This window comes from Neltuma alba, unplaced genomic scaffold, assembly GCF_004799145.2.
Source record: "Neltuma alba isolate B1F8T4 unplaced genomic scaffold, ASM479914v2 tig00012478_pilon, whole genome shotgun sequence".
In the NCBI taxonomy this organism is placed as follows: domain Eukaryota; kingdom Viridiplantae; phylum Streptophyta; class Magnoliopsida; order Fabales; family Fabaceae; genus Neltuma; species Neltuma alba.
In genome coordinates, this window is record NW_021636953.1 from 10,288 (window position 1) to 82,376 (window position 72,089).

At 30.2% G+C, this 72,089-nt stretch overlaps 6 protein-coding genes and 1 pseudogene across 6 annotated transcripts in view; 1 reads left to right on the forward strand and 6 right to left on the reverse strand.

Moving 5' to 3' along the window:
* Positions 1–1,068, reverse strand: part of LOC114727489 (protein NRT1/ PTR FAMILY 5.4-like) — a 4,773-nt gene extending 3,705 nt beyond the window's left edge. The window contains exons 1-2 of the mRNA XM_028914189.1: positions 966–1,068; positions 1–176 (exon numbers count right to left, since the gene is read on the reverse strand). The exon at positions 1–176 is cut by the window's left edge and continues 42 nt beyond it. Coding sequence (XP_028770022.1) covers positions 1–176; positions 966–1,068 — 279 coding nt within the window. The remainder of the gene's footprint in view (positions 177–965) is intronic.
* A 3,848-nt stretch (positions 1,069–4,916) lies between these two features.
* Positions 4,917–8,775, reverse strand: LOC114727490 (protein NRT1/ PTR FAMILY 5.4-like). The gene is made up of 5 exons (XM_028914190.1): positions 8,679–8,775; positions 7,999–8,216; positions 7,431–7,682; positions 6,521–6,795; positions 4,917–5,960 (listed from the first exon to the last, which is right to left on the reverse strand). Exons 1-5 carry the CDS (start codon positions 8,773–8,775, stop codon positions 5,066–5,068), a joined length of 1,737 nt encoding a protein of 578 aa, XP_028770023.1. The 3' UTR covers positions 4,917–5,065.
* Positions 8,776–12,696: 3,921 nt separating this feature from the next.
* On the reverse strand, positions 12,697–29,390 carry LOC114727491 (la-related protein 1C-like). The gene is made up of 13 exons (XM_028914191.1): positions 29,052–29,390; positions 28,513–28,926; positions 27,948–28,407; positions 27,592–27,751; positions 27,193–27,283; positions 21,248–21,412; positions 19,835–19,906; positions 15,070–15,435; positions 14,502–14,988; positions 13,881–14,025; positions 13,422–13,512; positions 12,894–12,965; positions 12,697–12,735 (listed from the first exon to the last, which is right to left on the reverse strand). Exons 1-13 carry the CDS (start codon positions 29,388–29,390, stop codon positions 12,697–12,699), a joined length of 2,901 nt encoding a protein of 966 aa, XP_028770024.1.
* A 1,541-nt stretch (positions 29,391–30,931) lies between these two features.
* Positions 30,932–33,985, reverse strand: LOC114727492 (protein NRT1/ PTR FAMILY 5.4-like). The gene is made up of 5 exons (XM_028914192.1): positions 33,892–33,985; positions 33,541–33,758; positions 33,167–33,421; positions 32,413–32,684; positions 30,932–31,760 (listed from the first exon to the last, which is right to left on the reverse strand). Exons 1-5 carry the CDS (start codon positions 33,983–33,985, stop codon positions 30,932–30,934), a joined length of 1,668 nt encoding a protein of 555 aa, XP_028770025.1.
* A 1,997-nt stretch (positions 33,986–35,982) lies between these two features.
* LOC114727494 (protein NRT1/ PTR FAMILY 5.4-like) lies at positions 35,983–40,411 on the reverse strand (annotated as a pseudogene).
* Positions 40,412–50,253: 9,842 nt separating this feature from the next.
* On the reverse strand, positions 50,254–54,390 carry LOC114727495 (protein NRT1/ PTR FAMILY 5.4-like). Its single transcript, XM_028914193.1, has 5 exons — positions 54,297–54,390; positions 53,698–53,915; positions 52,893–53,147; positions 51,876–52,147; positions 50,254–51,082 (listed from the first exon to the last, which is right to left on the reverse strand). Exons 1-5 carry the CDS (start codon positions 54,388–54,390, stop codon positions 50,254–50,256), a joined length of 1,668 nt encoding a protein of 555 aa, XP_028770026.1.
* A 14,659-nt stretch (positions 54,391–69,049) lies between these two features.
* Positions 69,050–72,089, forward strand: part of LOC114727496 (beta-galactosidase-like) — a gene marked incomplete at its 3' end in the record, with an annotated part of 3,825 nt that continues 785 nt past the window's right edge. Inside the window, exons 1-4 of the mRNA XM_028914194.1 lie at positions 69,050–69,185; positions 69,941–70,180; positions 70,690–70,836; positions 71,798–71,919. Coding sequence (XP_028770027.1) covers positions 69,050–69,185; positions 69,941–70,180; positions 70,690–70,836; positions 71,798–71,919 — 645 coding nt within the window. The remainder of the gene's footprint in view (positions 69,186–69,940; positions 70,181–70,689; positions 70,837–71,797; positions 71,920–72,089) is intronic.

Here is a 72,089-nt window from a genome sequence, read left to right on the forward strand (position 1 = left end):
GCCAAGGTAGGAATCAGCTATGAAGGCTCCAAGTAAAGGGAAGACGAAGGAGACCCCAACCCAATTGTTGACGATCTTAGCAGCTGCCGATGTTGTCTCTTCCAAATCATTGGTCAAGAAAGTTATCAAGTTCCCTGTTAAACCATAGAATGCAAATCTTTCTGCCATCTCCACAACTGCGTTTCAAGGTTTTTATGCGTCAAAAGGGTTTGAAAAATTCTGGATTTGTGCAAGAGTGAGTATATATCAGTTACATCTAAGAGCCACATACTGTTTATGGCTCTTCAATTAATTTGACCAGGCTTCCAACAATATTATAAGCATCAGTTTTAATTTGTTCAGGTTAATATTCAAATATCACACGCATGCCGAATACATATGTGTGCAGAGACTTTTTTTTTTTCACAGAAAAACCCAAGCATTATATTATTGATTCACTCAAAATTATTTTTTCTTGAATTTTCTAATTTCATTGTAAACACAGATTATATTTTTAGTAATTAAAAAAAATACGGATGTATAATATAAGTTTAGCAAAATTTACAAAAAAATGTATAATTCAGGCAAAAAGAATAATTTATTTTTATTTTTTTAATTATTGATGACTTTTCAGCTTCAGAAAATTAAGAAGAAATATAGCATATACTTCCTCTTGTCCTTAAGATAAGAGCTGTAAATTAAGTTGGATAAATTAAGAAATTTAGATGAATTAGTTAATTATAACAAATATTACCCGCTAGTCCTAAAATACCCATGTTTGACATTGGATAATATATACACACACATCAATTTATGAATTGGGTAAATTAGTTTTCGAGAAAATAATAAATATAAAAGATAAAATGGATAGTAATTTTATATTAAGGATTAAATTAAACTCTTCAACTAACTTCTATATTAGGGAGTGGAAGAAATACTAAGTTTGATGATATGAGAGAGAGAAAAAAAGTAGAAATGGAGCTTACATGTGAGAAAGAAGACAGCATTCCAGCCACCTGTTGAAGGTTTATTATCATCATCACTTGAAGAATAATTGGCTTTCTTTGAAGCTGCATTTGTTGTATCCATAGTTGGGTATGAAGTGGGCTTAGCTAGCTGAGAATTGGAAGAAACACGATGTGTATCATTTATATATATAAACATGAGTCCCATCATATATATATATATTTGATTAGTTAATGTTATAGATATCTAAAAATTAAAGAAATCGGCAGAAATTAATATAAGCTGGCTTTAATTCAACGTTATGTACTGTCTAGTTGTTAATTACTTGTATTCATGGCTATCTGCTTGGATATATGAAAAAAATTAGAAGAACTTGCTGCTATGTCTGCTCAAGTGGCCTGATATATGCCTAGAGCTATCTATCCCTTTTCCTCCTTCAAACGAAAATATCCATGATCTGGAACAAACTATTTCTTTGGGTCTTTACTATAAGGACATTTCTTATGGTTTATATATATAAGGCCCTATGTTTAAGAAGTACGTATAAAACTGCTTGTTTCCCCTCCAGATGTCCTATATATGATATGATATTTCTTAAATAATTTTTTGGATAATTTTAAAATTTTTAAAGCATTGGCTAATTTTAAATAACTTTTTAAAAGTATATAAAATTATGAATAGGTTGGTTCTTATAATAATAAATACCTGAGAAATTAATTAGTTTTGAATTGGATGTGTGGGCCGGGCTCCAAAATATATAAAGGAAATCATTTCTAATAAAACTTTTTTTCGCAGGCTTAAAATGTGCGTGTGTGTGTCTGTCTGTCTGTCTGTCTTTGAGGATCCTAATCCCATAAGATAACAATAAGAAAGAAAAAAGAGGCAGAGTATATTACAACTTGTCTTTCAGCATTAATATATAGAAGGATGTTTAACGCTTGCAAGAGTCATGTATGTTAGAAAGTTACTCCTCCTATTCTCCAAGTCGGATCTAACTAACTAATTTAAGTTAATTAAGAATGCTAGTTAAATTATAGTTTATATTATATGTTTTTTCTAAAACATCATAAGCATATTTATTAATTCCCTTTCTCATTTTGGTGAGGAGAATACCAATAGAGTTAATTTTGAAAAAAAATGGATAAACAAAGACTTATAGATAAGACTAAAATCAATTTTCTAATTAGGTCCTACATTAAGAACCAGAAAATTACTATTTTTTTAAATAATTATCACAACCTTGATTTGATTGACATTTAGATAAGTCTTTTTAAAACACCAACAGCATATATTCCTTTCCCCTCTTTCTTTTTTCTCTATTTTTTTTTCTTTTTTATTTGAGCTGTTAATTAAATATATTAATCCTATAATCGTGCCACCAAATATGATTGACCGATTAGAAAAAGAGTTGATATCCTTTCAGTACTTATCTAGTACTATTTATAAGTTAATTTTAACTTGTTTATTGAAATTATGAAAAAAATTTAAATTAATTTTGATTTAAAATTTAATGACTTTTTAATTTTATCTCTTTTTTATCCAAATAATTAACAGTCAGACAAACAGAAAAATAGAAATAAATTTAATCAGTGGCTGCAGAAATCAAATAGAGAATAAAAAAAACTTAAAAAGGAACAATTTCTTTGCGGGCCAACCCAATTGGAGGAAGATTATGACTTTACGGCCAAGTTGTTTAAACAAGACTCAATAGTCAATCTGCACGTAGCCTACTCAAGCCGGCATGTATTAATTGAATCAAACCTCATTAAGCCGACAATTTTAATTAACGTTTTAAATTGTGCATAAGTCAAATTAAACTTTATGGTTATTTAATTTGTACTTACAATAATGAAAATACACACTAACTCCAATATAAAAACTAATTGAAAATTCAATTTGGTCTTAAATATAATATCATAATCTACTTTGTCTCTAATATTTATTTATTTTGCCCACAAGTAATTATATAATTATTACAAATGTTAAGGAGTTTTCATGAAAAGGTAATTTCAATACACATGATTGATTGAGGTATTTTAGGAGAGACAATATTTATTTGTTATAAATTTTTTCAATATCTACAAATTAGTTATTTAATTCTTATATCAGCTCTTATATTAAGGATGAAAGGTACGTATTATTTTTTTTAAAAATGTATTATAAAGATTACAGCAAATCTCATTATTTGTATAGAGATAGCTAGAGATGATGAGCTGAGTAGTGACAGTTTTTGAAGATTTTGTGAAGTACATTAGGATTTCGTTGAAAGTGTCTTGCTTGCAATTAAATGCGTCAAAGGAAGGATCAGTTCCTTTCAACAATTTCTGCAACGCAACGTGACTTTGATTTTACTCTGTCGTTTATTACCGTATGAATCATGCGCCTTTGGATCTTCTGCTAATTATACGTGCGCATTTGTTAGAGCGGATCAACTCAACTGATACTTAGCGTCTCCTTAAATATTATTTGAAATGTGTTTACTCCTAATTGTGATGAGTGTGTGAATTCCTATCGTCGGGTAAAGAATAACAAGAAAAAAATTACATGCATGTTTGATTTTTACATTTTGTGGTTTTACCTTGTATACCTAGCATAATTGTTGAAACTATGGGAATTCGTGAAAGTCTCTCGCCCAGTATGAGGAAAATGGAGCTCTCCTCCCCTCTTTTTTTTTTTTTTTTTCCTCTCAACGGCAGAGAGTACAGCTGGGCCTTTTAGTATTGTTATAAAAAAATTTAGAGAAAACTATTCCGTATTTAGACCCATATATTTTTTAATTTTAATTTGGTACCTTTATGTTTTGGGAAAATTGCAATTAGATTCCATCCAAGAGAATTAAATACAAAAAAGTCTCTTGAAATCATGAAATTATTATGAAGTCCCAAGGGACCTTTTTGCAATAAATTTTATTTGTTTAATTACCAAATTATCCTTCTTTTTTTTTTTTTAAGTTTGCATTGACAACTGAAAGAGCAATGGTTGACAACTTAGAGTGCAAGAATTGATAAGTATCGCAGCTGGTTTGATAACACATTTTCTCAACATATTACAAAATGTAACGCATGAGTTGTCAAACCAGCCCGATACTTGTCAATCATTGTCCCGTAAGTTGTCAACCACTGCCCTTTCAATTGTCAATGCAAATTTAAAAAAAAAAAAGAAGAAGGATAATTTGGTAATGAAACAAATAAAATTTATTGCAAAAAAGTCTCTTGAGATTTCAGAATAATTTCATGATTTCAAAGGACCTTGTTGTATTTAATTCCCTTGTGTGGAACCTAATTGTAATTCTCCCTTGTGTTTTTCTCTCATAATCAAATACTTTGATTTTGCTTTGCTAGTATTGTTAGTTCTTGTAAACTTTTCCTATTAACATCGTTAGCCATTGTACGACAACTAATTCTACTAAAATAACAAATTAAATTAAAGTATAGAATTAAGAGAGAAAAACATACAGGTACCAAAATAAAAAATTAGAAAAAAGTATAGTCACTTGTAAAATGGTTTTCTCAAAAAAAAAATTTTAACATTCGTAACCCATTCTATTCAATACAATGCCTAATTATTTTGACAAAAACAAACTTATCAATGCAAATTAAATGCTAATTTATGGAAAGGAAAAATCTTCATCCATGTTGGCTGTGACGTCCCGTGATCTCTTCCTCTTTCCGTTTCATCATTTCCTTGAACTTTTTTTATAGGCATTGTGACAGATTTATGGCAAAATTTTGTGATACCAAAATTTATTTCATAATAGATCCATAAAGCGTTTGTGATGGAAACTTTGAAATTCTATCGCAACAATTAAAATTTGCCACCAAGAAATTTGTGAGGAAATCCTTCCCAAGTTTCTTGTCTTTTAATAGTATCTGTATAAACAGAATACACCAATATTATCAATATTTATATATAAAACATATGGGAATTAGAGCATTATTATGAATAGTGTGGCAGTTAGTTTGAGCTCTCCACTGTAACGAGTGGAGCCGGAGGCGTTAACCAATCTAAAATGTAAAATTGATAGCAAATCTTATAGGTTGTTCATTACTCGTTATTCTTACATTTCTTAGCAAAAAAAAAAAGGACAAAAACAACAATAAATCAATATACAAGTGCTGCCTTAACCACGGGCATTTTCTTCATCATGCTGATTGGCAAGTCCATTAAAACCCTTCATCTCTTCCTCTTTTCTTTCATCATAACCTTCAACTTTTTTGTAAACATACCTCTTAGCAACAAGCACATAAACAGCCAAATTCAAAAACCCTAATCCAGCAAGCAGAAAATAGTAATAATCCAGATGTGACCTATTCAGATTATTCCCAAGCCATTTCTTTTTGCTTGCTGATTCCACAATAGATATAAGAGCACTGCTGATAAAATTTGCAACTCCAGCATTACTGATATAAAATGCAGCTCCCAAGCTTCTCATAGCCTCTGGCATTTGATCATAACACAGATGTTGAAGCCCTACTATAGATAAGGCATCCACAAACCCCAACAGAATATACTGAGGAAGCAACCACCAAACCCTAATTGGCAATATTGCTTTTGGATTGTCCAAGAGATTATAATCACTTGCTATTTTAACCCTTTTGGACTCTATTAGGGCAGCCACAAGCATGGTTAGAGAAGATAGGAATAAGCCAATGCCTATTCTTTGAAGCATTGTGATGCCTGTAGGTTTGCCTGTGAATTGTCTTAGCAGAGGAACAAGAAGTCTGTCATAGACCGGGATGAAGATCATGATAACGAAGCCGGAGATGCATTGAAGTGAAGCCGGCGGGATGATGAAGTGAGGTCCTAGTGATCTAACCATTGTGCTACCTTGTTTGGTGAAGAAGGTTGATGATTGAGCCTGAGCTAAATTGAAGTACAAGCTTGTTAGCCATATGGGTATGAGGCCTAACACTAGCTTTATTTCTTCCACTTGGTTTAATGAGCATAGCCTCCAAGGATTTCTTGTGTTGCTTGATGCATCAATTTCATCAATTATCATTGCCTTGTCCAAAAATCTGAAACACGTCAAAAGTGTTAAAACTACATTTAATAAGTTTTAAGAATTATATTGCTTCCAATAATCCATTTTATAAGTGTATAAATAAAAGAATAAAGGTTAGTTCAAATTAGTCAAAGCTCATAAATATATAGAAAATACTTCTTATTTTCCAAAACTACGCTATGAGTGCGTGGATACTTAATGTAGCAAAACTAACCAATGTGTCTTTTTTATAAGTGCAAAACTAAACAATAACTGATGGGAAAAAATAATTACTAAAAATTTTAGATAAGCTAGTAGTGTGGCTCTTATAAATGGGAACACATAAAAAAGTTCTCTTATAGTAGCACATAAGGCTAGAAGGAATATTTAGAAGTAGCAATCTCAAGTGTTGTTGGCATCCTAGTGAAAAATGGCTTGAATTGCTTAAACTCAAAATCTCTAAGTTTGAGTTGTGTGAAGATAGAAAAAACTATTTGAAGAATTCTCCCGAGTTGAGCCTGAACTCGTTCAAATCTAACTCAATGAAATAATCATATAAAAATATTTATAAATAGCAGAGATAATTCATATTACCTGAAATGTTTTGTGCGAGCCAAAACTCTAGTTTGTGTCTCCAAAATGATATCACCATGCATTGACTTGTTTCCATAGAAAACACCTTTTCCATTGCGCATCTCATCTACTTGCCGCTTACGAATAGCTGCTACTAACACTTGGGCCACCGCAGTGAAGGGGCTTCCAAGTGGCCCTTGTTTTTTATACTTTTTAATACCAAGCAAGAAAATACCAAAAGCCACAGCTATTGCTGCTGCCAATATGCCAAACCCTACTGTCCACCCAACGTTGTCCTAAATCCAAAAGCAAATGTCAACCAATAAAAAGTCAGATTTTACAATAATCCTAAATATATTTTTAAATATTAAAAATTATTATAAGGTTTTACAAAAAAAAAAATGCTACAATTCTATACAATTTATTATGGTAGTCAGATTGAACCACAACCTCCCACTTATAAGAAAGCTTTCATATTATTAAATTACAATTTTTGTCGATATTTTAAAATTAACTCAAAGTAACCTGAGTTGACGGTCAAATAAAGAGGATAATTTGAAGTTAATCTGGACTTTTTTTGGGCTCAACCGAAAAGTCAAAACCAGTTTATAGCCTGTTGGGCTGGGTGAGGCTTGCACTGGATCCACCTGTCTGATGAAAAGACTTAGGAATAAGCCCAGCTCAAATTGACCAGCCGGCCCAATTGACTGGGCCTTTACTTTTGCTGCTTCCTATGGTAATCCCAAGGATACGAGCACTTGATGCCTTAAAACTATAGTCCATTTAGCCCAATATTTATTAATAAAAAACATTATATGGTTTCAAAAGAAAATCAAGAGAACGCCAATGTAATTTACAGTTGGGGAGAAGTTTGGAGATAGTTAATAAAGTGAAAAGTAATAATAGGGACAAAATGTTGAATATGAAGTACCTGAAGATAAATGACAACTAAAATGGCAGATACAGCACCAGTTATAAGTCCTAAGTACCACCAGTTGAAGAAAGAGTTCTTGGCCATTCTTTCTTGTGGTGAGTCTTCATCAAACTGATCAGCTGCAAATGTTTGAACGCTTGGCTTGTGTCCTCCTTCTCCTATCGCCAATATGTAGAGTGCCATAAAGAACACCCACTTTCTGCTATGCACAGGAACCACTGATACTGAAAGTGTCAACAAAACCATCCCCTGCAATCATCTCAGGGTTTGGGTTAAGATGAGGTATCGTTGATCAGAACCCAAATGCCAACTTGTTGGCATATCATTTGTTTTTTTAATTATTACTTATTAGTGTGAATAGTCATTTTGGCCTGAAAGTATTTACGAAGGAGACGTGGGTATCCAGAAGTCTTTTTAAACTCAATATTGTCTGAAGTGTTAAAAAAGACACCACCTCATCATTTTAACCAGTAAAGGAACTTTCAGATACCTATAACTCCTTTGCGAATATTTTCAAGAGAAAAATGACAATAAGTGTTTGGGAAAGTAGGATGTATATGCATACCAAGAAATAGATGATGGAAGAGAAGATGACGGTTTTGAAGCGACCGAGGTAGGAGTCAGCAATGTAAGCTCCGAGCAAAGGGAAGACGAAGGAGACACCAACCCAGTTGTTGACATTCTTAGCAGCTGCCGGTGTTGTCTCTCCCAAAACATTGGTTAAGTAACTCACCAAGTTCCCACTTAATCCATAAAACGCAAATCTCTCTGCCATCTCCACAACTGCAACATGCATTTCATCAACTCATCAAAGATTATTGTCTCAATCAAACCAAAGTAGTGGTCATAGTAATTCAAGAGTTCTAGTTTATGCCCAAAAAAAAGCTGTTTGTAAAGAAGATCTCATCAAGATTAGTTCCATCATATTCACAGGGTATCAATATTCTCAGTCAGATTCTCTCTCTCACACACACACAGATGGAACTACCTAAACTCGGATTTGAGTCTGTGAAATAATTTTGGAAGAGGAACGCCGGTTCAGGCTACATGGATCTTCATGTCCAAATTCGATATCGCTGTAGACTTAAAATTTTCTCTGAAAACGTGAGCTGCTGATGAAAAACTAGTTTGGGAATGAAATTAATTGATTCTGGTTGAAAAACCCAAACAAGAAGATGACATGCAGAGAGAAGGAGATCGAAAGAGAAGAAGGAGAAGAAGGTTGAAAGTTGAAAGAGAGCTTACAAATGATGAAGATGGCGGCATTCCAGCCACCTCTAGAGGGTCTTCCATGATCAATTGAAGAGCTGTTGTTATTGCTTGGAGCTGTAGTCTCAACCATGGCTGCTCTAAATTATTAGCAATGGAAGAACAATATATTTGAGATTGAGGAAGAAGAAAACTACATTAATATTTTTAATTTTTAGTCAACTGGATTGATCGATGGGGTAGCTTTGGTTCATAAATAGTTGTCAGGTGGATATTAAATAGGATTCTCTTCCTTAATACATTTCTCAATTCCCTGTTGGCAGTGACATGACATAATCCTTCCTCCCAAAACTCATTTATTTAGTTATACATATTGGGAAAATGATACATACGGATCACTAAAATAAGTAAAAGACACTAAAGGATCGTAAATTTGCAAATCTCCCAGAAAAAGTACTTCTTTGCAAAATTTTAGAAACTTAATGACAAGTTGTAAATTATAGGCGGATTGAACAGCTTTTGGGATTTGTAACTAAAATTTCTCGAATTTAAAAATCGAGTTTTCACTTTTCACTTTTCACTTTTCACAATTTATAATTCACTTATAACTAAATATATTTTGTAATTTATAACCATGCTTTCGAGATTTACAATTAAGTTTTCAAAATTCGCAAGTATTTTCGATCATTCATTGACTTTTATACCTTTTTACCTTAAATTCTTACAAATATGTGATCTATTAATGTCATTTATTTTGTTTGGCTGTCTGGATGTGTCATTTCCTTTTTTTCTTTTCAAATAATATATATCAATTACCAAAATATATATCAAAATTATATTCATACACACTTTTTTGGGTATATATTAAGTATTAGAACCACTAAACGAAATTTTCCAAAAAAAAAAACAAGAAGACCATATGCTAGACGCACTTTCATTCCACTTTCCCCCTAATTCTCTTAATATGCTTGAATATTGAGGATTCAGACAGTACATATAAAGATCAATATATATGAAACTAGATCTCTGTAAACGTTAAGGGCTTTACAATTTATTAAGTATGATTTATCAGTAATGAGGGTGAATCTGAAGCAAAACAAAATTAAGCATCATGATGAGATATTATAATCAACGTACATGTGAGAAATCAAAAAGTGATGGAAAGTCAATATATGCTTGCTGTTTTTCAAAAAGGAAAAAAAAAAAAAAGTTCATATATGCTTTCTGTGAATGGGAAAAAAAAAAGCAAGATCAATTTGCAAAAGTATCTATCTTGAATACGTAAGATATATTATTGTAAGGTATATGATCCACCCACATGATTATTAACAATAATTGAAGATTTAAAATTAAAATTTCTATAAAAGACTATACTTTTTAAGTTTTTATAGTTACTTTGCTCCTGGTCGTTTTCAAAATGATAACGTGTTGATCCCTCTCTCTCTGTATATACATATGACATATGTGGATGAAAATGATCTCTATCCTATAACATTTATAAATGAGTATAAATTTAATTTAAAAGGCACAAGTAGCTAGTAGTAATTTCAATCTATTTAAAAAAAATTTAATTTTTGCGATTGGTTTCAAATATTCTGTTTTATTTTTAGCTATTGAAATTGAAAGACTATGACATAACACTTTTCTAATCAATAAAAAATGGAAGGCTTTGTCATGAATAAGAATATCTAAGTTACTTCAACAAAACTCCAAGAGTTAAAATAAATTTGCAAAGATTAATATTACTACATCTGATTTTTAATATAAAAGCTAGTTTAATATTCAATTTACTTTTAAGATATTGTTTCGTATGAGAAAAATGAAGGGGAAGGGAAGAAAAAAATGAGCTCTATTTAAAAAACTTGGAGAAGTGGGTTCTGAAATCTTAATAAAGAAAAGAAGTAACATAAAAGAGTAATAAAAATTAATTAAAAACTTTGAATCCCTTTTTTTAAAATTTTTTTAAATTGAGCCTATTAAAATTTTCCCTCCTCTCCCCTCCTTTCATTTTCTCTCGTACTAAACGAACCCTAAATATAATATCTCAATCTACTTTATTTCTCATATTTGTCTATTTTTTTTCAAAATAATCATTATAATAATTACAAATGTTAATGATTCTATCAAATAGTAATTCTAACTAATATACATAAATTGAAAAGGTATTTTAGGCAATATAACACATATTTATTACAAATAACTAATTTAACATACTCCCTTAATGTATTTAAATGACTTAACTAACTTTCATATTAAGAACTGGAAGTTGTATTATCTATCGGTCCTTGTATAGTTTGCTCGCATTGTTATTTTAGTCCATATACATATATGTGTGTGTAGTTTTTTATACATACATTTTAGTCCATATCATGCTTATTTAGTCCTTCTAACATGTTGGTTCTTCTCCTTTTATAAAAAATTGGATCTGAAGCTAACGATGTTAAATTGATGATGTGGCAGCAAAAATGTTAAAAATGTTGATGTGGGTTGCTGACTGGGTAAGATGACCATGTAAAATTGCCAAGTAAGCTTATGCCTGGCTGACCTGGAGATATGGGGGGGAAAACATGTAAGATAACTCCCTCTGCTTCATCTTCATCTCTCTGCTCTTCGACCCAGAAACAGAGCAATGAAGGGGCAAAGCTTCCTCTGACAAATCATCTCATCGTCTCAATCAGCTTCTAAATTGAATCCTAATAATAAAACGAATCTCATCAAGCTGAACTGATTCTAAAACTTGACTTTATTCCGTACTTTTTACTTGATTCCTTCCCGACACTTTCATTCTCCCAATCAAATCCTTTGTATATTCTTTATTTTTACGGTGGTAACAGAACAAAATTAAGAAAGAAAAACATACAGATATCAAACTAAAAATTAAGAAAAAATAAGTACTTTCTGCAGAATGATTTTCAAAGATTTGCCTTCTAATACCTGCCTTGGATTTTGTTTTATGCGTTTTTCTGTTGGCTTTGCATAGATTGTACGAAATGTTTCAATTTTTACGTGCGGCTCTGTTTTGGCTTTGTATTTTGTCGTACGTGGTCATAAGTTGGACTTTGATGGCAATTTTCAGCTCATGGTATTGAAGCCCAGTAATATTGAAACAAATAATAATAAATTTTTTTTATTAATATTAAAGTGCATCCAACACCTTAAAGTATTTTATGGTACATTTGATGCTTTGAAGTATTTTTTTGTCTTAATATTGGATATACCAAAAACATATTTTTAGTGTTGGATGCCGCTAAAAAAATTTTAAGTTACTGAATGCACTAAAAAATACTTCAAGATTCTAAATACACTTTAAAAAATATTTCAGAGTATTAGATGCACCACAAAATACTTTAAGATACTAGATGTATTTAAAAAAAATATTTCACGGCACTAGATACACCTTTTTATTAAAAAAAACAAATAAAACACATGAAAAACTAAGTTCATAGAGAGATCACTTGTTAATAATATGTTATATATCTTTGTCCTAAATAATGCCATGTGCTCACCATATATGTTTATACCCAACTTTATGTCTTTATCGATTGATAAGAGAGAGAGATATATATATATATATATATATGTATGTATATGTATAGACACGTACAAGTCAATTTAAAATAACGACAATAAAATAATACAGAGATATGTGTAATGCTCAGAGAAGCAACTTTATTCATTGAAATCAAATTAGTTCAGAAAGTGTTCATACAAAATGGCCAAAATCCCACAACAAAGATCAAAGAAAAAAGCTTGCCAAAATACGACCACTACTTATAGGCTACTACTTTCTTCTAAAATTAATATAAGAGTTAACCGGCAAGGGTGTTTACCATCACCTCAATTAATAATAGCTTATTGATGCACTATGACCCGACTTAACTCTTGTGACTTTGTAGAACCAAGTTTAACTATTACATATGAAATTCTCTAAAACAATTTCATATCCAGACAGTTTTATATTTCCCTACAATAAAAAGACATTCCTTCTGGCATTTGAACTGTCTTTTTAAGATTTTTCCTATAAGCATTGTTCAAATACAGAAACAGATCATCTTCAAATAAATCTTCCATACATTCCTAGAATCTCAGCTTTCTGTTGTTTAGGGAAGTTGAAATGACTCATGCAAAATCCATCTCGTCCAATTAAGACGTGGTCTGATTTTGTTACGCTGAAAGGAGGAAATAATTTATTAGAATATGTAATAATAATGAGTGAAAAACATGTTGATTTAACAAGGATGGGAAAAATACCGAAATTTCAACTACAGATGAAATTTGAAGAGCATCTGTGATGATTTGGATATTGCTAGTCAGCTTTTTGATCTGATGAAAAAGATAAGAAAAAATATCATCATTTAGTAATTACTTATAATGGGGGAACAAATGAAAAGATGTATCATCAATTATGATTTTTTTTCTTTTGTTTAAATAGTTTAGTTTTATTAGGATATTCAAGTTATCTGTTAAATAAATACATAGTTAAATTAGGGTTTGTAGGATTTGTCATTTGTCATCTCTTATCTAATTTAAGATTTATTTTATTTGAAATTTAAAGCTGAATTCTTAAGATTTCTGTCATATCAAAAAAATAAATAAAATGAAGCCCACATGTTTAGTTCAAATTAAATAAATGCTAATACATATACATACATATACATATATATTCATTTAAGTTCTAAGATTTAACTCAATAAGAAAAAGATGATCAAATAACATTCTTCATAGTAAAAATTTTAAAGAGCATTATATGTACGTTATGGGCCAGCTCAAACATCTTACCCTGGGAAAACCAGCTACTATTCGTATAGGAATCCAACCCTCATGATCCATTTGCTTTCGCAGGTAGATATCCTTAACTAAATTATCAAAACTGCCAAAGACAAGAGTATATCAGAAATACTAGGTAAATCAAGAAAGATTAAAGAAAAATCTAACACTTTTAAATCACTAATCTATAAAGATTAATTAAATTAATTAAATTAGTTAATTTTTTTTTAAAAAAAGTGTCTTGGTTTCTCTAATTTACTCTTTTTAATAATTTGTATTTGAAACTAGCCCATTGATTAAAAGAAAACCTTTTAATATAAGGAATCAATCGGGATAGTTTAAGAAAAAATTATAAATTTGAGACATAAAATAAATTGAAATCTTATATTTATAACCAAAACAAAACCCCTCAATTAGCTCCTATAGAAGGAAGTGTTGTATTAACCAAATGAGAATTATTAACCGCTGCACCTGAAGTAATAATCAATCTGTTTAACAATCTTAGCAGGTAACTCAGGATCTCGAGCTGCACGATTATTCATTATTGATGGCACATGATGAGGAGCTCCAATAAATGGCTCGAGAGTGGCATGATATGGAATATGACGACCCAAATCTGTAAGCGAATAGTCAGCCATCAAAAATATAAATATATCACGCAAAACTATAATTTTGATAACTAGAAAACTATCTTCATTAATCATTCACTCTGCCACTTAAGTACTCGTCTGCTTCTATGTATAAGTTTTAAATAACTGAACTTTTAACGAATTAGCAGTTAAAATTAGTTAAAATAATAAATAGGTTATAATTTTTTTCTTCTTCAAATTTTTTCTTATTTATTAAGAGAGTAAATGAGAGATAATAAATAAACAAAATGATGAAAGAGAATATATGAAGGTAATGTTAATGAGACACAGTACTAAATATAGTCAAATAAGGGCAAAATAAAAAAAAGTAATAAATGTTCAAATAAACTCAAGAATAAAATTTATATTTTGAACAGACTTATCTCAAAAATGATGCTTATATACAGGAACTGGAGGGAGTAATTAAATACAATTACAAACTCTCCAATTGGATGTTACATACCAGCTGGGAATCCATAAGAGACTCCATACGGTGGCGGCATTGGTGGTATTACGACGGGCGGTTGGGGAAAATAATAAGGGTAAGAATAAGATGCCAGAGGCGGCGGCCGTAGAGGAGGCGGCGGAGGTGGCCTTGCAAACATTGTATGGCCTCGAGGTGGTATATGCATGTTTCCGCTACGGAAATTCCCATGAGTGTTGCAATTTTGATTGATCATCCCATGTTGCCATGGAACAACGTTAACATTATTATGGATCTTTGTTCTATATCCAGTTATTGTAGTACTCCTTCGTCTATTGTGGCTTAAAGAGGAGTTGTGGGACCCTGTCCTGGACGTGGCACCACGACTTGCTGACTGTATCTGGCCGTGGATGCCGCTGGAAAACGCGCCGTTTTGACTCGTTAGTTCTTGTTGGTTTGTTGGCGCCAGAGTCTTATCGCTGGTAATTACTTGTTTCTTCGATGGGGAAGGTGGGCTTTGAGAGTCCTACATATAATTCGTAATTAAAATATAAAATTTTTTTAGATTTATTAACCGGAAAGAAAAATAAAGGGGGAAAAAACAAACCTGCAGTTGTAGTGAAGGTGATCGATCGGTCAAATCTTTGTATGACTCCGACGTCATCAGTTTCAAGCCCTCAGCCATACGCTCAGAATCATTCGCCGGCAAAGAGGAAGAAGCAGCGGTCGAGGATGAACATTCAGGCACCGTCGCCGGCAATGGCAACGACGACTTAGCATCAACACTAGCATAAGAATCGGATTTTGGGCGTAAAATATGAGCCGACGGTAAAGTAATGATAGAGATGTTATAAGAATGACATGGTGACGGAGGGTCAGTATGATTTTCGGATATTACTTCCGGCTGGCTTGTTGACACCATAGTCTCATCCTCAGCTTGTTTCTCCGACAGGGAAGGTGGGTTTTCAGGACCCTATATTTATATGTATTGGCAATCAAAATACTAATATATATTTTGAAAATTTATCAACATATTAAACCCAGAATAAACTAACAACTGAGGTAATATTCACATCAGAAGATATGAGAAGAAAATTATAACAAAAGAATTTTCCATGAATTTATCGTAATATTTTGGGCACAAAAAATGATCATATATTCGTCTCAAAATTGACAACGAAGTTTTTGTGATGCGGCAAACACCTGTGGGGGAAAGTTATGGCGATCATTTTTTTTTTTTTCATTATAAATTGAATTTATTTTGTTGTAGTCTAAATTTTATTTATCTAGGTGTACGTAGTATGAATATGAAAAATATATCAGCTCTAACATGTCGGGATGTTTTCAAGTATGTCAAAATTGCTGAGAAAACAATCCCTCAAACTCCAAATATTTAGAACTGACAAAAATAAATAAATAAATAGAAAGAAAGAACATAAAATTCAAAACTTCTCCTCTTGTAGGATAGATGACCCATCGGTCAAACCCCTATTAAATGACTCCGATGACAGTTTGAAACCCTCACCGACAGGTTCACAGTCATTCGCCGCGGATGAACGTTCAGCCACGATCGCCGGCAATGTTAACGACGACTTAGCAAGAACAGCAACATAAGTAGGTTTGGACGAAGAATTGATTGAAGCAGAAGTAATGATGGAGATATTATAGGAATCACTATGATTTTTAGACGAAGAAGAATTAATAAACTGAAACTCCATTGGCAAACTAAAACGATCCGAGTAGCCAAGGGTATGTTTGGTTGGCGTTGGGCAAAATTGACTTATAGTCCAACTAACTTTTATAATTGAAGTTAGAGTAAAAGTCAGTTAATGTAATATGATTTATATTTGGATATGTGCTTATAAAAAGTCAGTTGAAAACGTTGAAAGTTGTTTGAATGATTAATAAAAAATTTAGTTTAGTTATAAAATGACTGAAAAGGACATGAATTTTGTTGAATAGTAGTGTTTGAAATTTTATATTTTTAATGTGATAATAGTTTAAAAAATACATAAAATTATTATGATAAAATATAAATAGTTTATTTGTGAAGTTATAAAATAAAAATATTTGTTACGAAGAAAAATTTGAAAACACATTATAGATAATTAATTAAATATATATAATAGACAAACATGAATATAAATTAAAATTCATTTAGTCTCTAATTAAAGTAAATGAAATCATATAACTAATTAGATCGTAAACTTTGTACAATTTTTTCATAAGTCAGTCAGAAAAGTTGATCCCGATTGCGTTGGATAAGTTAGTTAGAAAAGTTACTTTTTCCTATAAGTCAATTACAAAAGAAGCCTCATCTAAACAATCTTCTAAGCCACAATAAATCACAAACCGTAGTTTCACACTTCCCTATATGTTTTTACCATTCCTAACGGCAATCCAAATGAGCCCTAAGACTATGGAAGAATTTGCTGCTTAACAACGTTAGTAAAAGTACAGAAACCTCAGGCCAAAAAAAAAAGAAAAACAAAAACAAAAGTATAGAAGCTTGATTAAATTAAACTTGAGTTCTCTCCCTCCTCTATGAGGTTTATCTTAAGATGGCTAGGGGTGTGTGTATACATATATAATGAATCGAGGGGCCTTCAGAATTCTAAGATTAACTTAGATTTATCTAGTTATTTTAGATTCCCATATGATGAGATCTGATTTAATTTTATCTGAATAATTTAAATATTAACCGATAATAACTATCATGGTAAGCAATTTACTTCAATAAAACATCAACTGACATTTATCTGGATTTTTTTTTTAATGTCTGAAATTTACTTTGAAATTTTATTATTAAATTTAATTTATAATTAACTTATTTTTTATTTTATTAATTTTGTTTTTAGATTATTTAAGTATTAATTCACTCCAAAACGCAATCATTTAACTTTTGAAACATATTTGGGTAAAAAGAATTCTGAAATATATAAAGACATTCACCTTCTTTTTTTTTTTCCCACACATCAATCTTTTCTTCTTTTTTTTTGGGCCAACGTTATACATCAATTCATCTTCTATAACAGTAATTGTTTGGGTAAGATTAACACTGTTAACTACTATCCTAACCTTACAGAATGTTAATTTATAATTTTTCAATCCATTTCGGCAAATTAAAAAAGATCCAAATTACTATCTTATTATTATTTATTAATTAATTTTATCTTTATTTATATATTTTTTAAGGTGTTAACTATTGCGAGTTGTTATCTTTATAATAACTAATCGGTTTCTCATAACTAGAAGGGATTTTTAAAGTTTACAAGAACACTTTGAAAAGGTTAAATAAACTTAAGAAACATGTAAGTGCCTGTTTGGATGGGGTTCCAAAAGCGCTTTCTTTCTTTCTTTTTTTCCACAGTAAACTATGGTTTCTGAAGGAATTAGCCAAACACCGCGCATAACCCAAAATCTGTTATACACCACAAAACCATGATTTCTCCTGTCCAGTGGGGAAGCGATTTTTCTGTTGCATTGCGTGGCCGTCACTGGAGATTCCCGCCACCCGGCATTGACCCAAATTTGGGTTCATTATATATTCATATACTACCTTCAGTCTTTAATATAAGACACTGTTTTACTTTTATTTTGATCTTAAATATAAGACCTTAATTCACTTTGTCTTTCATATTTACTCAATTTTTTCCAAGATAATCCTTCTAATAATTATAGTTCTAGTTAATACACTTGATTAGTAAGGATATTTTAAGGAAGACAACACCTATTTAGGACAAATAACTAACTCAACTTACTTCCTTAATTTTCTCAAATTAGTCAACTGACTCTTATAATTAGGACCGGAGGTAGTATTATTTAATCATTCTTGTTAAATTAGATTAAATTGTGTTCATATATATCATTAGAAATTTCTATATATAAAAAATAATTATATAAATACTAGTAATAAATTGCTTCCCAAATATGTGGGTATATATTATTTATTTATTAATCAGATGAAAAAATTATAACTTAAAATGTATACCTTATATAATAATCACATTCATTTATATCCTTTTTAGTAATTTAAATATTAAAAAAATAATTCTGATAACAATCATCTAAATATTCTAGTTTTATAAATATTATATTTTGTACAAAATCTATTCATCAAAATAACACACAACTACACAAAACCATATATGATTAGACAACATGATATGATTGATATAAAATATTTGATGTAAGTATTTTTCTTTATGTTATTCACTATTAGCAGACATACTATAAAAATAAAAACCAATATTTTAGCTGATTTTTTTCCATTTCAAGTCTTCTACTTTAACCTATTTTCTATTTTGTTTTGAAATAACTATCACTATGTGTTTTACAGTCTTAACATAACTTGAATCTACAACATTCATTTGAATGTTAGACAAACGTACTAAAGCACATCTTCGTCAATTCAAAATTCGGAGCTACAACTTTTATTAGACATATAAAAAGAATGTAATAAAGCAGATCGATCTTCACCAATTCTATGAAGTTTAATTAAATTATGGTGGGAATTGAATGAGTTTTGAAGCTCTTTAATACATTAGAATAATTGAATAAATCATTTAAAATATACCTCTGCTAATTAATATTTTTTCATCTTATGAATTCAAGGGTAGTAAATAATTAATTTGCTAACATAATGAGATAGCTAATGATAATTGACACATTTATTCTAACATATGTTCAAGCAGCGTACTTTAAAGTATGTAAGGATCAGATTCAGACAAGTGTTTAATCACAAGTTCTACAAGTTTTAAAAACACATAAATAAATATAAAATTAAGCTTAAGCTCAAAAAGTGTGAGAACTCATTCATATACACATATATATACATCCTGTTAAACTAAAACAATTCGAGTGAAGCCAAAAAAGTAGGGTTCTTGATGTAGATATTAAGTCTTATGACTTCGCATAACAAAATTGAACTATGATGGCTCAACCCGCCTCTTATTACATATCAAATGCTCTAAAAAGAATAGCCAAACACCGCACAAAACCAAAAATCTGATATCTACCCCAAAACCATGATTTCTATGATAATGGGAATTGAAAGCGGGGCATTTACTGGAGATGACTTCAATCTTTTTGAATTTTCTTCTCATCTTGAACTAATTCTTCCATCGATCCATAGATCATAGAAATGACTTGACTTCATTAGACCTTTGAAAGATTATATAGGAAATTCGAAATGAATCATCTAAGATCCATTTCATCCTATCAACACGTAGCCTGATTTTGTTATCCTGAAAAGAGGAAATAATTTGTTACAATATTGGATAATAATGACTGAAACACATATTAATTTAATCACATATTGTAAAAGTTAATTATACAAACAGATGTAATTATAATTAGTGTGAGAATAATACCGAAATTTCAACTATGGATGAAGTTTGAAGAGCATCTGCAATGATTTGGACATTGCCAGTCAACTTTTTGATCTGAAAAAAATGTAAAAGAAAAAATTTGATTAGTTAATGAATGCTGCAAAAATGTATGTCATATTCATACTAAGGAAAAACAAATGAAAGGAATTTAGATATTATTTTTTTCTATTTAAATAGGTTATTTTTATTATCATATTCGAATTATCTGTTAAATAAATATATAGTTAAATTAGGATTGGTAGGATTTGTCATTTATGTTATCTAATTGAAGATTTATTTCATTCTAAATTTAAAGATGAATTTATAAGATTTCTGCCATATTATAAAATAACATTATAAAAATGAAGCCCACATATTTAGTGCAAATTATATAAATACTAATATATATCCAGTTAAGTTCTAATATTTAACTCGATAAGGAAAGATGACCATATAAGATTCTTCATATTAAAAATTAAAAAAGCATTATATATACACATTACACATAAAAGGTCGCAAACATCTTACCCTGGAAAACCTGCTATTGTTCTTATGGGAAGCCAACCCTCACGATCCATTTGCTTTCGCAGGTAGATATCCTTAACTAAATTATCAAAACTGCCAAAGACAAGAGTATATTAGAAATGCCAGGTAAATCAAGAAAGATTAAAGAAAAAACGAATACTCCCGTTAATTCCAAATATAGGAGTTAAGTCACTAATTTATAAAGATTAGTGAAATTAAGTATTTGAAAAAATTTATTTTAATTTCTCTAATTATAATTTGTGTTTGAAACTATCCCATCCATAAAAACCCACTTTAGTATGTATACGAAATTAATATGAATAGTTTAAAGAAAAAATATAAATCTGAAACAGTCTTATATTTGGAATCAAAACAAAGTCTACGAGGATTAACGGTTGTGCCTGAAATAGTAATCAATCCATTTTACAATCTTAGCATGTGAGTTGAGATCTACTTATCGATGGCACATAAGGAGAACCAATAAAGGGAGGAGGTGCTGGAGTGGCACATGCATGTTTCTGCCACGGAAACTCATATGAGTAGTGTTGCAATTTTGATTGATCCAGTGGTGCTGTGGAACAAACTTAACATTATACTACCTCCGGTCTTTAATAGAAGATCTTGTTTGACTTTTATTTTGATCCTAAATATAAGACCCAATCTACTTTGTCTCTCATATTTATATACTCCTCCGGTCTTTAATATAGGACCCAATTCTTGAGTTGGTTTTGGTCCTAAATATAAGACAAATTTCTCATATTTATCATTTTTCTCTAAATTACCCCTATGGATACTCCTCCAACCATAATCAAGTAGAAGAGGGAGATGGGGTATTAAGAAAGATGATTATGGTGTTTTAGGAAAAATGTATCACTTTTCTTATAATTAAACCTGCAATTGTAGTGAAGATGATCGATCGGTCAAATCTTTGGATGACTCCGACGTCATCAGTTTCAAACCCTTAGCCATAAGTTCTGAATCCTTCACCGGCAAAGACGAAGAAGCAGCGGTGGCGGATGAACATTCAGGCACCGTCGCCGGCAATGGCAACCACGACTTATAAGCATCAACAGCAACATGAGAATCGGATTTCGGACATAAAATATGAGCAGACGGTGAAGTAATGACGTTTTAAAGATTAACTTAGATTTATCTAGTTATTTCAGAATCCCATATGATGAGATCTTATATAATTTTATCTGAATAATTTAAATATTAACCAATAATAACTATCATGGTGAGCAATATACTTATATGCATCAATTCATCTTCTATAGCAGTAATTGTTTGGGTAAGCTTAACACCGTTAACTACTAGCCTAACCTAACAGAATATGTTGATTTATAATTTTTCAAGCGAATTAGGAAAATTAAAAGAAAATCCAAATTACTAGCCTATTATTATTTATTAATTAATTTTATCTTGATTTTGGAATTTTAAAAAATATTAAAATTATTTATCATAATCTAAAATTAACTAGATTATATTCATTATATATAGATAAAAATTTTAATTTATATATTTTTTAGGGTGTTAACTATTACGAGTTGTTATCTTTATAATAATTGGGGAATCCCATTAAATCTGATTAAAATACCTAAATTTAAATTCAAACTTACACTTTTAACAAATTTTTAATTAGGTCATGAGGTTTCATTAAAATTTTTTAATGTTGTTAAATGAACAAAATACCCATCTTTAATTAAAAAGAAAAATTATTGTTTTACTCCTCCTAAATGGTTACTTTTTTCTCTTATGATTAATTTTTGGCACTAAAAAACATATAAATAATTTTATAATATTTAAAATTTGTATATATAACTAAAACCTTTAAAAATATTTTAATCAAATATTTTAAATTACAATATAAGTACTTTTTAAATAAAAAATTTTTATTTTCAGGTTGTAAATATTTATTTTTAAGATTTTAAAATATCTTAATTATAAAAAATATTTTATATTAAGTTGTTACAAATTACGTTTTTGGGTTGAAATCCAATGTTTGCTTAAATAAATAAAACTAATATAAATTATAATAACATATTATCAAATTTTTTTTAATGAAAATATTTTAAGATCTTAAAATAAATATTTACAAATATAAAATAAAAATATTTATTTTAAGGCTATTTATATTTAAATTTAAAATGTTTCATTAAAATATTTTGAAGATTCTAGTTATATATACAAATTTTGAACGCTATAAAAAATTTTATGTGTTTTTTAATCTTAAAAATAATCGTAAGAAGTGATAGATCACTTGGGAGAGTAAAGTAATTAATTCTTTATTTTAATTAAAGAAATACATTCTAATAATTTAACAACATTCAAAATTCTTAAATTATGACTCATATCCTAATTAAAAATTTATTAAAAGTGTATGCCTTAATTTAGATATATATATTAACCAGATTTTATTAGGATTTTTTCTAATAACTAATCGGGTTCTCATAGTTTACATCTTGAAAAAGTAAAATAAATTTAGATCTGTTATGCGCCCCAAAAACATGATTTCTCCGATCCAATGGGGAAGCGATTTTGCTGTTGCACTGTTGCGTGGCAGTCACTGGATATTCCCGTCACCCAACCTTGACCCGAATTTGGTTTCATTATATATTCATACGCGTATTATTTAATCATTCTTGTTAAATTAGATTAAATTCTATTCATATATCATTAGAAATTTCTATATATAAAAAATAATTATATGACTAATAAATTGCTTCCCATATATTTGGGTATATATTATTTATTAATTAATTTGATAAAAAATTATAAATTAAAATGTATACTTTATATAATTATCATATTCATTTATCTCCTTTTTAGAAATTTAAACATATAAAAATAATTCCGATAACAATCATCCAAGTGTTTTAGTTTTATAAATATTATTTTTTTTTCATAAAATCTATTCTCCAAAATAACATATAACTACACAAGATTGGAGAACTTGATGTAATTGATATAAAAAAATTTAATGTAAATATTTTTCTTTATGCTATTCACTATTAGCGGACATAATATAAAAATAAAACCCAACATTTTAGCTGATTTTTTTTTCATTTCAAATCTTCTCCTTTAACCTATTATATATATATATTTTTTGAAATAACTATCAATATGTGTTTTTCAATCTTAAAATAATTTGAATCCACAACATTCATTTGAATGTTAGAAAACGTACTAAAGCACATCTTCATCAGTTTAAAATTTGGAGCTACAACATTCACTGGACATATAAAAAGAATGTAATAAAAAAGATCGTCACCAATTCTATGAATTTTAAATTATGGTGGGAATGAGTGTTTTGGACCTCTTTAATACATTAGAATAATTGAATAAATCATTTAAAATACATCTCTAGCCAATTAATTAATACTTTGTCATCTTATAAATTTAGGGGTAGTAAATAATTAATTTGTTAACGGAATCAGATAGTTAATGATAATTGACACACCTATTCTAACATATGTTCAAGCAGTGTACTTTAAAGTATGTAAGGATCAGATTCAGACAATTGTTTAATCACAGGTTCTACAAGTTTTAAAAACATACAAATAAATATAAAATTAGGTATAAGCTCAAAAAGTGTGGGATCAAGTTGAGAACTCATTCATATACTCATATATATACATCCTCTTAAACTAAAACAATTCGAATGAAACCGAAAAAAATAGGGTTCTTGATGTAGATACTAAGTCTTGTGACTTTGCATGACAAAATTTACTATGATAGCTCAACTCACCTCTTATTACATATCAAATGCTCTAAAACAATTTCAGATCCTACTGTTATATATTTTTCGTAAAACAGAAAACAATTTTTTTGACATCTGAACACCTTTATGTCACTTTTATACTAACAAATATATACAACAACAAAAAATGCACTAAAACTCGTCGGCTTAACTTTCTGATGCAAATGAATTTTCCTCAGACCTCTTTGAAAGGAAGATGAAATGAATTATATAAGGTCCATCTCTTCAAATCAACACGTGGCCTGATTTTGTCATCCTAAGGGGAGGAAATGATTTGTTACCATAAAAATATCAAAATGTAACAGTTCATGAAGTTTGAAGAGCATACTTTATGCTGGTCAAAAATGAAGAGCATATGTTATAATCTGGATACTGCTAGTCAATTTCTTAATCTTAAAAAGAGAGAAAAATATCCTTTGTTAATGAATGCTGCAAAAAGATATACAATATTTTTATGCATACAAGGAGGGTAAAAAATAAAAAGGAAGCGTCGTTAATATATCATTTTATTTAAGATAATTATGATTTATTATTTTATTTAAATAGGTTATTAGGATTTATTGTTTATATTATTTTAATTTATTTTTAGTTCATTTTAAATTTAAATCTGAATTTAAAATTTCTGTAATTTTAAAGAATAGCATTCTCTATATAAAAAAAATGAAGCATACATATTTAGTGCAAATTATATAAATGTTGAACAAATATATATCACGTTAACTTTTAAGATTCAACTCAATAAGAAAAGATATATAATCAAATAACATCATTCATATTAAAAATTGAAAAAACATTATATATACACATTATACATACAAGGCAATCTTAACATCTTACCTTAGGGAAACCAGCTAAGACAATCGAAGAAAGCCACTTAACAGCGCAAGTGAAAGTAGAAATTTAAAATTTAAAGATTAACTTAAGACTTGTCTAGGTTTTTTGAGATTACCATATGATAAGATCCGATTTAATTTTATCTGAATAATTTAACTATTAACCAATAACTATATCACGGAAAACAATTAAGCTCAATAAAATATCACCTCACATTTATCCGAAAATATATATTTTCAGCGTCGGAAATTTACTTTGAAAATGTTTTATTGAATTCAAATTATAATTAACTCAAGTTTTAAATTTATTTATTATTTTAAATTATTTAAATACTAATTCACTACAAAACGCAACCATTTAAATTTGGAAACATATGAAAAATTGAACTTCTATTTTTTTTTAATACATCGATTCATATTCTATAACACTGGTGTTTTTTTTTTTTGGGGTAAGATTAACATGGTTAACTCACCTAACCTAACCTAACAGAATTTGTTGATTCATAATTTTTCAAGCCATTCCTCAAATAAAAAAATCCAACTTACTTATCTTATTATTATTTAATAATTAATTAATTAATTTTATCTTGATATTAGAATGTTTTAAAATATTAAAATTATTTATCATAAAATAAACTTGATTATATTCACTTTACATAGATAAAATTTTAAAGTTGATTAATTAAGTTGTTAACTATTAATGATTTGTTATTTTTATTTAGTGTGTATCGGGTTCTCATAAATAGATTGAATTTAAAGTTTTTAAGAACATTTTTAAAAAGTAAAATAAAGTAAACCATAGTTTCTGGATTAAAAAAAAGAAAAAAGCGAAACACCGTACAAAACCCAAAATCTATTGTGATGTCCAGCCCAAAGCCATGATTGCCGTGATAATGGGAAAGGACATCCCAAAGCCATGATTGCCGTGATAATGGGAAAGCGTCGCAGTCACTGGAGACTCCCGCCACCCAGACCCAAATTTGGTTTCATTATATATTCGTATCTGATGCGTTTGTGTGCGCGTATATATTATTATTATTATTATTATTATTATTATTATTATTATTATTAATTTCTATATATATTAAATAATTATATAAATAATAAATTGCTTGCCTTATGTGTGTGTATAATTTATTTATTAATTAATTAGATGAGAAAACAAAATTATAAATTAAAATTTATACTTTATATAATTATCGAATTAACTTATAAAAATAAATTCTGATAACAAGCATCCTAATATTTTGATTTTATTAATATCTCTTTTTTTCACAATTTATTCTGCTCAAAATATTTTTTTTTTCAATCTGTTTTATTGAGATACATGTACAATACTCAAAAAAGGTACATTGAACCTGTAACTGGACCAATACTTAGACTACTACTTCCTCCTAGACCCAGTGTAAAATCTGTTAGCTTATCATCTCAACTAGTAGCTTATCATCTCTGTTAGCTTAGCATCTCAATTAACAGCTTATCATCGCCTGAGTTAGCTCTTTTTCAACTAATTCTTCAATAGATCCATAGAAGTGACTTGAGCTCATCAGACCTTTGAAAGATTAGGGAATTCGAAATGAATCATCTAAAATCCATTTCATCCAATCAACACGTAATCTGATTTTTTTATCCTGAAAAGAAGAAATAATTTGTTACAATATTTGATAATAATGATTGAAACACATGTTAATTTAATCACATATTCGAGAAGTTAATTATACAAACAAATGTAATTATAACTAGTGTGAGAATAATACCGAAATTTCAACTACGGATGACGCTTGAAGAGAATCTGTGATGATTTGAATATTGCGAGTCAATTTTTTGATCTGCCAAAAAGTAAAAGAAAAAATTTGGTTAGTTAGTGAATGCTGCAAAAATGTATAAGATATTCATACTAAGGAAAAGCAAACGAAAAGAATTTTGATATTGTTTTTTTTAAGATAATTATAATTTTTTCTTATTTAAATATGTTATTTTTATTATGATGTTTAAACTAATGTAAGATTTATTTTCTTTTAAATTTAAAGTTTAATTTAAAAGATTGCTGCCATATTAAAAAAATAACATTATAAAAATGAAGCCCACATATTTAGTGCAAATTATATAAATGCTAATGTATATCCAATTAAGTTCTAATATTTAACTCGATAAGAAAATATGATCAAATAACATTCTTCATATTAAAAATTAAAAAAGCATTATTTATGCACATTATGCATAAAAGGTCGCAAAAATCTTACCTTGGGAAAACCTGCTATTATTCTTATGGGAATCCAACCCTCATGATCCATTTGCTTTCGCAGGTAGATATCCTTAACTAAATTATCAAAACTGCCAAACACAAGAGTATATTAGAAATGCCAGGTAAATCAAGAAAGATTAAAGAAAAACGAATACTCCTGTTAGTTCTAAATGTAGGAGTTCAATCACTAATTTATAAAGATTAGTGAAATTAATTATTTGAAAAAAGTATTTTAATTTCGCTAATCATAATTTGTATTTGAAACTATCCCATCAATAAAAACCCACTTTAGTATATATAAGAAATTAATATCAATAGTTTAGAGGAAAAAAATATAAATTTGAAACTGTCTTATATTTAGAATCAAAACAAAGTTTTTGAGGATTAAAGGTTGTACCTGAAATAGTAATCAATCTGTTTTACAATCTTAGCATGTAAGTCGAGAACTACTGGAGCTAAAACATTCATAGGATAATGTCTTATTGATGGCACATAAGGAGAACCAATAAAGGGACGAGGTGCTGGAGTGGCATGATATGGAACATGAGAACCCAAATCTGTAAATAAATAGCATATATATATAGTCAGCAACCAAAAATATAAATATCATGGAAAAATATAATTTTAGTAGCAAAAAAGCTAGAATCACTCCGTCACTTAAATAATTAAATACTCACACAGGCAGAATAATTCAGGCCATATAATTAACAAAATTTATACGTTATTAGAACTTAGAATTGGAGATTTGCAGACCTGGGGACCCATAGGAAACTGAGACTCCATAAAGTGGGGGCACTGGTGGCTGGGGCAAATAATAAGGGTAAGAATAAGATGCCGGAGACGGCGGAGATAGAGGCGGCAGCGAAGGTGGTGGAGGCGGCCTTGCAAACATTGTAGGGCGGCCTCTATGTGGCATATGTATGTTTCCTTCATGGAAACTCCTATTAGTGTTGGAATTTTGGTTGATCCCACGTTGCTGTGGAACAACGTTACGGATCATTGATCCATATCCACTTATTCTAGTTCTTCTTGGTCTATTATGGCTTAAAGAGGAGATGTGGGACCCTGTTGCCGACGTGGCACCATGAGTTGCAGATTGTAGCTGGCCATGGCTGCCGCTCAGAGACGCACCGTTTTGACTCGTTGGTTCCTGCTGGCGAGTCTCATCACTACTGACTTGTTTCTCTAATGGGAAAGGTGGCCTTTGAGAACCCTGTATATAATTGGAAATTAAAATATCAGAAAAAAAATTTAAGATTTATATCAACATGGAGTTTTCACTGATTTTGCTAAAAATATAGAGAGAGAGAAACCAAACCTGCAATTTTAGCAGTGAAGTAGATGATCCATCGGTCAAACCTTTGGATGACTCCGACGCCATCAGTTTCAAACCCTCAGCCATGGGCTCAGAATCATTCGCCGGCAAAGAGAAAGGTGCGGTGGCGGATGAACATTTAGCCACCGTGGTCGTTGGCAATGTCAACGACTTAGCGACGACAACAGCAGCATAAGTAGGTTTCGACGAAGAATTGATTGAAGAAGTTTCAGACTTGGAAGGTAAAATATCAGTCCTCAGTGAAGTAATGACGATAGAGATATTATAAGAATCACGTGGTGGTGTTGGAGGGTCGTTATGATTTTCAGATGTTAGTTCCGGCCGGCAGCTTGTTGACACCGTGGTCTCATCACTACTGACTTGTTTCTCTGATGGGGAAGGTGGGCTTTCTGTACCCTATATATAATTCGAAATTAAAATATTAAAATATTTTGAAAGATTTATTACTGATATGAGAAAAAAATAATAAATCCAATAATCGAATAATAAAAAAAAGAAATGAACATGAAGAAAAACCAAACCTGCAGCAATTGTTGTGAAGACGATCCATGGGTCAAACCTTTCGATGACTCCGACGTCATCGGTTTCAAACCCTCAGCTATAGGCTCGGACTCATTCGCCGGCGAAGACGAAGATGCGGTAGGTGATGTACACTTAACCACCGTCGCCCGCAAAGACTTAGCAAGAACGGCAGCATAAGTAGGTTTCTTCAACGAAGAAGAATCACTGATTGTTGGAGAAGTACCAGACGTCGTGGAAGCTAAATTATCAGTTCCCGGCGAAGTAATGATAGAGATATTATACGAAGTGCCACTGCAATTTTCAGATGATGAAGAGTCTCCGAAGTTCTTATTCTCCATCCGCAAACTAAAACGATTCAAGTATAGTTAAGACGATCGTGGAAACCAAAAAAAAGAAGAGCCACTTAGGGATATGGAACGAAACTAAGAAAATTTTAGGGTTTTGTTTTGATGCAGAGAAAAAGAAGAAGAAAATATGAGAGGATGGAAAGAAACAGAGTCAGTGAAATTGACCAGACTCTCGGGTTCTCCCGCTCCTGTTCTCGCGGGCCTTCTCAATTTATATATATAGTGGCGTTAAATTTGAAGGTGAAGATTTGTATTAAAAAATTAAAGATGAAGATTGATCCATTTTTTGATTCTGATATAATGAAATCTGATTTCACTTTATCCAAATAATTTGAATATTAACCAACAATTATCATAGTAAACAATATAATTAAGCTCAATAAAACATTACCCGTATGTGATTCATCGTCCGGAAAAATGTTTTTAATATCTTATATTTATGCCGGAAAAATATCTTATATTTAGATTATAATTCACTTGAGGTTTAACTCTATTTAATTTCTTTAATTTGACTGTTTAAATATTTAACTCAGTCATATTTAATTTTTAGGTTTTATTTTTTCAAGAATTAATTTTAATCATAGTTAATACCCGTTGCACTTTCAATATAACAAATATTCTTGCTTTGGAATAATTTCAAGCCTGTTGATCTTATTATAATTTTATGATATTCGCATCATTCTTTTATGGCTTTTAATTTTGATAAATTGAACTATTATATTAATGGAATGAATATTTAAAAATACTTATAAAAAGTATTTTTGCAGAGTTTAAAAAAATAAAAATATTTTATTACTTATATTGGGAACAAATTACACCCCACACCAGTTTTTGAAATTCATCCCTATTCATGCTACTCATTTTGGATCAATGCAAATTCACGAGGCCAATAATATATAACATGAACATGAAAATTCTAATGGTAATATTTACAAGTTGTAAAGAATATGGTTAATGCCCCATCCTTACCCACTTAACGGACTTGCGCTAGTTGCATTAAAAATAAGAACTAAAAAGCATAGTCCCAAGAAACACATCTGAGCAAAAGATCGATCATTTATAAAAGAAATGCACTTCTATTTACTGATTAGGATTTTAAATCAATAATCAATACTCCTTCCTGTTCAAAATATAAGCTAAACTTTCTTAAAGGGGTTGATTTTTTTTATAAGATAGTAACATTTACTTTTGTACAAGTATTTAATGAGATTTTTTCAATTTTACCTCCATATATTCTCTCTCCTTTTTAATTCATTTATTACATCTTTTACTTATTTTCTTCATTAATAATGGTATATTAGGAAAAACAAATAGATGCCTTAAACATTTATTGTTTTAAATTGATTTTAATTAGTTTCTTGATAAACGTAATAGATAAAGTTTAGCTTATATTTTGAACTGGAAGGAGTATAAGATTAGCATCAATAAACCAAAAACTATTTTCAAGTCGTGAACAATATTATATTGCTTATTCATTACATATTCAAGGTATGAAAATGGCCCATCTAATCTAATATAATCTAATTCTAATTCTATAAATTGTAGTTTTCAGAGGCTTTTTGGTACACGTATCGCTTTGCAACGGCGACATAAAGACCTAAATTCAAAAACCCTAAACCAGCAAGCAAATAATAAAAATAATCAAGGCGTGACCTATTCAGATGATTCCCAAGCCATTTCCCTTTGCTTGTTGTCTCCACAATAGATATAATACCACTACTTATAAAGCTTCCAACCCCAAAATTACCAATATAAAGTGCAGCCCCTATGCTTCTCATAGATTCTGGCATTTGTTCGTAGAACAACTGCTGAAAACCCACGATCGCAAAAGCCTCGGAAACCCCACAAAGAATGTATTGAGGAAGCAACCACCAAACCCTAATTGGCAATATTGCTTCTGAATCGTCCAAGAGATTGTGCTCACTTGCTAATTTAACCCTTTTGGCCTCAACTAGGCCAGCCACAAGTATGTATAAGTTAGAAATGAACAGTCCAATGCCTATTCTTTGAAGTATTGTGATCCCTGTGGGTTTGCCTGTGAATTTCCTCATAAGAGGAACAAAGAATTTGTCATAGATTGGGATTACGATGATAGATGCTAGGCAAGGGAAGGCTAAGAGTGATGCTGGGGGGATATTAAAGTGGGGTCCAATAGATCTCACCATTGTACTGCCTTGTTTGGTGAAGAAGGTTCCTACTTGAGCTTCAATTACACTGAGGAACAAGAATGCTAGCCATGTGGGTATGAGGCCAAACACTAACTTCATTTCTTCTACTTGGTTTAATGTGCATAGCCTCCAAGGGTTTCTTGTGTTGCTTGATGCATCGATATCATCAATTATCATTGCCTTGTCCAAATACCTGAAGCAAAATGTGCAAGACTTATTAAAGCTGTTTAGATTACTTCTATAATCAATTACGAGATCGCCAAAACCATGGTTTTCTTGAAGAATATTTAAACATCGCTATAAATGCTGAAATTAATTATGAACCCAATAGACCCATGTATGTACCAAAATCAACTATGAACCAAACAACCTATTCATGTCAAAACCAATTATGAAAAGTTGGTGACGGTAGCTTATGAGATAACCATTTGATTTTGGCATGTATAAGATAGATGTTTGGTAACTTATGACATGGGTATGGTTTTGGGTTCATGATTAATTTTAAAGTGTATAAGGATGTTTTGGCTTGAGTTTATATTGAGAGATTTCTATGAGGTCCTAAAAAAGAAAAATAATTATTAAAAAAATTTCAATGACTGAGTGACTAAAAAATATTGTCATAAAAACTTGTCACTACAAACTGTTTAGTTGTTGTAAAACTTTTTAGTAATTATTCTCTATTTGAAACCTTATAGTAATTCTCTGTAATTATTTTGACATGTCTAAGGGTGTTTGTATTTTTTTAATTAAAAAACCATGGTTTTGAGCTGGTTCATTTTTCAACACATGTAATAATAGTTCACGTCTAAAAGGAATATAATTTAAATGATAAATTTTCAGAGTACCTAAAATGTTCAGTGCGAGCAAGGGTCTTAAATTGAGGCCCCCCAAGTATGCTGCCATTGGCAGTATCTCCATAACAAATACCTCTTCCATCACGAGTCTCATCCACGCGCCGCTTTCGAACCGCGGCTACTACCACTTGCGCCGCTGTAGTGAAAGGACTGCCAAGTGGCCCTTGCTTTTTATACCTCTTTATCCCTATCAAGAAAATACCAAATGCGATGGCCATAGCCGCGGCTATAATGCCAAACCCTATGTCCCATCCTATGTTATCCTGAATTTACAAATTGCCATCAAAACAATAACTAAGATATTGGATCATACAAAATAATTAATTAATATACATAATTTATCCAAAAAATTATCTTGCTTAATTGATGACTCATTCTCTCAAAAAAAAAAAAAGGTCAAAACTCCACATTTTGTATTATTTTGCAACTACTCGGTCTCTCTTATTTTAAATATAAACTTCAATTCATTTTGTTTCCTAAAATTGTACTTTTTTTTAAACTCTCCCTATTGATTACTCATGTATGTTAAAGGAGTTTTTTTCATTAAGGGAGTATAGTTTCCAAAAAAAAATAATTAAAATGAGTACTTGAAAAAAAAACCAATACATATTTCTTACAAAAAACTAATTAACTTAACTATTTTTTTTTAATATTTGAAAATTAGTTATTTAGCTCTTATATTTAATTAGGATTCGAGGGAGTATTATAATGGGACAAATATGAGGAATGATGGAGTAATACGTACCTGGACATAAGTAACACCCACCGCTGAAGATAAAGCACCAAAGACAATGCCCAAGAACCACCAATTGAAGAAGGAAGTCTTAGCCATAATCTCTTGAGGCGATGACTCGTCGAATTGATCAGCAGCAAATGTTTGAATGCATGGCTTGTGTCCTCCTTCTCCCATCGATAATGTGTAAAGTGCTATGAAAAACACTAACCTTCGATTCTGCACAGAAATCACTGGCGACGCTGATACTGTCAACAAAACCGTTCCCTGCGTTCATAAGTTGGGACAAAATTTAGATCAAGTTGCTTATATCTGATGGGTCGGATTCTCCGAACACACTTATTATTTTGTTATTGTTAGTTGTTAAAATGTGTAGATGTAAGTACCAAGAGATATATGATGGAAGAGATGATGATGGTGATGAAACGACCAAGGTATGAATCAGCAATGAAGGCTCCCGCCAAAGGAAACACGAGGGAGACGCCACCCCATATGTTCACAGTCTGTGCAGCTCTCACTATTGGCTCTTTCAAAACATTGGTAAGGAAATTTATTAAGTTCCCAACTAAGCCATAGAACGCAAATCTCTCTGCCATCTCCACAACTGCGTGCATTTCAACAAACACATTTTTAGCTTCTTAATTAATTCATGAGACTTTATTGTGATACATGTGATCAAGCATATATAGATATGTGTGTGTGTATATAGTGGTTAGAGAGAGAGAGAGAATATATACATATGATGAAGATGGCAGCATTCCAGCCACCTTTGGAGGGTTTGTGAACACTTGAACTGTTGCTGCCTTTTACTGCAGATTTCATGCAATTCATTGCTGCTTAGCTATATGAAACACAACCTAATTAAAGTCTGAAGAAACCTTTGTGAGGTTTGATCAACTAGAAATGTTTCAGCTAGCTTTAATTGTGTGTGGTATGGCTATATCATATACTTAATGGTTATGTGTGTATCAGTAAAGAAATTGACAGGGGTCAAGATCAATTTTTTGGCTGTAAAAGTTAACAAAGGGATAGCGTTTTTCTACAAGTTGCATCTTAAAATGGCATTTTGATTTGATTTGATTGGGACAAACAGCCAATATTCCTTTGTCTTTCTTTTTCCTTTCTTTTTTAATTATTTGCGAAATTCGTATTCTTGCTATTGAAAGGATACGAGAGATTTTCTATCAATCACATAAGTTTTTGTCGCTCGCTCTCCAAATACATCATTACACGCGCAGGGATCGATGTAATTTTGTTATCAACATGTGCTAGCTAATTAAACTCTATGGGAAGCTCTATAGTATATGTCTCAAGCTCCAACAAAAAAAATATCATCTGATCAATTGACCAGCAAATTAAATTTGGTCTCCATGATAAACCTATGAAGATTTAATTTGGAGGTCCCGAGGTTCAAACATCAAGCAAAAAGAAAATATCATCTCAATTGATTAACATCCTTAATTATACTTGTGATTAAGATTATTTGGATTTATTATTAGCTGACTACAAAGCTTAGTTAATTCTAACACAGGTGGAAGAATTTTACAACTTCTCCACCTGACCATACAAAATACTTCCTCTTATCCTTATTATAAGCGCCTAATAACAACTTTATATAAATCAATTAAATTAATTAAAGTTAGTCATTTTTTTATAAAATATCAAAATTACTCTAAATAAAAGTCATTAGTAGTTAGAGAAGTTAGGTTAATTACTTAGGAAGTTTTATAGTTAGTATATTACGAAAGATGCTGAATGTCGTTATAACAACGATTGGAGGGAATAAAATATTAAATACTATGAGAGACATGAAGATTTGTTGTCTTATGCTTATGTATCTATATTCACTATTGCATAACATATTTCGCTATGTATGTTTATATTATTGTTCACAGATTATTTAGTGTTCATATATGTTAGCTTATCAATCCTGCAAGTGCAGATATAGCACTGAACATTACGATCGGAACCACAGGAGGAAATGAATCTCATCTCTCCAACAAAATTTAAGAGGTATTTTGATTAGCTTTGTAGAAGTGATTTTACGGAATGTGAGATAAATATGCAAGAAAATTTTTATCTTAAATTGTATAAAAGTACTATTTTAAAAGATTCCAAACACCCAACTAATTAAAGAAGCAAAAGCACGATCATTAAAATTAAAGCAAATAATAAAGACAAAACACAAAAGCAAAAAATAATAAGAAATAGAGTTAATATAACCTTTAATCTTTTAAATTTGACCTCGTTTTGGTTATAGTCCATAAAGTTTTAAATCAGAGATTTTGGTCTCTCAAAAAGCAAAATGATCCAGAAATTTATTGAATTATAAGGGCCAATATTTTAAATGGAAAGAAACTTAAGGGATTAAAACTTATGCTTTGAAACTTGAAAGATTAAAACCAAAATGAGAGAAACATGGAGGGACCATAAATTATATTAACCCTAAGAAATATAACTATATTCCTTATCACAACTCAAATGCTTTGTGCATGCTGGGTGGCAAACAATAACATAAAACAAGTTTAAAACATGCACAATAAATAAATGTTTTAGAATATATAATATTTATATACTGATAAACCACACTATTCAAAAGCCGTGAACAGTGCTCATTTTTTAGACTCTGTACAATAAGCAATAAATGTATTATGAAGAAATATACTTCACCGTACCTGGTCTACTTCAAAATCTAACACTTTAACCCTTAAAATTATCATAAATCAAAATCAAATGTCTGAGATTTTATATCAAACCAAACTATTTTTCAAGTTGGTAAACAATGCTGCTTCTTAATTACATATTGAAAATGCCTACCTAAATATTGTTTAAAAGTTGTAATTTTCAACGGCTTTTTGGTACTCATTCCGCTTAGCAACGACAACAAAAATAATTAAATTCAAAACCCCTAAACCAGCAAGCAGATAATAAAAATAATCAAGGTGTGACCTATTCAGATTATTCCCAAGCCATCTTCCTCCGCTTGATTTCTCCACAATCGATATAGTACCACTACTTATAAAGCTTCCGACCCCAATATTACTAATATAAAGTGCAGCCCCTATGCTTCTCATAGACTCAGGCATTTGATCGTAGAAAAAATGCTGAAGCCCTACCATCCCAAAAGCATCAGAAACTCCACTCAGAATGTACTGAGGAAGCAACCACCAAACACTAATTGGCAATATTGCTTCTGGATCGTCCAAGAGATTATGATCACTCGCTATTTCAACCCTTTTGGCTTCAGCCAGGGCAGCCACAAGCATGACTAGAACAGAAAGGAATAAGCCAATGCCTAGTCTTTGAAGTATTGTGATGCCTGTAGGTTTGTCTGTGAATTTTCTTATGAGAGGCACAAACAGTCTGTCATAGATTGGGATTATGATAATAACAGTGAGGAAAGTGAAGCCTAAGAGTGAAGCTGGTGGGATGTTGAAGTGGGGTCCACTGGATCGATCCATTGTGCTTCCTTGTTTGGTGAAGAAAGTTGTGACTTGAGCTACAATTATACCGTTGTACAGGTTTGCTAGCCATATGGGTATGAGGCTTATCACTAGCTTCATTTCTTCCACTTGGTGTAATGAACACAGCCTCCATGGATTTCTTCTATTGCTTGTTGCATCAAAGTCGTCAATGATCATTGCCTTGTCCAAAAATCTGAAACATGTTAAAAGTGTAAATTAAGTTATGCACGTGATATATATGTATATATTAATGATAATTAAGATCATGACTATGTTCAGGGAAAAAGTTTAATCATGATGCAAATAAAATATATGGAACTTAATTATTATTTGTTTTCTTGTACTGTACACTCATCTAAAGCACTTTTGTTTCTTGTGAATACCACCACGTTAGCTTTTTTGAAAATAATTGGCATTGAGGAATCTCTCCTGGTTGATATAATCTTTGCATCATTGATGTGGCATCCAATCCCTTTCATTAGAAACATGACACAATTGTTTTTTTTTTTCCCAATATATTTAATTAATTAGCCAAAACATCAATGTAAATGTAAAAACTGTTCTAATTTCTTGCAAACATATGAAATAAACTTGGTTTCTTTTTTAAATTTAAAGATAATAATGCTGAATGTAAAAAATGGAAAATGATATTTGGACCCCTTTAATTTGTAAGAAAATTATTAATACTTTGATTCCTGCTTCAAAAGATAGTTAATTTAGTATATCATGGGTATCAATAATTCTTTGCAAGGGATCCAAATATCATTCTCTGAATAGAAGCCATACAATTTAAACCCATGTCAAAAATTAAAAAAAAAAAACAGAGAATATAATTTAAATAATGATAATTGCTGATAATTACTTGAGATGTTCGGTGCGGGCAAAAGTCAGAGACTGAGGCTCCATAAGTATGCCGCCAATGGTTGTGTCCCCATAACAAATACCTCTTCCGTGGCGAGTCTCATCCATGCGCCGCTTTCGAACGGCGGCTACCGCCACCTGTGCCATGGCGGTGAAAGGACTTCCCAGGGGGCCTTGTCTTTTATACCTCTTAGTGCCCAACAAGAAAATGCCAAATGCCACAGCCATAGCTGCTGCTAATATGGCAAATCCCAACGCCCATCCAACATTATCCTAAATGCATAGAATTATGACGCAATAAATAACTAAGATGAATTGCCAAATAATAATAATAATAACTAAGACTCCATATCGGCATATAGTCTTTCTTGTCCAAAATTTTATCTACCTAATGATGAGTTAATTATAATTTTTACCGGAAAAATTATATCAAGTCGAACCATATGTTTCAATTTTATATTATAACTTTATTAAGTTTTTTCCCGAAACCAATTGTGAAATATAAAAATTCAACCCTCATTAATGCCATTAACTTACTTAGTGAAAAGTACCTGCGTGGAATTATATTAATTTTTGTTACCACGTCCTGCCAACAATCAATAATATAAAAAGAAATTATTTCTCTTTTCTTTCAACTATGAGATTATCATTTCATCAAAAAGATAAGTTCAGGATTAAATTTAAAAATCAGTATAAAATTAAAGACGTAATCAAAAGTATATTTTTTTATGCAATTATTTGGTATCGATCAAATCTGAGCACTGTTGATCATCATTATTGGCAACTCTTCAATGCAATTTTTTCATCCGCAAGGAACTAAAACATGAAATGGGGCAAAAAAAAAAAATTCCATGATATGTATAACGTTAATTATTAAGATCAAATTATTGAATGATTTTGCAAGCATACATTATAAATAATATAGAGGGAAAAAATTAAAAAATGATGAAATAATAAATACCTGGATATAAATAACACCAACAATGGCAGACAAAGCACCAATAATAATGCCCAAGAACCACCAATTGAAGAAAGAGTTCTTAGCCATAATCTCTTGAGCCGATGACTCGTCGAACTGATCAGCAGCAAATGTTTGGATGCATGGCTTGTGCCCTCCTTCCCCAATCGCCGATACGTAAAGTGCTATGAATAACACTAACTTTCGACTCTGCAGAGGAATCACTGTCACGGATGCATGCTGTCAGCAAAACCATTCCCTACGCAAGTCGATGCAAACATTTTGTCAGATTCGGTGTTTGATTTGGTTGGAAAACGTCAAAAACCGAATCAACTAAATACTTCTCTGGTTTTTAATACTACCTCCAGTCGTAATTATAAGAGCCCGTTGACTAATTTGAGAAGATTAAGAAAGTAAGTTGAGTTAGTTATTTGTCCTAAATAGGTGTTGTCTTTCCTAAAATATCCTTACTAATCAAGTGTATTAACTAGAACTATTATTGTTAGAATGGCTATTTTGGAAAAAAAATGTATAAATATGAGAGATAAAGTGGATTGGATTCTTATATTTAGGACCAAAATAAAAGTCAAACAGGGTTTTATATTAAGAACCGAAGGTAGTATATCATAACTAGTTTGATATTCAATTTGGTCTTAAATATAAGACCCTAATATACTTTATCTCTCATATTTATTTATTTTTTTCAAAATAGTCCTTATAATAGTTGCACATGAAAGTTTTATCAAATGATATATAGTTTTAGCTAATATACATTATTAGCAAGGATATTCTAGAGAAGATAATACTTATTTATTATAAATAACTAACTTAACAAATTTTTTTAATCTACTCAAATTAGTCAATTAGTTCTTTAATATATTTATCTTAATTCGAAATCTTAGGGCTGTGAGTTTACAGATCCCTCTGCTAACATTACGAATAGGCCGCTTTTATCTGATATGGGTTTTCCTCGTTTCACATTTGACATCTTAATGATCTTCTCTTCAAGTGTGAATCCATTATTATCGACCGCATAGATAAGCTCTTCCAATAATAAAGATGCAACACCAAAAAATATGCATGTACCAAGAAATAGATGATGGAAGAGATGATAATGGTGATGAAACGACCAAGGTATGAATCGGCGATGAAGGCTCCGACCAAAGGAAACACGAAGGAGACACCATTCCATGTGTTGACATCCTTTGCAGCTGTCACTGTTGGCTCTTTCAGAACATTAGTGAGGTAACTTATTAAGTTTCCTAGTAGACCAAAGAACGCAAATCTCTCCGCCATCTCCACAACTACATTTATTTCAACAAAATTAATTATGTGTAATTCACTTTGTATATATGTATACACATTTTTTCTTGTAATTATCTTATTTTGGATTAAACTACGTAATTCACTTTATCTGAACAGTATTCTTGAAGGAGCAATTGGCACCTTAAAAAAACAATGGAGTAATGTAACACATAATCTTTCAACATTAGTGTAATGTTGCCCGATTTTAACGAAAACCTAATGTTGACTACTAGAATAGTCTGAGAGGTTTTTTTAACTGAAAATGCCTAATTAGCTAGACATTTTTGGGGTGTCAGTTGTTCCTCTGAGAATTCTCAGGTGTTAATAGCTCCTCGAGGAATACTTTCGCGGTAACATTGGGTCAAGTTGGGCCCAAAAAAATATCTCATCTTATAGTAACAGACTAACAGTCAACATTAGATCTCTGTTACAATTGGACTTGGAGTACTTTTAGGGCAAAAATACAATTAAATCTTTTTATTCTTTTAACTTAAAGTTTTGAAGTTCAAATCAGAACAAAAAAGAACTTCAAAGTATGAAATATGCGATGAAGAAGAGGTTAGAAAGAGAGAACATACATATAATGAAGATGGCAGCATTCCAGCCACCTTTGGAGGATTTGTGATTACTTGAACCGTTGGCTTTTACTGTTGATTTGTTGCTATCCATTGCTTCTTACCTATGAAACAACCTAAAATCTCAACAAACCTTGTGAGAGTTTATGTTTGATCAACTAGATATTTATATATGTGCTTGTTTCAACACACACAAACACACACAATATATATAATATGTATGCATCTCTGTAGTCGTTAGCTATATGATATATCTAATGGTTAGGCACGTATCAATAAAGAAATCAACAGGGGTCAAGGTAAAATTTGGCTGTAAATGTTAACAAAAGGATTGTGTTCGCAGAAGTCGCATGTATCTCAAAATGGCATTTTCACAAGCATCTCTACTTAAATTTGACAAGATTAAGAATTATTTCAAGTTCCTTCGTCCTTTTTTTTTTTTAAAAAAAAAAGAAAGATTAGAAGTTCCTATGTTCCAGCTATTGAAAGGATACAACAGAAATTTTTAGGTCGCTTTCTCTCCAAATATATGAATATGTAATTTATTTATTAATTAGTCAAGTTAGCTAACTCATGTTAACACCAACAAGCATCCTTAGACTCTGCTACTACGTTGAGATTTGAGTAATTGCATTTTTAGCTATCTATTAACCAAAAGATAAGTTGTTTAGTTTTTTCTTGTTTGGCCAAAAGATAAGTTGTTTAGTTGGATTAGCTATATAAGCATTGTCTTTCACCCGAAAAAAAAATATATAAGCATTACATACCCATCATTTTTTACCTTTTCAGGTATGGGATTTGTCATTATTCTCTAATGATACTTTGCAAGTACGCACAAATTAATTAAATGCAATATATATAGCTTTAGTATATTGATTACATGTTAACATATATGTTTTGCCTGGCAAAAAAAAAAAATGTGTATGTTTTGAACCTTTCGCAAAATATTGGACCACTGAGCTTAATTTTAGTATGGGGGTGAAGACGCATAAGATATTTTGTTTATTTATATTTAAATTAGTTCTCGAAAATTATTTGGCATTCGTATATATCACATATTATAGTGTGCATCGTAGTTGTATATTTGTTATTGAACACTGGATCATGAATACACGGCAATGTACTTATAAATATATAAACATATTCAGAAAATCAATAATTTTTTAGGATAAATAATCTAGTTTATGTTATAAATATTGTATAATTGTGTGGATGTCGATAACTCTCAACTCATAGGATTTTTCATAGGATTATTGATCTTTGAATGTCTAAACCCATAGCCCTCCAATGAATGACTTAGGAGGAGTTTTTCATGTTTATTGTTATTATTCCCTTATTCATTTCATTGTAACCTTTGGATTAGACTTTAATGGTTGGGGGCCTATAAATAGAGGCCATGTACAAGGTATTTGTACCCATATATGTATATGAGAAATACTCCTTTTCTCTCCCAATTCTTGTCTTGCTATTCTCTTTCTACTCTTTAACTTTCTTATTTTTATAACATGTTATCAGTACGAGTTTGTTTTGAAGATTTGATGTATAAGCTCTTTGTAAATTAATATATTTCTATAGTATATGATAATACTTTTTACTAACTTCTCCTCACTCAATTTTTTTATCTTATTATCACGTGTAATTTTAATTTTCTATATATTTGCTATATATTATGTTGTTCTTTTATGTTATTTATTAATTTATTCTTTCTATGCATTTTAATTCTATTATCTCCCCATTGTGATATTGTGTTATTTATTTTATTTATTTTTTCCATACTTCTTGTTCTATTGTTTGTTTACATATATCTGTTTGGTTTATATTATGTCGTTTTATATCACAGTATTATATATATGATTATATAATGTTATTTATATTTGTTTATGAATTTGAATTTATTTAATTTATTTTATTACAATATTATTTTAATTTTATTTTATTGAATGGCTAGCAATGATAATACTTTTGATCATGTGATTAAATGACCAGAAGTCGTATCACTTTTGCAATGGTTTTTCTGTAAAAGAACACTATGAATGCCTTTAAATAGCATGACAAGAGAAATCTATGGCTCTTGATGATCTAATAGTGACCAATATCAAAGCCCTAAAGGTTACATGGTGACAAATATTAAAGCCCTGAAGGCTAATGGTCCAAACATCAAATGGCATAAAAGAGGTTTATTTAAAATATTTTTGCTATAGTCTTGAAGGCCGATGTTTAGCGAAATTGATTGTGTACTATTGAAAGCAAAGAGCATATCTATAAGAGTGATAAAGAACATGACCACATTGTATCGGTGGAATTAATAATTTAAGGGCAATGATCTTTGGTTTTGGCTATTGAACCATAATTGAGGAGATAATGATACTTTTATAGTAAAAAACAATTATGAGCAAATATTATAATATGATCAGAGATCATATGGACATGTATATCCATTGAAGCTAAATGTTAAAATTGGTTATAAAACCAAAAGATTAAGAGATATTATAAAAAGTATTAAACGTAGTTATGATCGCTTGAGGCAATGTCTTGTGAAGAAATATGCTCAAATTAGTCAAAGTTGAAAAATATAATTATAAGCCAAGAAGGCTATATCCAAAAGGCTATATGATATTACTTTAAATTTCTTGTAATTGATTGGTAGAAACATATTATTTTAAATATTTGATATTAAGATATTGATAAATATTCCAAGAGTGGTATGAAATAAAATATACTAAAAGAATAATTATTGGTCATTTTTAAATATTTATTTATTGTGTGAATTTATTTGCATATTTAAGAATATGAAATATGAATATAATTTATTTTCATATTAATAGAATAGCCTAAACGATCGTCATGTTATGATATTGATATTTTATTGTGCTATTAGTGTGCAAATTAAAGGGATAGTATATTATTCATATTTTGTTCATTTATATGTTATTCGTATGATCATAGTTTGAATGATTTATTGTGGCTTATTAATAATAAATTTTATTATAAGCATTTGAAGTTGTTTTGAGTTTGATTAAATAAGAAATTAGTTGAGAAATAAAAATTAAGCATTCATATAATATGTAAGTATTTTTTCAAATGACATATTTTGAGTGTTGCAAATTATATAAATGATATATGGTATCTTGATTGTTGTTGAGAAATTTTGAACAATATATTCAATTTTGCACTTTATTTTTAAAAAGTTTATTTTAAAAGATCATTTATATTTTATGTTCCTTTCAATTATATGAGTTTGCTTATAAAAAGAAATTAAGCATGTGCAATGATAATTATAATTTTAAGAAAAATTTATGGATGTTGGATTAGTTCAAATATCATTTAATCTTTAAAGTTTTGAACATTTTGAAATAACATAATAGAAAATTGGATATTTATATTCCTCTATTTTAAAGTTAAGAGACACATTAGTCATTGGATATTTATATTCCTCTATTCTAACGTTAAGAGGTATGTTAATTCTTTTTTTTTTTTTTTGAAATGATGAATCATTGGTCTTATATATTGAAATTAAATTATTCTTACTATGACATTTGGAGAAAAAATAAACATTATATACTTGTGTGACTTCTTATATATTGAAATTAAATTATTCTTATTGTGAAATTTGAAGGAAAAATAAACATTATATATTTATGTTACATTTTAATTGAAAGAATAGAAAGTTATTTAATTTTATGAAAAAAAATTTATTATAAATAGTTGATATTGATCTTGATTGGTTAGACGAAATTATTTTTTATAGCATGTGTAAACTCTGTGTATATTGCAAATTAAATCTATGATATTTATAACTATTCATTATTTTGTATTACGATGTTATTAAGACGAATTTGTCTTCTCATTCTTCTCAAATCACATAGTTCCTGAAGAAATATGTGTAAAAATATTAATATAGTTCCTGAAGAACTAATGCAAATTTTCTTGGGCGAATAAAGAATTAATACTGAAAAATATGACTCATTTATCTACATCAGAACCTTGATTCTCCAAAGGGTCTAAAAAGTAATAGCCCAATTGAATTAATACAAGTGTGAGTTGATGTTAGGTAGAATTTTACTTATATAAGAAACTTATTACAGTAAACCAGAAGTTTACTTGTCCAATTAGATTTATGGTTAGTGTACCTTGTTTGATCATCATGAATCATATACATGATGTAACAAATCATTGATAATTATTATTGATCACATCCATTAAAGAACCAGAAGATTCTTTATGAATAGACAACATATTATATGATTCAAGAGTTCATATAGTTTTTATTCTCAAAGAAAAATTGATTATGTTGATATCACTAGTTATGTGGAATATATCTCTATATTTCTAGAAATATATCAAATTCAGATATATAGGCCCATACCGATAGCATGTAAACCATATAAGTACTCAATAAATTTGATAGATGCATCTATAAGATGGTTACATGTGTTATTATTAGGTTGCAGCCTGAAGTTTGCAAGACTAATTGAGTAAATCATTATACATGTTGAGTGCATATTTTGAAAAAAAAAAGTATGATCTAGAAAATTTCTATTACAAACACTAGTGAGTTTATATCTCAACTTTTGAATGATCATCATATATTTATTAGAAAATTTTTGAAAAGGCTGCTTAATAGAATGATTAAGCAGAATAATTTATTAAAGCCTCCAGGAGTAGCTAGATGACCTTTGAGAGCAAGATTTTCATTTCAGTGTTGGCATATTTGGTTTGATATTTTATAGCACTTATACATATCAAGCCAACAAATTCTCTCAATAAAATTAGTTTTTGGTCAGAAGCCAAATATTTTCATCTTAGAAGTTTAAATGTACAATATTTATTACTATCAGCCCACCATAATGCATATAAATGGATGCTTAAAGAAAATTGGGATATATGTAGTAAGAATCTCCTTGTTTCTAAATGAAATAAAAGAATGTTTCTAAATGAAACAAATGGATTTAAAAGACTTACACCGCATGATTAATTGATTGTCATTCCATAAAATTTTCCCAACATGAGGGGGAGAAATTGAGTAGTTGGAAAAAATAACATATATTGTAGAATGCATTATTATTATTATTATCAAGTATAGATCCTCAAATATATGGCAGTATGAACTAGAAGTTTATCAAAGATCTCATATTCTAGCTGAAAATGCTCCAATTAGTATAAATAAAAGTGAGACATGCCTGAAGCATGAGAGATTAATTGGTTCTAATATAATTATATCGGATAAAAAGGAGCATAAAATTTAGAAGTCATATTAAGAAGGTATGCACCCTAAAAGAGTGTCAAGACATAATTGATTGAAAAAAAAAAAATCCTAGAAGAGGTTCAAGTATGTAACAGCCCCCATAACAAGTACACAAATACTTAATTCTAAAACAATAATTAATTCTTTAAAAATCAATAAATAGAAAAGAGTTAGCCAAAAACATTTAGGAAGTAACTATGGTAGGAAGAATAAATCATATAATTAAGAACTACCATAGTTATATAAAAGACCTCACTAATCACTTTGAAAAGTCAGCCATAGTAAGAAGAACAAAACTAATTAAATAGAAATCCACCATAGTCATTAACAATTTATATCCATAATAGAGCAGTAGCAACTATTCCAAAATAGCAAAGATAATTAGTGTAACGAGAAATAATCAACACTAGATTTTTCATGTGTGTATCAAATCTATCATGAATCTCTATGATCCCAAAAATACAACTAAAACCAATAATGAATAGGCTAGAACATTTGAAGTTCACCAAAATAACTACCACTACTGTCCATATCAATGGCAATCAAAATAACGTTCACATATATCTTAAAAGGACTCCGTCTACTAGTACAAGTCTAGAATGCAGTGGAAAAAGCCCTAAGTTTGGCAATTTACATCAATCAATGTATGTATAAGCAAACAAAGGCTATACAGAGTGGAAAGGAAAACTCAAGCCTCTGACAACTTCTTCTTGGGACCAACACCTAAACCCTTGCCTAAATATTACTATGGGGTGAGTCAAATTGACCCAATAACCACAATTCCAATTCAACAAGTATACATGGAGTGATTATAAGATAGTTAAGCGGGCAAAGTACAATTTCAAAATAACATATAGGGTAAGCATCTCTACAAAAAACAATATATAATAATTCAAAAAGTAACTTTGCATGCACAAAACCTCATCCACCAGCCTTATAACCTCCTTGTAACTTCTAACAGAACCCATAAGCTATTCACACATAACAGGATTCATCTCTTTAACAAGACTGCACAAAGCTCTCCAATAATGAGGTACAACTCAGCCAAAAGTTACAGAGCTCATATTGGATCATAGGTTCCCTTTCCTTAGAATACGAAAAGGTGTCATGTCCCTTGGGCCTTTAACCCGGCCAAAGAAAGGGCGATACCGAAGGCCCTAAGAATGTTAAAGCCAGCCACTAGGCGCCAAGTGGTAGCTAGACCACGCGGTATAATTAATTAAACCTCCCACAATTACATTTCAGTATAATCCAATACAGCTCCATAAGCATTCCAAACATTTAATTCAATACAATCCAATATCCATAAAGTATTCTTGGATTCAAGAATCAAATTTTATTCAACATCAACAAGATATTCACAAGATAAAATAATTTATGCCCACTTAACTAATAAATTTATCAAAACATAAATTTGCATATATATATATATATGTTTTTTTTTCACTTTTTATACACAAATAACCATAACATATAATGATAACATTTATAATATCAATACATGCTTATAATCACATTAACAAGCATACAAGATAAATTAGAGAGTGGTTACCTCAAGTTCTTAATACAAGAACTAAAATGGAAGGATTCAAGATCCAGGAGCCCAAACCAAGCTCACTCTACAATAATAAATTTATAAACATATATTAATAAAAAAAATAACTGATATAGCATTAAAATAGTTTATTAATTAAATCCCCATAATTGGCTCACTTAAAGAAAATGTCTTTAGGTAAAAAAAATAATTCACCTGTTCCTCCAAACATCCTTCCAAATAACAAATCCTAAAACTTCTTAACTCTATTCCACTTATCAAAATTATTAATAAGGTAATTCATTACAAATAATCCAAAAATTTCCCAAAAGTGCTTACTTTGATTCTAAGAAAATAGCCATATATTAACGATTCCTCATTTCATCATTACAATCCTATTTCCTTCTTCCATTAATCACTTCTCACTCACTAGGATCATTAAATTTTAACATTTTTCCCAATTTACTCCAAACACCCAACTTCCACTAGTCAAAGTTTTTCCAAAAATTATCAACATTCTTATTCCAACAAAAATCCTTAAAGTTCAAGCATTGAATTTTTAATATTACCTTCAATAAAGTAAACTAAGAGATCAATTTTGAAATTAATATCACCATTATCACAAATCACAATTTTTCATCCAAACCCTAACTTACATTTTCTCAAATCAACCATCTAAGTAAAAATTTAGGTCATAAAACTCTTATTCTAACCTCATAAGCTCCAATAATATCATAAAAATAAGTTAGAAGTCTCAAAGGTTAAAAATCTAACAAGCCCTAACAAACTTTACTTTTCTGCTAAAAACAAAAATAAATAAGAAGAAGGTAAATAAGAAGAGGTAGGGTAAAAATGACTTACCTAGATGAGACCAAATAAGACTCCCTTCTTGCTCTCACTCACTAACTCCCTCACACACTCACTCCCTCACAGCGACAAACCAGAGGAAAGTGAAGATGAAGGAAAAAGGAAGGCTACTGGACGGAGGGAGAAGGGAGAAGGAAGAAGAGAGAAGAAATTAATTGTAGTGGATCACATGACCCCCTATTTCATCCCATTTGATTTATTTTTTTTAATTAAGGAAGGGGGCACGGGGATCGACCCCCCGTTCCCTCGCAAACCGAACATATTTAATAATATATTCTATATATCTTTTTTTGTAAAAAAAAAAGGAATATACAAGGTACCTGAAAATTAATGAAGAGACCTCAATAAATCATATCACAAGATGAAAAATGAAACCAAAAAGATAAAATTGTCAACAATATTTTTTATAATAATATCACATAATTTTAAAGAGGATCTTATATGAAAATAAAAATTTGGCCAAAAGGAAAAGGAAAAGAGAAAAGACGCAATGGAAATATAATTATATTATTTTAATATGTGAAAATTATGGACTTGCAGTCTAAACACATCAAATACAAAGTTATTATGCGACATATGAATATTTTTGTGAAAATAAAGAATTTCACAAAGGTCTAGTGATTATTATTACGTATAGCATTTTGTGGTGAATGCAATAATTTTTTGCATTTATTACTAATTTGGCAGTATATGAAAAACAAAATATATGTCTATTAGATATTGTTATAGCTTATACATGTGGCTCACTAAAAATGAAGTTTACATGATAATTCTTGAAGGATTTAAAATGCAAGAAGCATATATATAGAAGAAAATTAATCATCCAATATTTAAAATATTATGTTGAATATTTGGCTCAAAAAAATGTATTACTAAATAAATAATTTCATATCTTACTTGACCTGTAGATCAAGTTATTGAATGCATTAATGATTTCAAAATGATTGATTTTTGTTATGATAATTTTGTCTACAAAATATATTCAACTAAATAGACTAGAAGTCCCATATATTTATTCTATAATAATATTTACATATATTATCAATATTACGTGTTATAATTTTATTGGTAATGATAAGTTTCTGCAGCTATGCATATGAATAACGAAATTAAAATTGGATATGTACTTCTATGAAACTATTATATGATATCAGTTTGTTCAAATTAAATTAATCATGTCGATATAAGATATATTATGGTGTTTTTCAAAATAACCTTTCTTTGTAGTTTTCTCAGTACAAGTAAAGAATATATTGATAATTCCACATATCCAGAAGATATATTAAATGAATATATTTCAATATAATTTCATGATGATGTACTATGCATAGTTCAACTAAAAAGAAGATATGCTTGGAAAAGCATTAGACGACTTGAAAAATTAATATACTCTATTGTGATAAAATGATAAAGAGTGATGCTGTTGATAGGGGGAGTAAAAGTGATATTGTCATCAGGGGAAGTAAAGATCATACTGTACTCTTTTTCTTTAGCCAATATTTTGTCCCACGGGGTTTTTCTTGCAAGGGTTTTAATAAGGGATCTCTAATATGTATTGTGTACTCTTTTTCTTTCACTAAGTTTTTATCCCAATAGGTTTTTCCTAGTAATATTTTAATGAGGCACAATATTTGTTTTGGACATCAAAGGAGGAGTGTTATAAATATTGTATATATGTGGATGTCCATAACTTCCAACTCACAGGATTCTTCATAGGATTTTTGATCTTTGAATGTCTTAAACCCATAAACCCCCAATGAATGACTTAAGAGGAGTTTTTCATGTTTATTATCATTATTCCCTTATTCATTTCTTTGTAACCTTTGGATTAGACTTTAATAGTTGGGGGCCTATAAATAGAGGCCATGTACAAGGTATTTGTACCCGTATATGTGTATGAGAAATACTCCTTGTTTCCTCTCCCAATTCTTATCTTGCTATTCTCTTTCTACTCTTTAACTTTCTTATTTTCATAACAGTTTATAATTTATGCTACAACACAGTATATAACATTAAATTAAGAAGTTTTAAAACATGCATGCATAACACATAAATAATTTAGAATTATTTACTAATTAACAAGCCGCGTTATTCATGAACCAGGAATAGTGAGACTCGCTTCTGTACAATAAATCACACTAATTAAACAAATATATTATGGATAACATATAAAATATTCACCTACTTTAAAATCTAGCACTATCCCATATAATTATCATTAAAAAATTGAAATTATCATAAATTAATCAAGATCAAATATAAGATTTATATCAAACCAACTAATTACTATTCATAAATTGTAGATTTCAGAGGCCTTTTGGTACACATACCTCTTAGAAACAACAAGAAAAACACCTAAATTCAAAACCCCTAAACCAGCAAGCAGAAGATAATAATAATCAAGGCGTGACCTATTCAGATTATTCCCCAGCCATCTTCCTTCGCTTGCTGTCTCCACAATAGATATAATTCCACTGCTTATAAAATTTCCAGCCCCGACATTACTAACATAAAGTGCAGCCCCAATGCTTCTCATAGCCACTGGCATTTGATCATAACACAAATGTTGAAGCCCCACAATTCCAAAAGCATCAAAAAACCCACCAAGAATATATTGAGGGAGCAACCACCAAACCCTAATTGGCACTATTGCTTTTGGATCATCCAAGAGATTGTGATCACTCGCTGTTTTAACCCTTTTGGCCTCAACCATGGCAGCCACAAGCATGGTTATAACAGCAAAGATTAAGCCAATGCCTATTCGTTGAAGTATTGTGATGCCTGTGGGTTTGCCTGTGAATTTTCTTACCAGAGGCACAAAGAGTCTGTCATAGGTTGGGACTATGGTAATAATGGCGATGCAAGTGAAGCCTAAGAGTGAACCTGGTGGAATGTTGAAGTGGGGTCCAATGGATCGAACCATTGTGCTGCCTTGTTTAATGTATAAGGTTTTCATCTGAGCAAAAACTACACTGGTATATAAGCTTATTAACCATATGGGCATAAGGCCAAGAACCAGCTTCATTTCTTCAACTTGGTTTAATGAACATAGCTTCCAAGGATTTCTAGTCTTGCTTGACGCATCAATGTCATCAATTATCATTGCCTTGTCTAAAAATCTGAAACACGTTTGTCAAAAGTGTTAACAACTTTGTATATTAACTTGGTTTAATGAACATTAGCCTCAAAAGTGTTTGTGAAGGTTCATGTGATGCGATGATAGTAGGTAAGATGAATTTCAAGGAAAACTATAAACATGTATGTAAGGATCAAATTGATTGGCCTCACTTTGTCTTGTCGCTCATCTCTAGTATGTTTATATGCGAAACTAGCATATGCTTCCCGGTACACACGGGAAGCTTTAACATAGTAAAATAACATAATCTTCTTGCTTTCACAAATTATTCATGCATTGAATCCATCTGCCATACTATTATATCTTAATATAAATCTAGATAATTAAAATTACAATGCCAGTCACAAGGAAAAAAAAACTACTAATTAGCTTATTTTTAACATATTTAATTTGATATTTTTTATGTATCAAGCATTCGGTTATACTTGAGCATTTGGACTTAATTAAAAGTAGCTCCAATTTCCTGATGTGATTTTCTCTATCCACATAAGTTTTCAAACTTCTGGTTAATACTATTTAACTTTTTTTTTTCCCCTTCAGATGGGCATGCCAATTCAGTTAATTAAACAATATCCTCTCCTTAGAGATGGTCATAACATCAATGTTTGATAACCCAAGGATATAATATTGCAACAATTTTAACATTTGAGAGGTAATGTTAATCATATACCAGTATGTATTGTAGGGCCATCAATAATATTCCTCAAACAATAATTCAGGAGCAAAAATACTATTTAACCCTTGTCAAAATGGTTATTTGATAATTCGGATAGTACCTGAAATGTTTGGTGTGATCAAAAGTCATAGATTGAGGCTCTGTAAGTATGCCACCATTGGATTTATCTCCATAACAAATGCCTCTTCCATCGCGCGTTTCATCTACGCGCCACTTTCGAACGGCAGCTACCACCACCTGTGCCATGCTGGTAAAAGGACTTCCCAAGGGCCCTTGTTTCTTATAATTCCTTATGCCTAACAAGAAAATACCAAATCCAACACCCATAACTGCTGCTAATATGCTAAACCCTATGTCCCATCCAACATTATCCTGAATTTGCAAAATGCCAAGAAAAAATAATAAGATGAATCACAAAAAGAATATGAAAAAAGAAAAGAAATGATAGTTAATATTCTATAATTTTCCCTTGGAAGTTATCTTAGTGGTGGCTCACTAATGCATGAGTATAGAACCTTTTGTATTGGCAAATAGTATATTTTTTAATCATTCTCTTAATTTTATACCATGTTTCAGTTTGATTATCATTTAACTTTGTTAAGTTTTCTTTTATATTCATTTTTAATACCAGCAAACTGATTCCACCTAATTATATAAGGCTACAGATCGAGGTTGTTAGTTACTATTAGAAATATACGTTCAAGTAGTATTGAATTAAAACTTCGTATAAAAATTATAGGACCGATTATGTGCATATTTATATAAGTGTGTGTATATAATTGTAATAGTTAGATTTGAATTATTTTGTTAGCATATGTAAAACTTCATGTCCTTAATATAAAAGCTAGTTGACTAATTTGAGTAGATTAAGTAAATTAGTTAAATTAGTTATTTGTAATAAATAAGTATTGTATTATCTAAATTATTCTTGCTAATCCTATGCATTACTCTAAGGACTATCTTAAAAAAAATAGATAAATATGATAAATAAAGTAGATTAGGATCTTATATTTAGAAGCAATTAAATGTTAAACTAGCTCTTATATTAAGAACCAGAAGAGGTAGTACCAAAATGGACAAATTAAATTAAAAGAAGAATATGATGATGAAACAGTACCTGGATATAAGTAATACCACAAATGGAAGATAAAACACCAATGGCAAGTCCAAAGTACCACCAATTGAAGAATGAGATCTTAGCCATAATCTCTTGAGGCGATGACTCGTCGAACTGATCAGCAGCAAATGTTTGGATGCATGGCTTGTGCCCTCCTTCCCCCATCGCTACTATGTAAAGTGCTATGAATAACACCAACTTTCGACTCCCTACAGAAATCACTGGCGACGCTGATACTACCAACAAAACCATTCCCTGTGTCCATCCATATATTGATGCAGAAAGGGAGAGGGGAACGGGGAAAAGATCAGAGAGAAGAAAGAACCAAGAGTAGAGAAAAGGCGAGAGAAGAAAGTAACTGTAATCTGATTCAATGCTCAGAGTTTGCTGGGAAAATGAAAACCGTAAAATTTCTAATAATAGTAAAAACACCTAATCCTAATAATTAGAATAATGCTCAGAGTCTTCACTTAGCTTCTACATTTAACCACTAATATGACAAAGTACTACTTTTGGTTCTTAATATAGGAATCAGTTGACTTATTTAGAGAGATTAAGAAAGTTAATAAATTACCTTAAAGTATTTATATTTATTATTTTTCTCCAAAGTAACTTGCTACTTTTATAAATTGATATATACTCTAATGATACATGTAAGTATTTCAGATGGATCATGTAACATATGCTATAATTAAGTAATTTAGTAACTTTCTTAATCTTTTCAAATTAGTCAACAAAGTATTATATTAAGGACTGAAGGTAGTAATAGTTTTTTGGCAATTGAGAAATGAGTAGGTATATATACCAGCAAATAGATTATGGAAGAGACGATGATGATGTTGAAACGACCGAAGTAGGAATCAGCTATGAAGGCTCCAACCAAAGAACAGACGAAGGAGACACCAATCCATGTGTTGACATTCTTAGCAGCTGTCGATGTTGTCTCTTCCAACACATTGGTGAGATAACTTATCAAGTTTCCAGCTATACCATAGAATGCAAATCTCTCTGCCATCTCCACAACTGCTTGCAGTTCACCAAAATTAACCATTTATATGAAATTTGCTTCAAAAACATATATAGTAGATGCATTTGTATTATGAGTCTCACATTAACAAGGCTCACAAATTTCGCGTGGTTTATAATTAAGTTCAAGAGGCTCTTTCTTGTAATAGACCAGTCTTTTAGGATTAGGTTTTTCTTTTGGACTTGTGCTCATAACAATGTATTTCTTATTATTAATTAAGTTTTGAACTTCGAATTAGAATGAAAAATTGGACATTTTTAATTAGGGCCTAATTGTTAACCAATTTTATAATATAATTTACACTATAAAATGAGTCTTACATTTAAGATCGAAGAAGTATATGATTTGTGGCAAGAGGTTAGAGAGAGAGAGCATACATATCATGAAGATGGCAGCACTCCAGCCACCTTTAGAGGGCTTGTGATCACTTGAACACTTATTTCCCTTTACTGGACATGTCTCGCTACCCATTTCTGCTAATTAAGTTCTGGAACCACTCATCAAAATGTGAATAAACTTTGGGGTTTGTCTTTGATCATACCCTACACACACATTATATGTATATGTATATGTATATATTTAATGTTTATTATATGTGTGTGTGTCCACACATAGACAGACAGGTACACAAAACATTGCTAGCCATATGGTATATTTTGTGGTTATTATATGTAGGTATCAATAATGAAATTTGGCCGTGAATGTTAACAAAAAGGTAATGTACCTGGCACAAGCCATGCATTTAAGAATTATATTACAGGTCTTTAAAAAGTATGGATAGCCAAGATTCCTTTGTCTTTTTGTTTTTACTTCCCCCCTTTTTTAAAAACAATAATTTTACAAAGTTAATTCTTATTGCTATTGAATGGATACCAGAGACACACAATAATTTTATACTCGATGGGAGGTGACATAATTTTCACTAGACTGTTAATTAAACTGGCACGAATATTCTATGTTTATAAATTAGGACTCCATTAAGTTTACAGGACTAGGCGAATAAAATTTTAATTATATACTACCCCTGGTCCTAATTATAAGACTATATTTGTAGACTAGAAATAAGGTCTTATAATTAGAACCAGAGGTATTATAATACTATACTCCTTCAATCCTAAATATAGGACCCATTTTATAGTGTAAATTTACACTATAAAATGGGTCTTATATTTAGGACCGGAGGAGTATTTTTTTTTATATGTCCAATTAAACGAATTTGATTATTGGTAACTAGTCTCTTTTTGATGCGAGTGCTACACTACCTTATTACTTTTGGTTTTAATTATAAAACCTCATTTGTATATTACAAACGAGGTCTTATAATTAGGACCACAGGTAGTATAATATAAACCTAGGAAAATCCTAAAAGAATACTTCTAAAATTTTAAAGTTTCAAGTTAGGAATGACTGCAAAAATGTATTATCATTTACTTTTCAAATGTTATTAATTGTTGTTCAAGTATAATAAACAGAACTGATTTGAAATTTAAAAATTCAAGAGTATTTTTTTGGGATTCTCCCCATAATTAATCCTCATGACAAACTCCACCATTTATGCGCCTATACGAACCTGATTTCTAAAATTCTGTAAAATGCACACAAAATATGAATAGTTTTCTAAACATAAAACACGGAATGATAATTGAATCAAATATCATTAATGAATTATTGCTGATCATAATGTGGTATATTTAGCTTTTAAAAGAGGAAAAAAAATAATTGAAAAAATTCTGATGGTTTCTTTTTACTTTTATTATTTTCTCTGATCCTTAATTTCTACTTCGAAAAATAACCTTTCATTCTTATTTTTTATTCAAATACACAATCCACCAAACATCCATAATCTTTATTTATAAAGCCTTCCTTAATCAATAACGGCTGGTCGCGGACATTATAGAATGATTTAGAAGACAATACATATCCCACGCAACAGCTTTATCCTCAGCAATAAAGAAGCCAAAGTTATCCCCCAAAACACATAAATATCAAACTAAAATGTCGCTCTTTTAATTGGAAAATTGATGAATGGATGCATATAAAATAATTACAAACAGGGCCATCACATATATATATTTATATACATAGTAATAGATAGCCAAAATATTAGTGATAAATCCTAATCAATTAATTGGTACATGCACAGTTGAAGAATTAATTCATGTGTGTGTCTATATATAAACACATAGAACTTGACAAATGCTCGGTACGTTTGCAGAAAATTCACCAAAAAATGGCTGTTCTTCCTTCCATTGCAACAAGGAAATTTTTGCTTGCATCTATGGTGATCATGCTTCTGCTATCATTTGGTATGTGAAAAACTACTTATTAATTAAATATCAAACATTCCTAATGATATTGGGTATATATTTTCATTTAAAATGGTTTTGATAAACAACTAACGATATAATAAATCTGTACTTACACTCAATCAAGTTATCTAAACTGTTATTAAATAGTAATTCTATGATATACATTATCATTACATCAATATTGAGTCATTTGATGTTTACATGTAATTAATGAAGATAGTTTTTTCTTGCCGGAATTAATGAGGTTAGTTATATCAACAAATTTGTTGAAATGAATAAAATATTATTATATATATAATAGTTATTGACACATTCATGATAATTAAATCACGCCTAGAATCATCTATTGTTATGTGCTCGTCTAAATTGGATAAAATCAAATTTTGGTTTTAATCCACGTAATTTTAAATTATAATTTTTCGTTCTGATAATTTCATAAGGATTCCATCCACATTTTAACGGCATTAACTAAAAGTTAAGTAGATGAGTTAAAACTAAAAGGAGAAATTGCAAAAAAAGACCCTATAATTTGAAAAACACAGATAAGAACTCATGACAACTTCACTATGGGTTTTGACAACTTCATGACATATTATTATTCTCAAAAGCGTGAAGTTGTCAAGAGTCTCTATCTACATTTTTCAAATTTCAGGGTCTTTAATTATGATTTTCTCAAGCTAAAATCCGTTAAAAGTACAGCAACCAAAATCAAAGCTCTAGTTTTATCTCTACACTTAAAGGTATTAACTAAAACTAAATTCTTTGCTCAAAAAAAAAATAAACTAAATTCTTATAAAACTATAAGAACCAAAACTACAATTTGAAACTATAGAAATAAAAACCAAAATTCAATCAAACTATAAAGATCAATAATGATATTAACCCTTATTATTATTATATACGATGATGATGATGCAGGTATGAGTCAAGAACAGTACTGCCCGGCAACGTGCTCTGACGTTAAGAATTGTAATACTTTCTGCTTAGAACTTGGGTACGAAATTGGAGAATGCATTCCACCTGATAATTATTTCTGTTGCTGTGCTGATGATAATCATCGTTAATCCAACTTCATCTCACTGCTTCTTCTCGATCTATATGAACGTGAAATCATGTAATATAAACTTGTGTGGCTTGTGTGTGTGTGTGTGTGTAACGGAGTTTGAGAAATAAGTCGTAATAATATTGTCCATAACGACTCATGATGAATAGCGCAGTATCATCCATATGTGAAAAACAATGAATTACCATATGAGAATATGATTTGAGCGATGACTTTACATTTCATGTCCTTCTACATATCTATGATATCTATGAAATTAGTCATTTTTTTAATTATTAGTTAATATTGTCAACACCAAATATGAAATTTAATTATGGATAGCTTTTTAATTATAATAGAATTTGTATTCATAATCTGTATTGAACATATTGTAGTAAATATAAACATTTTCGGTAATGCAATAAATTGTTTTTAATGAATTTTTATGATTTACAACGCAAATTATAAATAACATTGAAAAATTTTAGAGATGTAATTGATAATTTTGGGTTTGGACGTGATGATGGCACTGGTTTTCTAGTACGGATGCAATGGGCATTCTATATATAAATTTAATCTTAATGAGCGACCAAAACAAAATAATTTAATCTTGACGAAAACATTTTTTTTTGTTTGCTCAATCGCAATGAATATTTTGCGATCACATATTAATTTTAATTTCTTACTTATTTTCAAATATCATGTTTGAATTTTATATAAGTTTTTCTAGATTATATTAAGGTATGAACTCTATTCTCATAAGTTTTTCTAGATTATATATATAAACCATATTAATGTAATTTATCACTCGTCTGATTTAGCTGAACCAATCGATCTTAAGACCAATATTTTTAAGGAATTAATTAATAGCCTAATTTTAAAAAACATTAAAAATGAGATAATTTTTAAACCAGAGAAGGACGCACATAATTCTTATCTCTAACAAAATAATTACCCTACTTTTACTCTTTGAATTTGATGAGTATAATTCAACCACCTCTCTAAAAGATAATTCTATGAATTTGATATTTGTACGTATTTAATGAGTGTAATTATAGTGATGACTCCTTTTTTTAATACATTTGTAGCAATGACTCTACTAAAATAAATAAAGTATTGTTGTACATTGAGTAGTTTTTGTATCATGTAATTAATAAAGACACAGAATCATCACTTTTGGCAATTTTTTTGGCCGAAGACATCACTTCAAATTAATAAGAGGACTTGCGTATAATTAAAGCATAATGACCATTTATATATATAGATATTTATATACATATATAGATATTATGTGCGTGACAAATCATTGGTGCGTGGCTATGTGCACATATTTATGAAAAAAGAAATTAAGAAAGAATTTTAGATATTATCGAATAACATGACATTTTGTAGCAGTTCATCTGACAACCGCTATAAATTAAGTTACCAACGAAACACTTTGTAATGGTTTACCAGACAATTGTTATAGATTAAGTTACCAATGCAGAGTGCTGCCACAAACTTTTTGTGGTCAAAGTGTTGCAAATTTGAAGCGGTTTGGCCTAAAACCACTACAAATCTTTAAAATTGTACTGATTTTTTTAAACCACTACAAGGTAATTGCTGCAAACACGCACTACAAAAAAATAGACTTTAGGCGACGACTTTCGGCGGTGACAAAAAAAGTCGCCGCTGAAAGTCCACTTTCGGCGGCGACACCAAAAAGTCGCCGCTGAAACCAAGACTTTCAGCGGCGACAAAAGTGTCGCCGCTAAAAGTGGACCTTCAGCGGCGACTTTTTTTGTCGCCACTGAAAGTATAATATAATAATATATATTTTATTTTACAATATTAATAAACAAATTGCCGAAAATGGACCTTCAGCGGCGACTTTTTTTGTCGCCGCCGAAAGTGGACCTTCAGCGGCGACTTTTCTGTCGCCGCCAAAAGTGGACTTTCAGCGGCGACTTTTTTTGTCGCCGCTGAAAGTATAATATAATAATATATATTTTATTTTACAATATTAATAAACAAATTGCCGAAAATGGACCTTTAGCGGCGACTTTTTTTGTCGCCGCTGAAAGTATAATATAATAATATATATTTTATTTTACAATATTAATAAACAAATTGCCGAAAATGGACTTTTAGCGGCGACTTTTTTTGTCGCCGCCGAAAGTGGACCTTCAGCGGCGACCTTTTTTGTCGCCGCTGAAAGTATAATATAATAATATATATTTTATTTTACAATATTAATAAACAAATTGCCGAAAATGGACCTTCAGCGGCGACTTTTTTTGTCACCGCCGAAAGTGGACCTTTAGCGGCGACTTTTTTGTCGCCGCCGAAAGTGGACTTTCAGCGGCGACTTTTTTTGTCGCCGCTGAAAGTATAATATAATAATATATATTTTATTTTATAATATTAATAAACTGCCGAAAATGGACCTTTAGCGGCGACTTTTTTTGTCGCTTCCGAAAGTGGACCTTCAGCGGTGACTTTTTTTGTCACCGCTGAAAGTATAATATAATAATATATATTTTATTTTACAATATTAATAAACAAATTGCCGAAAATGGACCTTCAGCGGCGACTTTTTTTGTCGCCACTGAAAGTATAATATAATAATATATATTTTATTTTACAATATTAATAAACAAATTCAATCTGGCTCAGCGGCAAGAAGGTTGGACACGAAGGGAGGTGGTCACGAGTTCGAACCTGGAAGAAGACACATTTAAGGTGAAAATATTTAGACGATGACGTGGCGAGGAGGAGTGACGTGGCAATGACGTGGAGGTGGCTAGTGATGATGTGGTGGTCGGCGGTGATGACGTGGCCGCCGATGGCGATGACGTGGAGGTCGACGGCGCTGACGTGGCGGCCGGAGACGATGACGTGGCACCGGCGGTGATGACGTGGCATTGGTAAAGCCAATTCTTCTTAGGCATTACTTTCAGCGGCGACAAGAAAGTCGCCGCAAAAAAATGTCGCCGCGGAAAAGTCTTTCAGCGGCGACAAGAGTGTCGCCGCCGAAAGTGATTTGTCGCCGCCGAAAGTGTTTTCGGCGGCGACATTTGTCGCTGCTGAAACTTCTAAAAGTCGCCGCTAAAAGTATCTTTTAACGGCGACCTTTTTAGTCGCCACTGAAAGTTTTCAGCCACGGCTGCTACGGCAACAACTTTTCAGCGGCGACTTGTCGCCGTAAAAAACTTTCGGCGGCGACTTTTGTACTTTCAGCGGCGACTTTTGTCGCCGCTGAAAGTCAATTTTTTGTAGTGACGTACGTTTTTTTTGTAGTGAGCAAACTCTGGTGGTGGTGCTCCCACGGTTGGCAAGGCTCGGCAGTAGTTGACTTTTAAAATTTTTTATTCTTAACTACTCCTCCGGTCCTTATTATAAGACCCCATTTGATTTTTTATTTGGTCCTAATTATAAGACCCCAATCCATTTTGTCTCTTATATTTATGCATTTTTTTCCAAGATAATCTTTCTAATAATGATAGTTTTAGCCAATATACTTAATTAGCAAGGATATTTTAGGAATGACAACACTTATTTATTATAAATAACCAACTTAACTTACTTCCTTAATCTCCTCAAATAAGTCAATTGGGTCTTATAATTAGGACCGGAGGAGTATTTTATATATTGCTTCTGTGAACTTTACTGAAATTCTTCCAATAACTAATGTGCGTATAAATAGATATACACACGCACAGGACTTGACACAGTATATTGAAGATTCACAAAAATGTCCCTTCCTCTGTTCTCAACCATTGCGAAGAAATTTCTGCTTCCGGCTATGGTGACTATGCTCCTCTTTTCATTTGGTACGTCCAAAACTTTTTATTTATAATTACTTCACTGCGTAACATTATTTTAGAAATAATTGGTTTAAGAGCGATTTAATACACACACACATACATAAGATCTCGTGTTCAAGTGTTGTGAAGAATAAAGAAAATTGTTGTTAGAAGGGCTTTAGATTCTTTTGTGATTTGGCATAATTAGTTCAGTTTGGCTTCATCATCAAAACTCAGTGTGGTTATAATAATTACTGCTTTTATTGTTGCTAATAAAATGAAATTAAAGTATTATTATATGATAGTCCAAATTGGATAAATGAAACCATCATCATCATCATCATGATGCAGGTTATCAAGAACAATACTGCCCAGCAACATGTTCTGACGTTAAAAATTGCAATACTTTCTGCGTAGAACTTGGATACGACATTGGAGAATGCATTCCACCTGATAATTACTTCTGTTGCTGTGCTGATGATAATCATCGTTAGTCCAACTTCATCTCACACCTTCTTCTCTCTCCATGGAAAAAGCAAAATTATGTAATAGACTTGTGTGGCTTCGGTATATATATATAATATATATATAGTTATATATTACCTGGTCCTAAATATAATATCTAGTTTTCTAGTGTAAATTATATTAAAAATTAGATCTTATATTTAAGATCAGATCAGAGGTAATACTTATGGAGTTTGAGAAATAAATGGTGATGTTCATGACTCATATGATGAATATTGCAGTATCATCTATATAAAAAATAATAATATGTATTAATTAGTATTATTAATATCAAATATAAAATTTATAGATAGCTTTTTATAATGAAATTTTGTATTATTGAATATATTGTGATAAATATAAACATCTTCAGAAGAAATTCAATAAGAATGAATTGTGTTTATGATTTACAACACATATAAATAACATTAACTTTTATCCTATGTTTGGTATGAGGAAAATTAAAGAGAAGAAATGGGAGAAATTTTTTTAATGAGTTCAATTTAAAAAATTCAAGAAGTGGGGTTTAAAATGTTTAATAAAAAAATATGTAAGATAAAAGAGTAATAAAAATTAATTAAAAATTTTTAGCTCCACTTCTTTAATTTTATAAATCAAACACATTAAATTTTTTTATTCCCTCCGCTCCATTCCTCTCATACCAAACAATCAGAGCCTTGATCTATCTGACCCGCACTGTGATAATATTGTGTTTTAAATTTAGTATATCAAAGTCGAAATTATGTAATAGTCTAATAAGGATATTAACTAATAATTAGCATTTGATTATATATTAATTTCAATTTAATCTTAAAACCAATATTTTTACGGAATGTAATTAATTACTAGCCTAATTTTAAAGACATTGAAAAAGAGATAATATTTAAACTAGAGAAGGACATATAAACATATAATTCTTTTCTCTAACAAAATAATTACCCTGCTTTTTTTTGGTTCCAAAATAATTAGCCTACTTTAACCGGCGTCTAGCACAAAAAACACACATCAATATAAATCCAACACCTCACTAAAAGTTAATTCTATGAATTTGATATTTGTAGGTAAATAATGAGTATAATTATAGCAATGACTCTACTATCTATAATAGATAAAATAGGCTAAAGTATCCTTTTAATCTTTTAACTTTACATAAGATTCATTTTAGTCCCTTAACTTTAAAAAGTAACTTTTAATTCTCTAACCCTAAAACTGTTAACAAAAAATGGGTGATATTAAGGTCTTGGATGCTGATAAAATATTACCACATGCTAACATATTAAGTTTAATGTTCAAAACAACCATGATTGTTACAAAAACTCATCGTTTAAGACTAAAAATTTTGAGGTTAAAGGACTAAAAGTATACTTTTAAAGTTAAGGAACCAAATTAAAATCTTATATAAAGCTAAAGGACCAAATATATACTTTAGCCAATAAAATATTATTCTATATTTAGTAGTTTTTATACCATAATTAATTAGGGAACATGTACAGAATCATCACTTTTGGTAAATTAATAAGAGGGGGTACATGTACATGCATATAATTAAAACATTACCATTTATATACAAGTATACATAGATATTATGTGCGAGAAATCATTATATTATTGGTACGTGACCATGTGAAGAATTAATTAATGTGTATATAAATATAATATACACACATAGAACTTGACACATAAAGTATATTTGAAGATTAATAAAAATGTCCCTTCCTCTTTCTTCGGCCATGGTAAAGAAATTTCTGCTTGCGGCTACGGTGATTATGCTCCTATTTTCATTTGGTATGTTCAAAACTTTTTTTTAATTATAATTATATGCATAATATTTTAGGTTTAAGACTGGTTCGTTATAACATAGTTTCTTGAAATAAGATCTCGTGTTCAAATTAATAAAGTTTTGAATAAAGGAAATTGTTGTTAGAATAATGGATTTTGATTCGTTTGTGATTTGGCATATAATTCAATTTGGCTTCTTCAAAACCCAGTTTCATTAGCCTCTTGAAACTAAATGATATTAGAAAATTACGTAAGAGATTTTGACATGATTAATTCATATTAGTATGTTTATTAGTGATTTAATTTTCTCCCCTTTCTTTAATTTACCCAAATCAGTCAGAGGCCAAAGAGAGTAAGTCAGAAAGAACACAAGATTTCTGGCTAATCCAATTGATTATGGCTATAATTATTGTTGTTTTGTTGTTGCTAATACAACGAAACTACTTCTTTTAAGGGATAATTAATCTCCAGGTCCTTATAATTTCATCTGATTTTTAATTAGGTCCTTATAAAATTTTTTCTTTTTATCAGATCTTTTTACTTTCTTGTGTTTTTAATTAGGTCCTTCTATTTTTTTTTCTTTTTATCAGGTCCTTATAGTTTCACTTATTTTTTAATTACGTGCTTTGTAGTTTTTAAAAAGTTATTTATTAACTTTATTCTTTAAAATTAATTTCATTTTTAAATTAATAATTATATAATTGGACAAAATAATTAATATAATCATTTAGTAATTAATAAATAATCAGAATAATAATTATACTTAAATATAAATTATTTATAATCATATTTTAATTTTAGAAAAATTTATTATTATAATTTGAATTTTATAATTATAAAAATTCTAATTGAAAATAAATAATATATTTGTTTAACTAAAAATTTAAAAGAATATTAACATAAGATTGTTACAATAATTTATTATTTTTAAAATGTAATTATTTGTAAAATAAAGAATAAAAACTACAGGGACCTAATTAAAAACAAAGTAAAACAATAAGGACCTGATAAAAAGAAAAAAAATTATAAAGACTTGATTAAAAATACATGAAAGTATAAGGACCTGATAAAAAGAAGAAAAATTATAGGGACCTGATTAAAAACCAGTTGAAACTATAAGGACTTATATATTAATTATCCCTAATACTAAATATAAAATTTTAATCTATTTTTTAAATTTATAGTTTTTTTCTTATATTATTTTTATTAATTATATATATTAAAGGAGTTTATACGGATGAAAAAAACTTCTAATACAAAACAGTCAAAAGAGTGTTAGAAAAACAAACAAAATTCTTTTATAAATAACTATTTTAACCATTTTTTTGTCTTAAATAAGATCTCAGATTTGAACCGACATTTACAAGTTTGTAAGTATGCATACGTTTAGTTGCATTATATAAAAAGAATAACTAATTTTTTATTTCTTAATAAATTAATTAATTATTTTTTATATTTATATTGATGAATGTATATATCGATAAATGTAGGAGTGGCAGGACAAGAACCACCACAATGCCCAGGAACATGTGCAGCCTTTCCAAACTGTGATGATTACTGCAAGCAACATGGCTATCCAAGTGGAGAATGTGTCCCACCACAAAATTACTTTTGTTGTTGTTCAAAACCTGAATAATTAATAAGTATTTGATTTCAACTAAATAGAAAATAAATAAATAAATAAATAAAATTGTCATTTTATAAATATAATGGCAATAATAATATTCATTCACATTATATCATTTCTTCTTCCTTAGCTTATAGACACGTGTGTGATTTTATTACAATACACTCAAAATAGTTAGGTTTCAAAATAAGAGTGTGTTTGGAATCACGTTTGAGCCCATACGTGCATTCCAACTAGCAAAAGCTGATTTTAGGTTAAGAGTAATGTTTGGTTTAACGTTTTGACAATCTGACTTCTATGTTCAAATGAGTTTTTGGAAAAAAGCTCCTATATCTTGTTTTTCACGATAAAAAAGTAATGATACAATGAATGTTGGGTTCAGCACACCTTTTTTTCCTTATTGGCTTTGCTAATATAGAAGGTATATAATACAAATTGTTGATTCTTCGACTATTATATATTTGATTATATATCAACACATAAAATATATTTAATTAAATATTTTAGTATTTTTCAATTTCTTTCCAGTAATAAATTAATTTTTTATTCTTAATAATTTTATTTTCAATACTTTTTTTAACAATTGTCACATTATATATATATATATAATATTAAATATGTATTACTTAATAGAATTCATGTTAGTAATTTTATATCTAAATTTACTTTTTCATTAATCATCCAAGTAAGTTTTAGTTTGTGAGACTGACTTTTTTAGTTTTTTTACAAAAATCAATCCAAATATAAATCATATTATATTATCTTACTTTTATTTCAACTTCAATTTGCAGAAGTCAGATGAGAAAAAAGCCATTTCTGTCACCGCTAATCCAAACACACCTTAAGTGGCTTTTATAAAATTAGCTAGTCATCATTTTATTTTAATTATTAATTACTATTAGAGACATTAAATATAAGATTTATAGATAGTTTATTCATCATCTTGGATATATTGTAACAAATATAAAAACAATAATACTAATAATCTTTGAAAAAATATTGTCCCTAAGAATATGGAGAATGCAAGTAAAATAGGTAAATGAAAAATAAGCGAAGTAACTTTTATTTTTATGTAGCTAAAATAATGACTAAGAATTAAAATTAAGAAATATCACTTAAGAAACTAATAATCAAAATTCTTTTAATTGATTTTGCGCACTTAAAGTTTTTAATATTTTTTTTGTCAAAAACAAGTCTATTTTATTAATCACCAAACAAAAAAGTTACACACATTAATAGCCAAAGGCAAAAAAAAAAAAATCTACGAAAAATCCTAAAAATGCAACCTAACACACAAAAAACTTACCAAAAGAAGCAACAATAAAGCAAAAACAGAAACCAGTTTCAAGAAAAACAATAACAACAATCTCTGTTCCACAAATTTACAATAGGAGGTTCTGCAACATAGCCAGCAACTTCTTTAGTTCTCCTTCCAATTGAATCAGACAAAAGAATCTTCTGCAAGAGTGGTGATGCTGCAAATTTGGGTCTCACCCATGTAGTTCCTTACAGTCAACTTCAATACAAATCTTCTATCCTTCAAACCTGCTATCACATGACATCAAGACTTCTTTCAAGGCTAAACACTAAGCTATTTCATAAAATATATGAAGCTATTAAGTTTGTTTCTCGTACAATACCCTGCTTTAAATATTATTGAGTAATTATGATAAGAATAAAAATTAATAAGCATATGTTTCATAATTAAATAAGTGCAGATTTGGATATACTAGGGAAGATTTATCAATATTTTATGAGAATTTAATTTATTTATCTATTTTTTAAATATAAGTATTAAGAGGAAAAGCAATTTTTTTTACAAGATTTGTATGCATTTTTTCTATTTAGAAGGAGATATAGAATAAAGGAAGAGGTGGTTATAGGAATGGGATATTAATTATAATTTTATCCAAAAATTAAAATAAGATGGGGCATTTATTTATAATTTGCTTCGAAAATGAAAATGAAAGAGGTGAACTCGTTGACTTACGCTATGTTTGGTACGGGGTTTTCGGAGGGGAGAGGAGGGGAGTTGCTCCCCTCCCCTTGTTTGGCTGGTATAATTTTTTAGAAGGGGAGGGGAGCTCCTCCCCTCCCCTCGTTTAGTTAAGATGTTTTTTAAAGAGGGGAGGGGTTCTTCTCCCCTCCCCTTCCCTTCTAGCCTCCCCTCCAAAAGTGGGGTTTTTTGGAGGGGAGGCGAAAGATGATATTTTAATTCCTTATATGCCCTTTCGATTTGTTAACCTCTAATCAGTCATAAACATTTCTACATAAGAGAGTTCTTTTGAACATCTAATAAGAGGTTATTAAGATAATTATCTCCAAAATTAGTGAGTATTTGTAAACTTTTTTTCTCTTCTTCTAATTCTAAGAGGCCGTTGGTATTTTCTTTCACCTTCAAGGTCTTTTCTTTGATTGAAATCTATCACTTGTGAGTTTTTGTCTTGATATTCTATAAGTGTGTGACTGTATCTTGTAAATCAAAATTAGTGAATTGTATTATATATATATATATAGTTATATCTTAACAAAATAAAAAGTGAGAAAATTCATTTAAATTTTATGAGGCTAAAATAGTCAATTTTTTATTAGAACAAAATAAGGTATTATTAAAATTGCTCCCTCCCCTTCCCTCCAATCAATCCAAACAGGAGATCATTAAAATCCCTCCCCTCCCTTTCCCCTCCCTCCCCTCCCCTTTGTAGTTACCCTCCCCTTTCCTCCCCTCTCCTTCTCTTGATTAAAATCCCTCCCCTCCCCTTCCTTCCGTCGAGCCAAACATAGCGTTACTGTCTGAACGAATTCCTTTTTATTTTTATTTAAAAAAGATTATAGTATACATTAGTTTTAATTTCGCCTTCTAACTTTAAAAAAAGTATACTTTTTAGTTTTTTTAATTCTAAAATTGTTAGTAAAAAAAATAATGACATTAAGATCTTAAATATTGATAAAATATTTTCAAATACTAACATACTAATTTTAATTTTAAAAATAACCATAATTGTTACAAAAAGTTATCACTTATACCTAATAATTTTAGGATTAAAGTACCAAATATATGCTTTTTAAAATTAAAAGATCAAATTAAAATTTTGTATAAAATTAAAAGATTAAATATACACTAAATATCAAAGTGAAAACTCAGCACAGTAGGAACAAGTTTGTCAAAATATAGTATTTCACTAAATAATTCTTATGACATACCATTTGGATAAATATTTTCACTGTTTATATTATTTTAATGAAAATGCCAAACATTGTATTTTTACTTTATAAATAGAATCATTTAAATTCTATCCAGAATGATTCACGATGGATAAAACTTAAATGATTCAATTACTCAATTACTATCTTAAATTATGAAATTAAACTAGAAAACTCAACTGTGTGAAAAATACAGTAATAAATATATAATTCTTAAGTATAATCAATCTCGATTAAAATAACATAATTCAAATAAATATATAAAAATATTTTTATATGATTTTAAAAGAGTACTATTTAAATGAATTATACATAATTCAACAAAATAAAATTATTAAAGCGTAAATATGATGGAATGCTATATTTTTTAAAACTCAAAATAACATCATTTCAAATTTAGTAAGAAAGAATTTTAAAATCTATCCTAATTGACCTCCCCCCAAAATTTTTTACTACACCTGCCATGGATTAATTCACTTTGGGTTTTAAAACCATGATAACTATATTTTAACTAAAAAAATTTTAAAAAAACCATATAATTTTATATTTGAAAAATATAAGCACGTTCCTCAGCTTCAAATGCTATTCTTTAAAATGCAGGAAAAAAACCCCACCATAATTGGGGTATTCTTTACAGTGGAAATTCCTGCTGTTATATTTCAGCATGAACTAAAACGACATGTCGGATACCTGGGCCATTCGAAACTGTGCATAAAACGGCAACAAATGGCTCATCTGATTTCGTCGCAATCCAATCCAATAAAACAGCAGATCCACTAACGTAGTGCATTGACTGACTACGAGCCTCTTCATCCTCTTCCTCACTCACTCCTTCTCTTACTCTCTTCTCTTCGTGTACTAGCAGAGAGAGCTTTTGCTGATGGCATCTAATTTAATTGGGCAAATCGTATTTCCTCCCGATGTTCATGGTTACAGAGTGTGGGAGGATCCATCTTTCATCAAGTGGAGAAAAAGAGACCCCCACGTGACTTTGCATTGCCATGATTCAATTGAAGGTGAGGCTCGATGATGAACTAACATATCTTGGGTTTTACATTAATTGCTTTACCGTCGTTAAAAAGTCTTGAGGTTTGAAATTTGGCGATCCTCTGAATCACATGGAAATTAATGACTGTGCCTTTTGGAACCTCAGTTATCACTGGATTGTTCATCAGTTGATCAGACAAAAGGATGAAAAATTGGGGTTAGAAAAGGGAAATTTTTTTCACATGTTTCATCTTGAATTTTAATTTAATTGTTTTTAGGAACTCGTGGGGGAATGAATTAATGATAAACTATTGGTAACAATACAATAATTTCACTGTTGAAATAACCAAATTGACATAAATAACCTCCCATGCTGATTTCGCTTGTCGAGAGTTGGTTGTGTGGCATTGTTTTCCAATCTCGGAGTAAAGATGCAGTTTTTGATTTCCTTGCTGTGAACTGGCGTGGAGTTAAGTGTTCTGTTAACTATGGTTCTTTTCATCCTTTGAATCCAAGATAGCATGGCTTTGTGTACTCTCATATTCCCCCTGCATCCACTCCCTCAAAACGAGTTGTTAAGAACAAATTGGTTTAATTTATGTCGTGAGACATAAAATTGAAGCAACTATGTGAAATTGGATTGATAATTTTAACTCTTAAAGCTTTTGTAATATTGTTTTTGTTTCATGTAAGGGACACTTACTTTTCAATTTGTTTATGGTATATCTCATTTAATTTTTTTTTTCCCCTTTTAAGGTTTTCTGACATTCTGTGATATGATTAGGATCACTTAGGTACTGGTATGATCGCAGCAAAGTGGACTTCCTGGTTTCCAAGTCTGCTACTTGGAATGATGATGCTGTTCTTGGAGCTCTTGATTGTGCTGCATTTTGGGTCAAGGGCTTGCCCTTTGTTAAGTCAATGTCTGGATATTGGAAGTTTTACTTGGCCTCGAGTCCTACTAGTGTCCCGATAAAATTTTATGAAAGTGATTTCCAGGACTCAGAGTGGACCACTTTGCCTGGTTAGTTTTCATGTCAGTACCCATATGCTTTATAGTCACGTTCTTTTGTGCAGTTTCTTCCTCATTTCTATTTTCTATTGCATTTATGAACTTCCACAAAATCAAGCAAGCCTTTCATTTTATTATAAAGGGCATCATATCATTATGGAAACTATTTTCTTATCATGCTAAGAAGCACATTACCTTTCTTTAGTTCTAAGTTGACAAAAGAACTACAGTAAATAAGGACAAGAAAAATGTCTCTTGACGGATGTAGCAAACAATAATGGTCGTGTAGACCCCTCTAAGGCATTATAATTTTGCTTTATTAGCCCCTAATTTTGGTTCTATTGGCCTTGCGGGATTTTAAATTTGCTTTGTGAATTCACTGTATTTGATAGATGAGACAGCAATTACTTTTTTTACATTTATCATCTTTATCATCATTGTCGTCATCATCTAATATGTTTTATATGATCCAAGGGCTAATCTTTCATCTATTTTTGGGTTCTTTCCTCTAAATTGGACAGTTCCTTCAAATTGGCAGCTGCATGGGTTTGACCGCCCTATATATACAAATATAGATTATCCATTTCCAATGGATCCTCCTTTTGTTCCTACAGAGAATCCTACAGGTTGCTACAGGATTGAGTTCCACATTCCTCAAGAGTGGGAGGGTATGTTCTATTCAATTTTCTTGGAATGTTATCACATTGGGTCTATATTTTTGGTTGATCGATATAAACTTTTGAGGAATTTGGTTTTATCAGTCCTTCTTTCTTCCTGTCTTTTTTATTTTTTAAATTTTAGTTATGGTGCATGTTACTTGTAATCTCTGATTGCGTGAATAATTTGAAATTTCCTCTGTTCTTTTCTTTTATGCGATTGGTTGTGTTGACTTTTTGCATGGTGTGAAAAGATAGTTTGACTTGGTGTGTTGCAAAAGTTCTCTCATTCTGTTATCCTTATTTACCTAAGACATTATCTGTTCTTTTCCTTTTATGGACTATTGCACTTAACCTTAAAATACTCAAATGCATTTTTTATTGACTTTTGACAGGTAGAAGAATTTTATTGCATTTTGAAGGTGTTGATTCTGCTTTCTGTGCTTGGATAAATGGGTCCCCTGTGGGATATAGGTATTCGGTGAAACTTATTTGATGATTTTATGCATTCTCACTTTCATGTGAAGGTTAGCATCCTTTGCATATTATATTGGGATGAAAAAAATTTTTTCTCTTTAAAGATGCAATAAATCAGAAAATACTAAGGTACAAAAGCAAAAAGTTTCTATGGAGCTGATTCACGTACAAGAGCTGTCCATTTTCTTTGTACATCAGAAATAGAGCTTCACTTGAACAATGACTTGTGGTTGACTAACTTCTTCGGAATATATCCATGCATAACAGTAGGACATGGGTGTTCATATTCTAAAAATAAAAGGGGCATTACTTTTATGGCTAATGTTATTTGGATTATTATATGACGCAAAGAGATTCTATGGATGAAGCCTTTGACATTAACCAACTTTTGGATCCATCCATTGACAAAATACTTAAATGTTTTGCAAGGACAGTCAGGACAGCAGGCTACCTGCAGAATTTGAAATTACTGATTTTTGTCATCCTTGCGGTTCAGATCTTAAGAATGTTCTAGCTGTTCAAGTATTTAGATGGAGCGATGGCTCTTATCTTGAAGATCAGGACCATTGGTGGTTATCTGGCATCCACCGTGATGTGCTTCTTCTAGCAAAGCCTAAGGTTTAATTTTCTCTGTAACTTCTCACGTGCCCTTATTGTGTCTCAATATATGGGCATTTTGCTCATTGAAATTCCGAAAATGCGTAATAAGCAGGGAAAAATCATGATTCACAGAGTTCATGTTCCGCCCCAAGAGAAATCTATCCAAGTCATATCATATGGAAGGAGTA

Coding starts and splice junctions, on each gene's coding strand:
- LOC114727490 (XM_028914190.1), bottom strand. CDS start 8,775: ATGGTTGAGACTACAGCTCCAAGCAATAACAACAGCTCTTCAATTGAT. Junction 7,683..7,998: donor CTTCCATCATCTATTTCTTG/GTATGCATATAC, acceptor AGATGATTGCAG/GGGATGGTTTTGTTGACACT. Junction 5,961..6,520: donor GCTCGCACAAAACATTTCAG/GTAATATGAATT, acceptor GACGTGTTTCAG/ATTTTTGGACAAGGCAATGA.
- LOC114727491 (XM_028914191.1), bottom strand. CDS start 29,390: ATGGAGAATAAGAACTTCGGAGACTCTTCATCATCTGAAAATTGCAGT. Junction 28,408..28,512: donor CTTCACTGCTAAAATTGCAG/GTTTGGTTTCTC, acceptor AATTATATACAG/GGTTCTCAAAGGCCACCTTT. Junction 19,907..21,247: donor CATCTTCACTACAATTGCAG/GTTTAATTATAA, acceptor CATTTTTTTCAG/ATCAAAAAGTTGACTGGCAA.
- LOC114727492 (XM_028914192.1), bottom strand. CDS start 33,985: ATGAATTGCATGAAATCTGCAGTAAAAGGCAGCAACAGTTCAAGTGTT. Junction 32,685..33,166: donor TGGGTGTTACTTATGTCCAG/GTACGTATTACT, acceptor TTGTAAATTCAG/GATAACATAGGATGGGACAT. Junction 31,761..32,412: donor GCTCGCACTGAACATTTTAG/GTACTCTGAAAA, acceptor ATTTTGCTTCAG/GTATTTGGACAAGGCAATGA.
- LOC114727495 (XM_028914193.1), bottom strand. CDS start 54,390: ATGGGTAGCGAGACATGTCCAGTAAAGGGAAATAAGTGTTCAAGTGAT. Junction 53,148..53,697: donor CTTCCATAATCTATTTGCTG/GTATATATACCT, acceptor GGATGGACACAG/GGAATGGTTTTGTTGGTAGT. Junction 51,083..51,875: donor GATCACACCAAACATTTCAG/GTACTATCCGAA, acceptor AACGTGTTTCAG/ATTTTTAGACAAGGCAATGA.